Below are 72,089 nucleotides of genomic sequence, written 5' to 3' on the forward strand. Positions count from 1 at the left end.
AAACCCGTGCAGGAATTCTGTCGCCAAATAATCTTAATCTAACGCAAGTAATAATATTAATCTAACGCAAGTAATAATCCTAATCTAATGCAGAGAATAAACGTGACGCGAGTAACGTCCCAACGCAAGAAGGAACGAACGCAACATGTGATATCGCCAAGGACATCCTAACGCGAAGAATAAGGCGCCGGGGCGCTCGACATAACGCGAAATACTAAACTAACGCGAGGAAATATGCGGAATTACCGCGAGCAATACTATAACTAACGCGAAATTACCGATTTATCCTAACGCAGGAAACTGAGCTTAACGCAAGTGATTCTGATCGAACGCAACACACGCGATCGTCAGCGATCGTCCAACGCGAAAAATGATGCGCCGAGACACTCGGCGTAACGCGAAATACTCGAATTAACGCGAGAAAGATTACGGAATTATCGCGAGTAATAACGAGACGCAATATTATGTCAACGTGAATGGCATCTTAAGGCGAACAACATCCTAACGCGAATAATATCTCAACGCAGCCGATATCGCGAGGATAATCTAAATGTCCGAACGCGAATCGTAAGTAACGCAATTAAACCAACGCGAATAACCGTCTGATGCCATTAATATCGCGTGCAGAATCTAAGATTCGACCGGGCGAAGTACTACGCACAACTACGATACGCGGTCGTGAACGCGAAGGGCGCGAGAAATGGCGTATTCGCGATATCGAATGTCGTCATTGACGCGTCTACCGCGATCTCCAGGAGTCCATAGACTTCGATCGCGATCCCAAGGCCACGAGACCATTCCGGTGCCCCTCGCTCTCGCTATCGATCGCTAAATACGCCTTGTCGGCGAATACGCTAATTATCGCGAGTATTCCCGAGCGAGAGCGCGACCCGGGGAGCGGGGTCGTGGCTTTACATTGAATATTACCGAGGCAACCTCACCGTAGGCTGATTCTCTCTCGAGGATCTTCGCCGTCGTCCCAAGGGTCGGAAGAGTAGCTGCGAGAAGTTCGACAAGCTCCAACGTACGAAACGACACAGTGCGGAACACAAAATTATCGCGACTTAGCCTTGGCGTGTTTCGATGGGCGAGGACGATCCAAGAATGCTCCCGAAATTTCGCTCGATGGCGGAATCGATAGCGCACCCCACCCCGGGCGTACGCGGCCCCGCGACGTTGGAGCGCGGACCAATGAGGGGTGAGCTCGCAGGCTCGCGGCGGATTCGTGCGTAGGGCCGTGAATTACGGCTTTCCGCAGGGCGCTAAACGGCCCTTCGCTCGGGCGGCAAATTTTCCGGGATTCTTCCCGGCGGCGGACAGGACGTGTCTGCCTCCGCGTTCCTCCTTTTCGGTTCGGAAATGGTGGCCATCCATCCCGGAATCCGGTCAGCAGTGTGAGGAGGGCAGGTGAGCTGATTTAGCCCCGGCGTCCCGAGGCCCTGCCATTATGGGTCCGCCCGCCGCTGTGTCACGCGCCGCGCGCGTGTCTTCCTGCGCTCCGTCGCTCTCGGCGGTCCGCGAGTCGCTTCGATCCGCTTTCCGTCGTCCGATTTCTCGCCTCTGTCCTTTCCGTCGACTCCGTTTTCCGCGATCCTCTGCATCCTCTCAGGAAACTCCGGTCTTCGGCTCGGTGAGGCGCCACGCAAATGATACAAAATAAAAATAAAAGGGATCAGTAAACCAACGCGATTACAATATGCCCCTGGAGATCTCGCATCGATTCGTTGAACCGTCCTCGGGCGTGAAAAAGGTCGCGAAACCCGCGCTTTGTGACGGCGGCGGGGCGCTGCAACGATGCAGCGAGACTGCAACGTCACAGTGCACACATTGATTAGTAAGTATACATGTCATACTAATTGTATCAATTCAGTAAACGTTTATACTTACTATTTACTAGTCAATGTATGCACATACATATTGATAATATTGTAACGGCCTGACTTCAATATCGAACGCGGACTGGTTTGCCGGATCGGGAGTTCGATGAAAGGCCCAGAGACAATAATCAGTTTGTACTACACACGGGTTATTTATTTTATTTGACTCGGGATTCGGTATTACACACACATTGTATATCGCAACGCGGTATATGACAACGGCCGGGAGTGCATGTGCACTCGGCGTTCGATTCGGGATTCGGTACGACGCACAGTATAACGCAACGCGGTATGTTGCAACGCTCGGCAGTGCATGTGCACTCGGTACGCTCGGGAATAAGACGGGACGCGGCTTTACAGATTATAACGAAACGCGGTATATTACAACGGTCGGGGTGCATATGCAAGGACGGGACGCGGCTTTACAAAGTGTAGCGGAACGCGGTATATTACAACGGTCGGGGTGCATATGCAAGAACGGGACGCGGCTTTACAGAGTGTAGCGGAACGCGGTATATTACAACGGCCGGGTGTGCATGTGCACTCGGCGCTACGCGAAATACGACGGGACGCGGTCTTACAGCGAATGATGGGCCGCGGTATTACGACGCTCGGCAGTGCATGTGCACTCGGTGCTACGCGAAGTAATCCGGAGCGCGATAGGAGTGCGGGGTCCCGGGGTCACGGCAGCGAGAACCCTCGCTACGAGGCTGAGCACGCTCGACCTCGTCGGGCCGTGGCCGTCGGGCGTAAGTGGGCGGGAGTTCGGGGACACTTGAGAACTCTCATTCGAGGCCCACACTCTGGACCTCGTTTGGCGTGTCGCCCTAGGAGCTGGCGGGTAGGATTCGTCAGGAACAGCGGGATGCCGTGGTGTAGACGAAGTGCCGTCTCGCCGCGCGTGCCAGCTTATATACCGCGCGGCGCGGCGCGTTCGGCAGGAGGGAGGCCGATCGTCAGGCGTGTCGCGTGGTGGTGGGAGCGGCGCGATCCCGCGCGTTTGTCTTCGGCGGGGATCGGCTCCCGTCGGCGCTCGTCGGCGCCGTGCGAGAAGGCACCGGTGCGGCGGGTTTCCCGCGCACACGGTGCGTTTCGGAGTTTTAAAAAATGTGGGCGCACCGCGCCCTGTCCTCGCCCGACGGAGGATCGGTCGGGCGGCATCCGGCGGGTGGTGGCCGGGAGCGATGCCTTAGCGTAAGGGGCGCATCGTTACAATATAATATAAATGTATAGCAGAAAGATTATGCATTTACATATTGACTGTAACATATACACTTACTACTCAATGTATACACATACTTATTGATGGTATATATAAGTATAGCAGACAATTTATGCATTCATACCATATATACCGTAACTCAACATATGTACATTTAGGGTATACATGTGCACAAGAAAATAGACCAATCCATTTTTTTACACATATACTTATGCACCTATGCAAGTTTGCCTAGGCCCTAAAGGTCAATCCAGACAAACTGCCCCACCGCTCGCTAACTCGGGGTATAAATAGGGGACTCAAGCCGACACCAGGCACCAGTCCTGTCCAGCTCCTGCTCCCGACACGACCACTCTCCGAGACCGCTTAACCGAGTTGGGTGCCCCCAATCTCGTCCTCCGTGCAGAGAACGGGTGCCCCCGTTCTCACCTGGGTGCCCCCAGAGTACGGGCCTCCCAACCGGGTGCCCCCGGTTGGTTTACCTGCCCTCTCCTGCCGCTGGGTCGGGCGCCCCCGACCCTTTCCACCGTACGGAAGACGGGTGCCCCCGTCTTCAAGCCGGGTGCCCCCGGTGTACGGGCCGCTCGCTCGGGTGCCCCGAGTGAGCTCCTGACCACCTGACCGTCCGCATAAGGCAACCGTGCCTCCGCGAATCCGCCCGCGTAGTCATAAGTCTAGCGATAAGTACTCAAGGCAACCGCGCCTCCGTCTCTTGTCCGCGAATTCAAGGCAACCGCGCCTCCGTCTCTTGTCCGCGAATTCACCCCGCACACGTACACAGCGGCTCAGCGGAGCCACACACACACACCCAAGCACATACACTCACACCCTCCATCAATTTGTATTATCAAATAGAGAATAAGGAATAAAGTTTTTGTGAAACCAACCAGTGTCTCCACGTTTTCTCATCCTGGCCCGGCGAGCTAATTCCGAGCGGGGAAAACGCGATTGTTACAATTTTAAACATTTTTTATACTAGCGTTTTGGGCTCTATAATTTGACGCGAACTGAACCGCGTGGAAGACTCGAGGGCGTATAAGTAAAATCGCGACATTTATATTTACGTTGAAGGAGGACAGGAACCAGGAAAAGAAATATATTTTGTTTATATTTTTTCTTTTTATGTATTTCAGTATGTCTTATAAGAAATCTTATAAAAAAAGGAGTTTTCAGATTCCTAAAATGCACGTGGAAATTGCAAAATAAATTTATGAACGAGACTTATTTGGGAAATAATATTCTTTGCAGTACAGACGGTGGTGCGGCCACATATTCTTGTGGTACAGTCGTTGCCGGCACATTTCCTTGCGGAACAAGCGGTGCAAAATATCCTTGCAGTACAGGCGGAGCGGGCCCATATCTTTGCGGCGCAGTCGTTGCCGGCCCATTTCCTTGCGGTGCAGTCGTTGTCGGCCCATATCCTTGCGGTGCAGTCGTTGCTGATGGCCCATATCCTTGCGGTGCAGTCATTGCCAGCACATAACCTTGCGGTGCAGGCCGATCCATTGCAAGCCGGTTGGCTTGCTGTCTTTGCTTCTTCTTCTCCTTCAGGAGAAATCTATGGAAGGCCTGTTTCATTTGCTGAAAAATTAAAATTATTATTAATATATTTTTTTATAATAACACTTCAATGTTCTAAACATTTAAAACAAGAAACTAATAAACCAAGCTATACACCCTAGATATATATTATAAATTTAATATAAGTAAACAATGATACTAACGTTTCGACCTCGTGGTGCGGACACGTATCCTTGCGATGTAGTTGCCGGCCCATATCTTTGCGGTACAGTCGTTGCCGGCCCATATATTTGCGGTGCAGGCGGTAGCAGCTCATAACCTTGCTGTGCAGTCGTTGCCGGCCCATATATTTGCGGTGCAGGCGGTAGCGGCCCATAACCTTGTGGTGCAGTCGTTGCCGGCCCATATATTTGCGATGTAGTCGTTGTCGGCCCATATATTTGCGGTGCAGTCGTTGCCGGCCCATAATAACCTTGTGGTGCAGTCGCCGGCCCATAACCTTGCGGTGCAGTCGTTGCCGGCCCATATTCTTGAGTTGCAGGCGGTAGCGGCCCATATCCTTGCGGTGCAGTCGTTGCCGGCCTATAATAACCTTGCGGTGCAGTCGCCGGCCCATAATTTTGCGGTGCAGTCGTTGCCGGCCCATAACCTTGCGGTGCAGTCGTTGCCGGCCCATATTCTTGAGGTGCAGGCGGTAGCGGCCCATATCCTTGCGGTGCAGTCGTTGCCGGCCCATAATAACCTTGCGGTGCAGTCGTCGGCCCATAATTTTGCGGTGCAGTCGTTGCCGGCCCATAACCTTGCGGTGCAGTCGTTGCCGGCCCATATTCTTGAGGTGCAGGCGGTAGCGGCCGATATCCTTGCGGTGCAGTCGTTGCCGGCCCATAATAACCTTGCGGTGCAGTCGCCGGCCCATAATTTTGCGGTGCAGTCGTTGCCGGCCCATAACCTTGCGGTGCAGTCGTTGCCGGCCCATAACCTTGCGGTGCAGTCGTTGCCGGCCCATAACCTTGCGGTGCAGTCGTTGCCGGCCCATATTCTTTAGGTGCAGGCGGTAGCGGCGCCGTCGCTACTGCCGTCTTTTCGGGTTCCGTCGTCTTTTCGGATTCCGTCTTCTCTCGCGCCGGTAGCAATTGAGTCACTGTGGCCGTCCTCGGCGTCCTCTCTCTTGCCGTCCCACCTTGCGGTGCAGTCGTTGCCGGCCCATATTCTTGCGATGCAGGCGGTAGCAGCGCCTTCGCTACCGTCGTCTTCTCTCGCGCCGGTACCAATTCCGTCTTCGGCGTCCTCCCTTGCGCCCGTGGCTTGTCCGTCGCTGTGGCCGTCCTCGGCGTCTTCTCTCGCGTCGACAGCGGTTCCGTCGCTGTCGTCTTCTCTCGCGCCGATGAATCCGGCGAATAGCGCGCCGGTTCGCTTCTGGCTGAAAAATAAAAAACATATTTTATAATTTTACTTACATATATAGATGGCTACGATACAAACACTGCAAATTCTGTGGCCCGTATTTTCAGTTCACTTTTATCGATATAAGCGCGCTTTATTTCTGAGTGCTATACTTTACGTTACATATATGTTGTAAATCCAAAAATCTTAAATGGTAGTAGCTTTATTTCTCCCTAACAAAATAATTGACAAAATTGCGTTACCTAACTCAACCCAAGTGATATGTATTTAAAAAAAAGTGAAATCTTTAAATTGTACCAATTGCAAAGAAAATATATATATTGCTTTGAAAAATAATAGTTGTGCAACTACTTTTATAAAATAAAACTCAAGTATTACGTATCTTTGTATTCCCATTCAAGAGTCTTCTCATTCCAACTCAAGCTTTAATTTTTTAACAAAATTCTAATATTACAAAAAATCATTTTAAATCACGAAGAAAGCGATAACAGTACAAAATAAAAATATTTAATTAAAAGAAAATAAATAAATTTTTCTTGTACAAAAACTTGGCGCTGCTAGACCTTGACATTTAATAAAGTATTAAAATTTTAATTGAATTTAATAAAACACAAAATTTTTGATCGAATGAAAAAGTAATAAACATAATTTAGGTAAGTATGCAGCGGGAGTAAAAAAGCAGCGCCAAGTTCTTTGTCAAGAAAAATTTATTTATTTTATTTTAATTTAATATTTTTATTTCAGTTTTTGGAGGTGATCGATTAAAATGGAACACTGTATACGTAATAGATGTGCATATAAATACGACAGATTTTTCAGAAAAATAGTGCCCGTAAACGTGCATAGATACAGATCTCTTTTTCGTTCTCTAGCAACTTTTACAAGACAGCACATACGTATGTGTGCGATTTTGGATACACCTTCCTTCTTAGAGTCTGTTCACACGAGGCGATTTTGACGCGCGGTTACGCTGCCGCGCGTGGCCGCGCGTTATCGCGAGGCGAGGTGCGACAACGCGCGTACGCGAAACGGCGCGACGATGAGCGTCTACGATACGCTTTGCGGCATTTTAAATCTTTGGCACGCCGCGCCGTCGCGCGTACGCCGTTTCGCGTGCGCGCGTGTCGCACCTCGCCTCGCGACAGCGCGCGGTTCGTGCAAACGTTAAAGCCCCTTGCACAATGCCAGGCAACAGGCAATAGGAACAGGAAATAACAAAAAAATCGTTAATTACAACCTAAAAAATTCGAATGCTATGATTGGTTGGCAACAGGCAATAGGCACAGAATTTCCAACGTGACGGAAACTCTGTGTCTGTTGCCTGTGTCACTGTTTATTCTGCATTTATACATGATTTCTGATTTCTATTCCCTGTTCCTATTGCCTGTTGCCTGGCATTGTGCAAGGGGCTTAACGCGCGGCCGCAGTCGCGCTGCAACCGCGCGGCAGAAACGCCTCGTATGAACAAGCTCCCTGCCGTCAATGTTATGTGCTTTGGCTCTAACACCGCGCTGAACGTACTGACTGCACTGAGCGCAGTACGCACACGTACATATATAGATATGTCGACTGGAATGAATTTACTCGCTGGTTGATAATATACTCGCAACCGCGTAAAGATACACGGTCTCGCTTCGCGTGTACTTGACGTGAGACACTACCGTATCTCTTGACTATAGCATTTCAGATGTAAAAGCGCGCTTTCAATGAAAGTGAATACGGACCATAGTATTGGGGACGGGCACGATGACCAATATGGCGGGAACAAGCCGGCTCATTTCTATGACCCGTATTCACTTTTATCAAAAACGCGCTTTTATTTCTGAAGTGCTATAGTATATGTAACGCGAACTATCATCTCAGAAATAAAAGAGCGCTTTTATCAATGAAAGTGAATTGGGGGCCTGTTACGTATGTACCTTGAAACGAGGTAATAAAAATGCGAAAAGTAAACAGTTACTACATTTCGGCCAATAAAATCGTACATATTGAATTTTCTCACTTTTCGCATTTTCACCTTGTTTCAAGATACGTAATAGGCCTCCTGAGCCTTTGAAACGTGCTTCTACTCGTTTCTAGAAAGGAAAAGAATGCTTGGAAGCATTTGTATTATAAAGCGGATTGCTTTGTATATATAACAAATATACGGTCCGCTTTATGATACAAAAGCTTCAAAGCGTTCTTCTCCTCTCTAGAAACGAGTAGAAGCACATATTTACAATTAATATATAAATACACACACACACACACACACGTGCCGGCCCGACCCGCTGCCTGCACACACACACACACACACACACACACACACACACACGCGCGCGCGCGCGTGCGTGCGTGCGTGCGTGCGTGCGCTGCGCGCGTGCGTGCGTGCGTGCGTGCGTGCGCGCGCGCGTGCGCGTGCGTGCGTGCGTGCGTGCGTGCGTGCGTGCGTGCGTGCGTGCGTGCGTGCGTGCGTGCGTGCGTGCGTGCGTGCGTGCGTGCGTGCGTGCGTGCGTGCGTGCGTGCGTGCGTGCGTGCGTGCGTGCGTGCGTGCGTGCGTGCGTGCGTGCGTGCGTGCGTGCGTGCGTGCGTGCGTGCGTGCGTGCGTGCGTGCGTGCGTGCGTGCGTGCGTGCGTGCGTGCGTGCGTGCGTGCGTGCGTGCGTGCGTGCGTGCGTGCGTGCGTGCGTGCGTGCGTGCGTGCGTGCGTGCGTGCGTGCGTGCGTGCGTGCGTGCGTGCGTGCGTGCGTGCGTGCGTGCGTGCGTGCGTGCGTGCGTGCGTGCGTGCGTGCGTGCGTGCGTGCGTGCGTGCGTGCGTGCGTGCGTGCGTGCGTGCGTGCGTGCGTGCGTGCGTGCGTGCGTGCGTGCGTGCGTGCGTGCGTGCGTGCGTGCGTGCGTGCGTGCGTGCGTGCGTGCGTGCGTGCGTGCGTGCGTGCGTGCGTGCGTGCGTGCGTGCGTGCGTGCGTGCGTGCGTGCGTGCGTGCGTGCGTGCGTGCGTGCGTGCGTGCGTGCGTGCGTGCGTGCGTGCGTGCGTGTGTGTGTGTGTATACATATCTATATATATATAAATGTATATATTTAAACAATAATGTATACAATTTATGTATATATTTATATGTACTTACGTCTTCGTAATCCTTTCCTTGTGCTCATGGTATCCCAGGGAACGAGGCACGAGACACACGAGACACGATCCGCACCCCCGCACTTCTTCTTACTTAGTGACAAAGGCCTAGTTTACACCGATCACTTGATACGCGTATTAAATAGTAAATAACTAGTAAATTAGTTTGATTATTGGCTGATTAGCTCAAATATACTATTCGATACGCGTATCAAGAGATCGGTGTAAACTAGGCCAATTACTCGCGAATCACTCACAGAGCGTCTTCCCTACGATCCGCACCCGTAGAGCTCGCACCCGCAGTCCGCACTAATCCGCGGCACGATGAGCCACGATTGCCACAAAAAATAACAAATGAGACGCGGTGTCGCGATCACGGCCGGGCCCGGTCCGCTGCTTGCACGTGTGAAGGAATGGCGCACACAAGCGAGCAGCCATGTACGTGTGCGTCCAGCGCTCGCCTGGAGCCCGATTCTCAAATCGTTTTCATGAAACTCGCATGCGAAATTCAATGCTTTTCAAATAGAAAGTCGCATACGAAAATCATTAGGGCAGGCTCGAGAATTTAGATAATGAAAAAAAAGTGTTAATTAAATAAATGTTTTAATTACATTAAAATATTTATTCAGTAAAAGATAAAGTAATGAAATAAATTTTAAAAATAGAAAAAACGTATATAAAAATCCGCTCTTGACCAATAAGTACCCTTTTTTTTGGACAAAAACAAATATATCTATTATATTATTTTAGAAAAATGACTTATTGGTAACACAAGATGAGTGAAATTATATGTCAATTGCTTTGGATAAATTATTTTAATTGCGTATATACTTTTTACTTTTATAATAGTAAACACACGTAGTAAAATGAAAGAAGAAAATGTTTATTTTGCAATAATATAATTTATTCTGTTGTGAATCTCTTTTGTAAATTGACAACGAACATATATTGTTGCTCAACAGAAACCGCGAGAAACCGTGATCTCTGCCGTCAAGAGGACATTTAGGAAAATGTTTTCTTAAATATTATATAATATATAATAATGTTAATGTAATATAAAAAAAAGAATTTTTTATACATTTCCAAAGAATGTAGGTAGAACAGAGGATAAACATAAAATAGAGATATAAGTACATATGAAATATAAAAAATTACAAAAAAAACAGTACATAGAAAGAACTTTACACAATTTACACTTTACAGTATTTGAAACAAAATTGTTTATATAAAACAATGTATATAAAAAAATTATAAGTCTATATACAATATATGCATGCATACACTTGATGATTTATAAAAGTCTGCATGCATACACACACACACACACACACACACACACACACACAGTTCTATCTACATTCTTTGGAAATGTATAAAATTATTTTTTTAATATTACATTAACATTATTATATATCATATAACTCGAACAAAATCCTTTACTTTAACCATATATAATTGTTGAGAATTGAATAAATGCGAGCTGAAAATTCTCGAACTTCGACGAGACAGCAAGCATTATTCGAGAACGCTTGAAAGGCTCCAAATCGCGACGGTTCCTCCCCCCCTTTTTTTGTGTGTTTTCGAGCAAACGGCACAGGTGTTTCTCGCGTGATCGCAAGCACCGCGACCAATAGACGATTTGGAGCCAACGAGCGTTTCTCACGTCACCGAATTCCTCGACGCGAAGCTCCGGCCGCGATCCCTCGCCTGCTCCGTCCGGGACGGCAGTGAGCCATCATAACTCGCACGCGATACATGATCGACGTCGAGAAAACGGAGGAATGTAGCGAGTGCGAAATCGCGAGTGCGAAGTCCAGTGTAACCCACTTTAATAAAAAGGACTGACTGTTATTTCGTGTACTCATTTTTGTACTTTCCACGGCGCGCACCGCGAAAACGTCGAGCGGTCCACTGACAATAATATAATATTGAATAAAACATTTCCCTAAATTTATCTCTTGATGGCAGAGATCACCGGTTTTTGGAGGTTTCTATTGAGCAACAATATGTTCATTGTCAATTCACAAAAGAGATTTACAATAGAATAATTTATACAATTGCAAAATATTTTTTTTCTTCTCTTATTTTACTACGTGTGTTAACTATTATAAAAGCAAAAAGTACACAATCAGAATAATTTAACCAAAGCAACTAACATATATCACTTATTTTTGTGTTACCAATATAAGTCATCTTCCTAATGTAATAATAGATATATTTGTTTTTCACAAAGAAAAAGCGTACATATTGGTCAAGGGTACATTTTTATTTAAGCTCTTTCTATTTTCTTTAATTTTAATTAGTTCATATATTTTATGTCGCCATAAAAATTCAATATGTATTTTTACTAATTCATTTTATTTCTTAATTTTTTTGTTTTAAATAAGATAAAATCAATCACATTTATAAAATGCATTCAAGATAATTATACATTGTAAAAAAAATTGGGGAAAAAATATATCCAACAGTGGCTCTGAGGTAAAGACGCTGTCGCTGTCGCCGTTCACGCGCCGGAGTAGCGGTTCCGTCGCTATCGTCTTCCTCTCTCGCGCCGGTGGCATTTCTGTCACTGTGGCCGTCCTCGGCGTTCTCTCACGCGCCGGTAGCGGGTTCGCCGATTTTGGCGCATCTTTTTCAGGGGGGTAAATAGGGGGGGTTACATATCCTTGCGGTGCTGTGACTCGAACCTGAGTCCCTCCGGTGACAGACGGAGCATCTTCCCACTGAGCCACTGTGGATGACAACACTTTTTCTTCATCGAAACAGATACTTCTGTTACACTTACATGTACTATATGTGCATATGTATATGTGCATACATTCGGTAAAAGCGAGTGGGCGGTATTACAAAACAGCTGATTGGTTGTCGACCTTCAGATCAGCTGAGCCGTTGACAATTGTCAAATACGGATTTCTCTGGATGTCGACTAAAGTTTTCCGACGAAAGTGTATCGAAACGAATCTTTCGATTCTAATAAAGTATTCACTCGTCTATCCGTTGCTCGCGGGTATCGTGTGCTCGCTTTCACGCGCGAGAATATCCGTCGTTCGCGGAATCTCTGTCCGTAGTTTGCGGCATAAAGACTGTAAATATTGTACATAATTATTATTTTTATTATAAACAATTACATACTTAAAGAGACTTTGCAATTAAATTCGAAATTTCCTTTCACTCGTAACTCCTTCGACCATTCGTGCACAATAATAATATATAATCATATGTTACATACCATTATTACAGGGCGCAGTGTGGTCTGGTGAGAAAGCGCCAGACTCATAACCCCGAGGTACCGGGTTCGAGTCCACCTGATCACAGGAATTTTTTTTCCACCAGCATATTCCAGACTGCGTTCCGCCGCACGAGTGGGACTCGTGCGGAGAAACGGTGCCATCGTAGGCAATTAATTAAGACCCCCAAAAGCTTGGGACTAAAGTACCTAAAGACACCAAAATTTTGGAAAAATGCTAGGGTGACAGACCTGATAAACCTGGTACTAGGCTAAGGGCTGGCCCCAAAAACATCTAGCAAAGGAAGAGCGGGAGGTACAAAGGATCTTAGGATCTAGGTACCATTAGGGGGCTCAAGTAGAACCCTCCGCTTACTACTACTACTACTACTACTACTACCATTATTACATTTACACATGTATGATCATGGCTGCGGTCCACTTGACGCTACAAATGCTCTGAAGCGTTCTTCTTCTCCTTCTTTCTTCATTGAAAGAAAGGAGAAGAGGAATGCTACGCGAAGCATTGTAGCGTCAAATGAACCACAGCCTATATATGAGCATTGTTTTTCATTTTCTCTCTCTGTAAAATTGTACTTTTTATTATAAAACCATACTAAAATGACCATTTTATTAATTATATTATTCTTATTATTTTTCCTCTACACATACGTACTATAAACAAATTACATATGAGGAAGAATATACATATATAAACGTATATCTTTTGTATAAATTATATACATTTATATTTCTTTTTACGTGAAAAATTTGTTATCGAGTATTATAACTATTACTTGACTCTTTATTTTGCGCGCCTATATATATAGTATGTGTCAAAATACCATTAGGCGTGCATCTCAAAAATTGTCGAAATTTTCAACATTACGAAGACCCTTATTTCTTTCATGAAATTAGATGGAGACGTTGAAGTTTAAATGGCATGCACGCATACATGCATTCACACATGCACACACACGCATACACGCAGCCAGTGTAGGAGACGACAATCGCTGCCCGTTCGTGAAATCAAGCCCGAGTCTCGGCTTGCAATGTTTTTTCTATCTCCACTTACGCACACAGAGACGCTCTGTCTATCCGTGTGACGACGCGCCGCGCCGTGCGAGATTGTCATCTTCCCTCTTTCTCACTCTTACTCATGCGATCGAGGCTACTCTGTTATGCTTTCTCACCATGAATGATAATGTACTAATGTAAAAATATTGTACAATCATAAAAGTAATATAAAACATATATCGTACAATAACGATTGTCGCTGAGCAAATACTAAATAATGAGATTTTGTAATATGTATAATGACGATGTAAGTAAAATACATAACACGGACACGGTGCGTGCTAAAGAAACGCAGTAGGTCAATTTTAAAGTAGAATAATATTTAACACATATGGTAAATATGCATACATAATCTTTGCAAGACAAGTATAAATTGTTCAATGTTCAAATAATTCTAAGAAAATATATAAAAATACTGTCACACAAATACAAGTCGTGCTCGCTGTCATCGCATCTGTGTTAGCGTCGTGTATGTGAGTGTGTATGGGTGTGTTCTCGCATTTACTAACAAAGCGCGTGATTTCTCTCTCTCTCTCTCTCTCTCTCTCTCTCTCTCTCTCTCTCTCTCTCTCTCTCTCTCTCTCTCTCTCTCTCTCTCTCTCTCTCTCTCTCTCTCTCTCTCCTCTCTCTCTCTCTCTCTCTCTCTCTCTCTCTCTCTCTCTCTCTCTCTCTCTCTCTCTCTCTCTCTCTCTCTCTCTCTCTCTCTCTCTCTCTCTCTCTCTCTCTCTCTCTCTCTCTCTCTCTCTCTCTCTCTCTCTCTCTCTCTCTCTCTCTCTCTCTACTCTTCTTCTCTTTTCTGTCACTTCTACGCTCGCTTTATTTCTTTCTGATTGTTCATTCGTTCGTGTCCCGGTGAAAATAGTATCTTGTAAAAATTGTGGTATATTAAATATGTATAAATATGTTCATGACTGACGTCTTTGTCTTGTATAATCTGTCCATAAATATATGTATATAGGTGAAATAAAAATAACAATAAATGAAAAATAACTTTTGCCATGTTTTTCAATAAAAAATGAAATTGCTATTGGATTGGATACAATATATTCTATGTATAACAATGTATAATCATACGTTACATATCATTATTACATTTACACATGTATGATCATGGCTGCGGTCCACTTGACGCTACAAATGCTGTTCGAAAGCGAGCTTTCGCAAACGACCGCGTGAATAATCGCGAAGAAAATTATAAGTTAAACTTAGAATTATTTCGGGAATAACCGACGTTATTCTCGGAAACTTCGAGAGGCCGAGAAACGGTCTCCCTTTATTCTGCGTGTGCTAGCTCTATCCCTTTGTCTCGGATACGCGACGTAAACATTCGGGTCGGAGCGAAAGACCACGGCGTAAACAGCTGATTGGTTGCCGACTCCGAAATCCGCTGAGTTCAACTCGAACGAAAATTCGGTGGGTCGGCGGCCGATTGGCTCAACTAATTTTTCGGCTCGTTACCGGGGATGTGTGACGCGCTGGTATAAAAGGCCCGGCCCTCCGCGCGCGGCTCGCACTCGATTCTAATACGTCCGTAGTAGTAAATCAAGCAAATTATTTCGTGCGATACGAGAAGGCCTTGCGTTGCTCGCGTAAAGTCTCCGACGACGCCGACGGTGCGATCCGTGGCTCGCGGAATTAAACATCGTTTTCCGCGAAGTATAATTCGGGACGGTGCGAACCGTGGTTCGCGGAATAAGAGTCGTTTCTTCGAGGAATAAACTCGTGACTCGCGGACGCTGTAAATAATTGTAAATAACTAGAGATTAAAAGACTGTGTAAATACAAGGACAAGAATTCTGCAATAAGCCCTTCTCACGCGCCTCTTCTCCGACTCCTTCCTCCGCTCGCGCACAAATGCTTTGAAGCGTTCTTCTTCTCCTTCTTTCTTCATTGAAAGAAAGGAGAAGAAAAATGCTACGAAGCATTTGTAGCGTCAAGTGAACCACAGCCTATATATGAGCATTTTTTTAAATTTTCTCTCTCTTTATCTCTCTCTAAAATTGTACTTTTTATTATAAAACCGTACTAAAAAATGACCTTTTTAGTAATTTTATTATTCTTATTATTTTTCCTTTACACATACGTATACTATGTTTGTTATCGAGTATTACAACTATTACTTGACTCTATATTTTGCGCGCCAATATATGGTATGTATCGAAATACCATTAGGCGTGCACCTAAAAAATTGTCAAAATTTTCGACATTACTAAGAATCCTATTTCTTTCATGAAATTAGACGAGACGTTTGAGGTTTAAATGGCATGCACGCATACATGCATTCACACATGCACACACACGCATACATGCAGACAGTGTAGGAGACGACAATCGCTGCCCGTTCGTGAGATCGAGCCCGAGCCTCGAGCTTGCAATGTTTTTTCTATCTCCAGTTACGCACACAGAGACGCTCTGGCTATCCGTGTGACGACGCGCCGAGCCGCCGAGCGAGATTGTCATCTTCCCTCTTTCTCACTCTTACTCATGCGATCGAGGCTGCTCCGTCATGCTTTCACAGCGTGAATCTGAGGAGACAACCAATGTCGTACTTCCTGTATTGTGCTGTATTTTTAAAAAAAGGTAAAAAAAGGGCACCAAGTACACGCGTGGTTGTTACCTCGAAAAAAAACCAAGTGGTAGTATCATTAATTTTAAATTCAAAAATAAATAAAATCTATTCTAACCTAGGTGATAGTAGCTTTCATTTTTCTTAACAAAATTATTAAATTACAAAATTGTTACTTTATTCAATCCAAGTGATATCTACCTCGAAAAAACCTAAATAACAAGTGGTATCTATTTAAAAAAAAAATATGTGAAATCTTTTAATACTGCGCCAATTACAAAGAGAGAATATATATATATATATATATATATACCTTAACAAAATTATTATTATATCACAAAATTGCGTTACCAAACTCAATCCAAGTGATACGTACCAACCTAAGTGGTAGTAGCCTTATTTCTCCTTAACAAAATTATATCACAAAATTGCGTTACCTAACTCAACCTAAGTAATGTTATTTCAAAAAAATATATAAAATCTTTAAATTACGCCAACTACAAAAAGAATATATATATTGCTTTGAAAAATAATTGTAGCGCAACTACTCTTAAAAATAAAACAAAATTGTGTTACCTAACTCAACCCACGTGGTATGTATCTTTGTATTCCTGAGGGTCTTTCTATCAATCTAAGTGGTAGTAGTTTTAATTCTCCTTGATAAAATTATAATATTACAAAGAATCATTTTAATCACAAAGAATTAAAAAGGTAACATTATAAAATAAAAATATTTAATTAAAATAAAATAAATAAATTTTTCTTGTAAAAAACTTGGCGCTGCTTTTTTAAGGTCTATCCAGACAAATTTACATCGCGCATAAACATAAGCGTAAGAAATTGATTGGTTCATATATATGTGCAAAAGGAAATAAAGACCAATTCATCTCTTTATGCATATGCTTATGCACCTATGCAAGTTTGTCTGGATTGACCTTAAAAAAGCAGCGCCAAGTTTTTTACAAGAAAAATTTATTTATTTTATTTTAATTAAATATTTTTATTTTATAATGTTACCTTTTTAATTCTTTGTGATTAAAATGATTCTTTGTAATATTATAATTTTATCAAGGAGAATTAAAACTACTACCACTTAGATTGATAGAAAGACCCTCAGGAATACAAAGATACATACCACGTGGGTTGAGTTAGGTAACACAATTTTGTTTTATTTTTTAAGAGTAGTTGCGCTACAATTATTTTTCAAAGCAATATATATTCTTTTTGTAGTTGGCGTAATTTAAAGATTTCATATATTTTTTTGAAATAACATTACTTAGGTTGAGTTAGGTAACGCAATTTTGTGATATAATTTTGTTAAGGAGAAATAAGGCTACTACCACTTAGGTTGGTACGTATCACTTGGATTGAGTTTGGTAACGCAATTTTGTGATATAATAATAATTTTGTTAAGGTATATATATATATATATATTCTCTCTTTGTAATTGGCGCAGTATTAAAAGATTTCACATATTTTTTTTTAAATAGATACCACTTGTTATTTAGGTTTTTTCGAGGTAGATATCACTTGGATTGAATAAAGTAACAATTTTGTAATTTAATAATTTTGTTAAGAAAAATTAAAGCTACTACCACCTAGGTTAGAATAGATTTTATTTATTTTTGAATTTAAAATTAATGATACTACCACTTGGTTTTTTTTCGAGGTAACAACCACGCGTGTACTTGGCGCCCTTTTTTTACCTTTTTTGAAAAAGGTAATTTTGTACTGATATCATGCATTTTGTAGTGTTACGCATCCTCTTCTAATTAAATAGCGCGCGCGTCTATAATGTCTAGTCTTATAAAGAGTATATCTTACAAACAGTATGTACAGATTGTAAAGCTAAAGATGTTACAGGCTATTATTTCTAAAGAAACAAAAATTTCATAATTTGCTTAGTTTTAGAAATAATAGTTTGTAACACCTTTAGTTTTATACCCTGTATACAGGGTGTTCCTCAATGTTTGGTACTTTTTTTATATTTAGATAGAGCGAGCCAAACTGAGTCGAAAAGTCATGTACCATTTTGCAATTTTCGCAATAGTTGATGAGTTATTAATGATTAAAAATCGCCGTATTGGCCCGGCCCACCGCCAAATCCAAGCGCGCGGCGAGATGCGGCCGCCCCGCGGTCGGCGCGCGGGCAGTTGTTTTCTACAAGCGTCGATGATTACGCACGAGCGGCGCGTAACGCCGGGCCCCCGTTCTGAGCGATGATAGTTTCTCGCCTTTTTTAAATAGAAATAAAGTTTTCTAACAACATAGAAAAATTTTTTGTGCGTACGTATGTACATACGAGTGTACATGCATACACAGGGAAATATCAATTGTACTGCTTAAAAAAGCGATTACTCAATTTACTTTTTTTCTTTTAGTAAGTAACGGTTGTCTTTAAGAAAGAATATTTTCTTGATAATAGTCTTAAAATGTACAAATTTTAGAAAGAGTCTTTATCATGTACTCGAAAGAAGAATTTATACTCCTTCAAAGAACATAATAAAATTTTATCAAAGAAAAGTCAAAATAATAAATAAAGTAATATGAGGACCCTCGAGATTAAAATAGGAGAAGTCAAGGCTATGAGGGTCAGAGGAAGATCACAGTGCGTAATATCAGAAATAACTGATTTATTCGTCGTTTTGATACATTACATCGATCCGTACGTTTCGGCTCAGTTTTGAGCCATCTTCAGCGGCAGTTACAGAAATTAAGTTACACGTTCTCCGTACCGTATGGTGAGTTTACCGATTCAAAGTATCAGAAACATAGATTAATTGATCCATATCTGTAAATTTGTTTAATTAATGTTGAGATATTAAAAAGATTCCTTAGGAAACTCACCATTCGGTCTGAATAACGTGGAATACAGAGCCATGTACATAATGAATACTCTCTGCGAGAAGACTTGACGATCTTATTGCGAAAATTGCAAAATGGTACATGACTTTTCGACTCAGTTTGGCTCGCTCTATCTAAATATGAAAAAAGTACCAAACATTGAGGAACACCCTGTATATTTAGCGATATAGGACATAATCGCATTCTAACGTGATTAATACTAATAAAGTAAAAAAATTTCACCACCACTCTCATCGTCTTTTATAATTAAAATATAATCATTGATATTCGATATACAATAAATAGTTTTAATACCTTTGATACAATAAATAATTTCTTTCTGTTGAAAAGATATAGAAAAGATAGAGATATCAATAAAATTCTCTTGTACCCTACTCCTTCATTAAATTTTTTTACATTATCTCGCGTGTTATCACACATCTTTCCTTAAGAGGAAAATTGTACAATTTCCTACTGTACGTTTTCTTCCCATCGCATACCTACAGCAAATGATTATTGTATATTATACGCATGAAACTATTTATGTGAAATAAATTATAAGGACGAGGATCTCGACGTAATGAAGGAAATAAAGTATGTACGAAGATTATAACACATTCTATGACCTGTTCGCTGTTTTATTATTACACCCGCGACATCATTGTAATAAATATATACTCCCGAGGAGCAAACTTTTTATTGTATTTACATTTCATGATACGTTCCATGTACGATTTGCCACGGCCACGGAATTAAATCGTACATTTTATATGGATATAACAGTCTCAAGAAATAATTGTTAAAAGTATTTAGTCTCGAAGAAAAGGCACGCCACACTTACTTATTAAATATCCTCTAACTAATTGGATTATAGGTAGAAATATATATATTATCGTTCTCTTTTAAGAGCCCAGTCTAGTCAAAACAATCGCCTTTGTAAAAAAAAAAAAACATAGCTAAATAAGGATATGAAAATGGATTTTAACTATTTACGAGATATATCAGGAGATAACTCGATATACGAATGTTTATACTAATCAACGATAGAAATTTGTTAACCGAAGTTTGAAACGATAATTGTCTAGATTGCGGCCTTATTGATAAAAAAAACTAATGTATAGATTAAGCTATAATAAAGCGTTTTTCCATGCTCAATCTCGTCTTTTTATGCCATGTAAAGCGAATAGCGCATAACTTTCAATCATAAATAATCGATTGTTACACATAAAATGCTCGTTTTCCGTAAATTTCGTAAATCGATTAGTGTCGCTTTGAAATCACGAATATTATTATGAACTAACATAATATCGATGCATAAAACATGACAAAATGTACATTATATGCCACACATGGGTGATACATATCCCAACTCTTAATTCGTCACATACGAGAAATATTGTCTTTTATTAACGCGTTTCACTTCAAACATACTTGCTACGTTTATATTTGCGTTTCAATTCAATATTAAATTGCACAATATCTGTTGCAAAACTGGACTGTATCTAGGCAAATATGAACGAAAACTATTGCTATTTAATCTCACAATCAGCTATAATTTTTGTTCAATCTTGATATAGACACTATCAATTTGATATTACGCACGTTAGCGTAATTCAATCGTAGTCTTGCATCGATTTTAACACTATTATAATGTTTAGTATAACATTATCGCTGCGGCTGTTTTCTCTTCAAGTGCAGGTATTGGTTCCAGACGATCATCCTTTTCTCTGCCTGAGCCCCAGCCGACTAATGCTATACTAATGAGATGTACAACACCGGCGCTAACCACAAGCCTAAATGGAAAAATATTCAGACGATAAGAATAAACTACTTATTCTAAATTTCAGAATATTGAATATAATTCAGTAATTAACTCAAGAATAATACAAATGAGAAACATGCTACGTAAAAGATAAATTTTAATTTTTAAAAGAAATTTATTTCTAATTGCACAAAAATACAAATATTTGCGACAGTTATAATTAAACATTGATTCAGTTAGCTAATTCAAATAGCACATTTACTTATCTATACAAGTTGTTTTCTTTAATCAACGACTTATAATTACGATACAAAAATAAGAACATCGAAAAGTCTTACGAGTCTCAATAAATGCTTAATTTCAAATGGCAATTTTATCATATAAATATAAAGAGTATATCGTACCAAAATAATAATAAAATAATTGTGATGATTGATATTTCTTTTTGTGACTAACAGTTATATCGTTTATATTTCGTATCTTGAATTTCACTGGAATAAATCGTAATATTGTTGCAGTTTTTCTACAGTCTGATACTTAGTAGACACTTCAACTTTCGCGGGATTGCGTAAGGATGCACGTTGCAACTTCAGCACCTTCTTTGTCATCGTTACTGAAAATAGTAACGTCCTTCTTTCTCGTGGCATTACTCTGAGAATTTTATCAACCTCTACCTCGAAATCCATGTTCAAGATGCGGTCTGGCTCGTCCATCACCTTGCGAATAAAACGAGAGAGAGATTAGAATCAATGTAATGATTGTCAAAATAAATCCATATGCTTATATAATTACCAGAAACTTTAACTGTCGTAAATTGAAGCCTTTTGTATTCTCCAAGTGGTCGAATAATCTACCAGGTGTAGCGATGATAATATGAGGTTTCTTTTCGAGTATTATTCCTTATGCATGCATGTCCATCCCACCTACTAGCACTACAGATTTCACACCCATACTGGAACCTAAAATAATTGTAATATGATATTATTATAAAATTTGAAGATTATATTTATCACATGGAATGATACATTGTTCTTTGTAGAAACGATTAACTCGTCTCAAATTTGGTTTCAACATTCATCCATGTTATAGGTCTGTTTCTTATTGTTACACTAATATACACTCACATTAAAAATAATATATATTTAAAATTTGGGAAAAGTGAGAAAGAAAGTGTCAGCCCGATAAAAAAAACAGGCCTTATAATTCGGTTTACAAGCTGATTAAAAAGTCAAAATGGTTTTGAGTAAAAGAACATGAGGGTAAGCTTTAGAAGAATATGAGATCGTAACTCGTTTCGGGAACAATAAACATACATATTGTGTAATTTATTTTTATATTACATCAATAATCTTTCACGCAAATTATTACAGACAGCGTTACTAGCAACGTGCACAACTTCATTTGAGGTTATAATTGGGTACAACATTCATCGCACGATACTTTTATAATTGCAAATCGGAAACGTACCTCGAGTCCTCCTCCAGCTCTTCTGCGATCATCAACGAAGTCGGGATCGAACGTGTCAGTCGTCACTTTCTGCCAAAAGCGTAGAGAACCTTCTTTTCCGGCAGCGGTGGTAATACGATGTAGGGCAATGTAGGGATACGAAATCTCCAGATAAGCACGAAACAATTCAATTTTCAGTATATCGCCGGCACGATTACGGTGTTACTGCCGTTTCGCGTACGCGCGTTGTCGCACCTTACCTCGCGACAGCGTGCGGCTCGTGCAAACGTTAACGCGCGGCCGCAATCGCGCGGCAGAAACGCCTCGTGTGAACAGGCTCCTTGACTCCTTGATCTCAGTATCAGCTCTCTGCTGTCAATATATAAATGAATATAATAGGTTATTAACCTATGTAAACACTCACGTAAACGTAGTATAAACAGTAAAATAAGTAACAGTAATATATAGAATAAGATAATTATATAGGATAATTACATAAAACAATTACCTTGAATTAATCGTCGCGTCGCGTAAAGAGTCACGGTCGGTCTCGCTCCGCGCGTACTACCGTGTCTCTCGAGAATAGGTTAACTGATGAACTGACTGATGACAGCGCGCTAAACGCACTGTCTGCACTGCACTGCACTGCGATACTAACGCCGTTAGCCGCCAGTGTCGAAAAAGTGAAAGTGACATTTCTCTGTTATATATATGTTATATTAAGATGAGAGCGGTCGACGTAGAAGAAAGTATCTTAAAATAAAATTTTCACATTTGGACTTTGCGTCGCAATATCTCCGCTCGTAGGGCACGTAGCGGAATATTTATAACAGAAACCCCCCCCTAATTCGACCCCAAGCTATCGATCAAGCCTACTTAGAACTTGATCCGTTCACTCGTTATCGAGATCTCAACATCTCGTATACTCGCAACCCGTCGCGTCGCGTAAAAGAGTCACGGTCGGTCTCGCTCCGCGTATACTTGGCGCGAGACACTGCCGTGTCTCTTGATATGTTGTACACCTCTCTAGTAATAAAAGATAAAGTAACTTGTGTCAATCCGCAATAGTTTATTTATAACATAATTGTTTAATGTTTTTTATGTACATAATGTGTCGAGTCTCCGTAGAAGTCACTTCTAAATAATATGCGTGGTCGAGCGCGTAAGGCGACTGGCTGGAATGCCGGACGTCTAAAATTCGATCCCCCTGCTTTTTTTAAACTTTTTTTTTTCAACATAAGTGTATTAAAATAACTTATTCTGCAATACATAAAAGTAAAAAATAATAACTTTATATTCATTATAGTTATTCACATTTTTTTTAGCAAAGCATATTTATATAGCAATGACATATTCGACTTTAATTATTTGTCGCTTTACTGAAAAAAATGTGAATAACTATAATGAATATAAAGTTATTATTTTTTACTTTTATGTATTGCAGAATAAGTTATTTTAATACACTTATGTTAAAAAAAAAAGTTTAAAAAAAGCAGGGGGATCGAACTTCAGACGTCCGGCATTCCAGCCAGTCGCCTTACGCGCTCGACCACGCATATTATTTAGAAGTGACTTTTAAGGACTCGATACATTATGTACATAAAAAACATTTAACAATTATATGTTATAAGTAAACTATTGCGCTTTGACACAAGTTACTTTATCTTTTATTACTAGAGAGGTGTATAACATATTAAAAATACAGCACAATACAGGAAGTACGACATTGGTTGTCTCCTCAGATTCACGCTGTGAAATATGACGGAGCAGCCTCGATCGCATGAATAAGAGTGAGAAAGAGGGAAGATGACAATCTCGCTCGGCGGCTCGGCGCGTCGTCACACGGATAGCCAGAGCGTCTCTGTGTGCGTAACTGGAGATAGAAAAAACATTGCATTCGAGGCTCGGGCTCGATCTCACGAACGGGCAGCGATTGTCATCTCCTACACTGTCTGCATGTATGCGTGTGTGTGCATATGTGAATGCATGTATGCGTGCGTGCCATTTAAACCTCAAACGTCTCATCAAATTTCATGAAAGAAATAGGGGTCTTAGTAATGTCGAAAATTTTGACAATTTTTTAGGTGCACGCCTAATGGTATTTCGATACATACCATATATTGGCGCGTAAAAGAGTCAAGTAATAGTTGTAATACTCGATAACAAACATAGCACGTATGTGTAAAGGAAAAATAATAAAATTAATAAAAATGTCATTTTAGTACGGCTTTATAATAAAAAGTACAATGTTAGAGAGAGATAAAGAGAAAGAAAAAAAAATGCTCATATATAGTGGTTTACCTGACGCTACAAATGCTTCGCATCATTTTTCTTCTTTCTTTCAATGAAGAAAGAAGGAGAAGAAGAACGCATTTGTAGCGTCAAGTTGACCGCAGCTATGATCATACATATGTAAATGTAATAATGATATGTAACGTATGATTATATATTGTTATACATAGAATATATTGTACAATGCAATAACAATTTTATTTTTTATTGAAAAACATGGCAAAAGTTATTTTTCATTTATTGTTATTTTTATATTTATATGTATATATTGTATGTGTATACATATATTATATGTATATATTTATATGTATATAATTATATGTATATATATAGTATATATATATAGAGAAACTAACATAAAGCCGTCAAAGAACTAGGCTTGGATCGCAAGGCTTTTAATTCTAATTGATGGTATATTGTCGATCCTATTTCTCTTATTATTATTTATTCACGTCGCCTGAGAAAGACGTTCCAAACTATTATCACCGGTTATTGCGATAAACATTACCACATGCCTCGGTGGTCGAATTGGTACGACGCCCTACACGGAATGAGGGAGGTTCCAGGTTCGAACCCTGGCTGAGGTAATTTTTTTCGCAATAAAATTCTTTACAGTTTTTAGATAATTAAAATCGAGTCGATTTAATTCCGGGGAGGGAAGGGTTTTTAATTCTAACAATAACTGTGTTTTAAAGTCCGACATTAATCGGCGCGCAGTTTGTTGGAAAAATTATATGTATATATATAGTATATATATATACAGAAACTAACATAAAGCCGTCAAAGAACTAGGCTTGGATCGCAAGGCTTTTAATTCTAATTGATGGTATATTGTCGATCCTATTTCTCTTATTATTTGTTATCTTTATTTCACCTATATACATATATTTATGGAAAGATTATACAAGGCAAAGACGTCAGTCATGGACATATTTATACATATTTAATATACCACAAATTTTACAAGATACTATTTTCACCGGGACCATGAACGAATGAACAATCAGAAAGAAATAAAGCGAGCGTAGAAGTGACAGAAAAGAGAAGAAGAGTAGAGAGAAAGAGAGAGAAAGAGAGAAATCGCGCGCTTTGTTAGTAAATGCGAGAACAACACACCCACACACACGACGCCAACACAGATGCGATGACAGCGAGCACGACTTGTATTTGTGTGACAGTATTTTTATATATTTTCTTAGAATTATTTGAACATTGAATTATTAAAAACATTTTGGAAATAGGATCGATTTATTTATTTTCTTTTCCCTTAAAAAATTACTGTGAAATACATGTCATAAAAGTTATTGTTGTTTCATACATGGTTCGTTATTGTATATTACGTAAAAGTAATATGTAATAATGTTATAATGTTTATCATTGAAATTCTAAGTAATTATTAATATTTAAAATAGACATAGAGAAGAGAACATAATAAATGTAATCAGCATTACTGTTTCGTAGCATATGGTTTATTTCACTGATACCGAATTTGACCAGTAATATATATTATTACATATTAAATATGCGGAACATATCATAACGTTACATGTTTTGGAAAAAAAAACCTCTTATGAATTATATCAGGCATTATTTTTTTCACGAAAAAACGATAATAAATCAATCAATCATATTTACAAAATGCTTTTTAATAACTCAATATGTTGCAACAATTGTAAGAAATATATATACACATAAGTGTAACAGAAGTATCTGTTTCGATGAAGAAAAGGTGTTGTCATCCACAGTGGCTCAGTGGGAAGATGCTCCGCCTGTCACCGAAGGGACTCAGGTTCGAGTCCGGGCGCCGCCTGTACCGCAAGGATATATTATGTGTCCGCACCGCTTGTATCGCAAGGATTCTGACTGCACCGCAAAGATATGTGCCGGCAACGACTGTACCGCAACCCCCCCCCCCCCCCAACGACTGCACCGCAACCCCCCCCCCCCAATTACCCCTGAAAAATACACGCCAAAAATTGCGATGTATATTCCCAAGAAAGGGAACGGCGGCAGCGACAGGGACAGCGACAGCGACTTTACCATAGAGCCACTGAGGGATTTTTTTTTCAATTTTTACAATGTATATTTGTTGAACACATTTTACAAAATAATTTTTTTATTTTAAATAAAAAAAAGAAATTGAAGCTATTATTTTATGTATTTGGTGCAATTGTAATGTTTGTAATATATCTTTTATAACATGTAATTTATTTTAAAAATATAATTAAAGGTCAGGCTCGTATATATCAACAATTATTTATTTTATCGTTCTTGGTACAATTTATACTTGTCTTGCTAAGAATATGTATGCATATTTACTATATGTGTTAAATATTATTCTATTTTAAAATTGATCTACTGCGTTTCTTTAGCACGCACCGTGTCCGTGTTATGTATTTTACTTACATCGTCATTATATTACAAAATCCCATTATTTAGTATTTCCTCAGCGACAATCGTTATTGTACGATATATGTTTTATATTACTTTTATTGAAAGAAAGGAGAAGAAAAATGCTGCGAAGCATTTGTAGCGTCAAGAAAACCACAGCCTATATATGAGCATTTTTTTTTATTTTCTCTTTCTTTATCTCTCTCTAAAATTGTACTTTTTATTATAAAACCGTACTAAAATGACCTTTTTATTAATTTTATTATTCTTATTATTTTTCCTTTACACATACCTACTATGGCCGGTATTCATAATCAGATCTTATTTCAAGACCGTCTTAAGTAATATCTTAAGATGCTAATACGGCCCTGTGATTGGTTAATGACATCTTAAGATTGTACTTAAGATCGTCTTAAATACAAGAACCGACTATGAATACCGGTCTATGTTTGTTATTGAGTATTACAACTATTACTTGACTCTATATTTTGCGCGCCTATATATGGTATGTGTCGAAATACCATTAAGCGTGCACCTAAAAAGTTGTCAAAATTTTAGACATTACCAATATCCCTATTTCTTTCATGAAATTAAATGAGACTTTTGAGGTTTAAATGGCATGCACGCATACATGCATTCACACATGCACACACACGAATACACGCAGACAGTGTAGGAGACGACAATCGCTGCCCGATCGTGAGATCGAGCCCGAGTCTCGAGCCTCGAGCTTGCAATGTTTTTTTCTATTTCCAGTTACGCACACAGGGACGCTCTGTCTATCCGTGTGACGACGCGCCGTGCGAGATTGTCACATTTTTTTTAGCAAAACGACAAATAATTAAAGACGAATATGTTATTGCTAAATATGTTTTGCTAAAAAAAATGTGAATAACTATAAAGAATATAAAGTAATTATTTTTTACTTTTATATATTGCAGAATAAGTTATTTTAATACACTTTTATGTAAAAAAAACGTTTAAAAAAAAACAGGAGATCGAACTTGAGACGTCCGGCATTCCAGCCAGTCGCCTTACGCGCTCGACCACGTATATTATTTAGAAGTGACTTCTACGGACTCGATACATTATGTACATAAAAAACATTAAACAATTATATGTTAAGCCCCTTGCACAATAGACGATAGCGATAGCGATAGCGACAGCGACAAGGTTGCCGACAAAGCTATACCTTTGTTGGCAACTTTGTCGCTGTCGCTATCGCTATCGCTATCGCCTATTGTGCAAGGGGCTTTATAAGTAAACTATTGCGCATTGACACAAGTTACTTTATCTTTTATTACTAGAGAGGTGTACAACATATTAAAAATACAGCACAATACAGGAAGTACGACATTGGTTGTCTCCTCAGATTAAGGTAGTTCGATGATGAACGACTTTTGCCAAAAGTGATAGGTTTTATTTTTTATATCGAAAGAAGAAACTCTCCTGAATCGATTAAGCCCAGAAAAAATATAATTCACCGTCCCGTTCTCAAGATATTTAATTTCAAAATTAGGTGATTTTAACATTGGTTTAATAGGAAAAGAGGTATTTTCCTATAAATAACACGAGTTCGCGAAAAATCTTTTGCCAAAAATGTCCGAACAATATATATCAATGGAAAGAGGACACTGTGAGGAAGCCTATGGTTGAAGTTGAACACGATCCACCGTATAGTTTTTTTTAATGAATAATTAAAGTTTGTCTTCCGGTGCTCAAGCGCTGACTTTCACAACTCGACGTGGCAACGCCGCACGCTGGGATCGTCGGCGTAAGGTTAGGTGTGAGTGAGCGCAAAGACAAACAAGTGAACCAACCGCACAGACTGTGCGGCGTTGCCAAGTCGCTGCCCTCATCTCGTGCATGAGGAAAATTGTTTATGTAAAAAATTACATGCACCTTGTGGCGAAATTACTATACTTCAGTAAATCGCCATAATAACGCTATAATTCAATCGAAATAATCTCCGAAGTAGAGCACTCAAGAGTTGGCACAAGTTGAAAACTAGTCAAGCGACGCTTTAACACACACTTCATTTTAATCTATTTCAGGCAAAATATTATTCTACAACGTAAAAATGACTTACTAATGGTCTTTTTACGTCGTTACGAAGCTTTGCGATGCATTATCCTATTTTTTTATTATCATATAAATGATTTGATAAAAAAATCATAAACATTGTTTTGACTTCGGCCCTTCATCATCGAACTACCTTAACGCTGTGAAATATGACGGAGCAGCCTCGATCGCATGAATAAGAGTGAGAAAGAGGGAAGATGACAATCTCGCTCGGCGGCTCGGCGCGTCGTCACACGGATAGCCAGAGCGTCTCTGTGTGCGTAACTGAAGATAGAAAAAACATTCCAAGCTCGAGGCTCGGGCTCGATCTCATGAACGGGCAGCGATTGTCGTCTCCTACACTGTCTGCATGTATGCGTGTGTGCATATGTGAATGCATGTATGCGTGCGTGCCATTTAAACCTCAAACGTCTCATCAAATGTCATGAAAGAAATAGGGGTTTTCGTAATGTCGAAAATTTTGACAATTTTTTAGATGCACGCCTAATGGTATTGTGACACATACAATATATATAGGCGTGCAAAATAAAGAGTCAAGTAATAGTTATATTAAAAAAAAAAGGTAAAAAAAGGCGCCAAGTACACGCATAGTAGTGTATATGTATTATGTTGTTAACTCGAAAAAAACAAAGTGGTAGTATTATACCTCCAAATAGCTTTACCCTGTACATACTGTTTATAAAATGCGTAATACTACAAAAAGGCGTGATATTCGTACAAAATTACCTTTCTTAAAAAAAAGGTAAAGAAAGGCGCCAAGTACACGTATAGTAGTGTATATGTCGTTATCTCGAAAAAAAAAGAAAGTAGTAGTATTATACTTCGAAAAAACCTAAGTAACAAGTGGTAGACGTACTCTTTGTATCTCGAAAAATCTCGAAAAAATCTAAGCAGTAGTATCTTTATTTCCAAAAAATTATAACCCAAGTGATACACATCACAAAATTATGTTACCTTATCAAAGAAGAGTCGCGCTTCAAGTGATCTATTACAATTACAAAAAAGAAATGATATCTCTTTAAATTACAGCGCCAATTACAGAGAGAACATATATATTGCCTCAAAAAATAATTGTTGCACTACTTTGAAAAATCTTTACATGGTGTCAATTAGAAAAAGAATGTATGATAACAATTTTATAAGATTAAAAAATTTTATTTAAATTTAACAAGGGAATACAAGATATTTAAATACAAAGTTTACATGTGTATTTTCTAGTGGTCACAAAGAATTACAGAGAAACAGTACAAAATAAAAATATTTTATTAAAATATTTAATCCAACGAGGGAATACAAGGTATTTAAATACAAAGTTCATATATATGTATTTTTCAATAGAATAAAAGATTTAATCACAAAGAATTACAGAGGTAACAGTACAAAATAAAAATATTTTATTAAAATACATAAATTTTTCTTGTAAAAAAACTTGGCGCTGCTAGACCTCGAAATTTTAAATAAATAAAGAAGCTTATCCTATACTTAATTATAAGCCGCATTATTCGCCGTCGTCACGCACACCCATATCACTCGCACATACACACCACGCTGATAATCATTTTGTTATTCCCGTCGCATTCTTTTCTGAATTATTTTTATTTATTGTTATCCTTATTTATTTAAAATTTCGAGGTCTAGCAGCGCCAAGTTTTTTTACAAGAAAAATTTATGTATTTTAATAAAATATTTTTATTTTGTACTGTTACCTCTGTAATTCTTTGTGATTAAATCTTTTATTCTATTGAAAAATACATATATATGAACTTTGTATTTAAATACCTTGTATTCCCTCGTTGGATTAAATATTTTAATAAAATATTTTTATTTTGTACTGTTCCTCTGTAATTCTTTGTGACCACTAGAAAATACACATGTAAACTTTGTATTTAAATATCTTGTATTCCCTTGTTAAATTTAAATAAAATTTTTTAATCTTATAAAATTGTTATCATACATTCTTTTTCTAATTGACACCATGTAAAGATTTTTCAAAGTAGTGCAACAATTATTTTTTGAGGCAATATATATGTTCTCTCTGTAATTGGCGCTGTAATTTAAAGAGATATCATTTCTTTTTTGTAATTGTAATAGATCACTTGAAGCGCGACTCTTCTTTGATAAGGTAACATAATTTTGTGATGTGTATCACTTGGGTTATAATTTTTTGGAAATAAAGATACTACTGCTTAGATTTTTTCGAGATTTTTCGAGATACAAAGAGTACGTCTACCACTTGTTACTTAGGTTTTTTCGAAGTATAATACTACCACTTTCTTTTTTTTCGAGGTAACGACATATACACTACTATACGTGTACTTGGCGCCTTTCTTTACCTTTTTTTTTAAGAAAGGTAATTTTGTACGGATATCACGCCTTTTTGTAGTATTACGCATTTTATAAACAGTATGTACAGGGTAAAGCTATTTGGAGGTATAATACTACCACTTTGTTTTTTTCGAGGTAACAACATAATACATATACACTACTATGCGTGTACTTGGCGCCTTTTTTTACCTTTTTTTTAAAATAGGTAATTTTGTACGGATATCGCGCCTTTTTGTAGTGTTACGCATCTTAATCTTATAAACAGTATGTACAAGGTGTGAAGCTAAAGGTGTTACGGACTATTATTTCTAAAGAAAACAACAATTTAATATTTTGCTTAGTTTTTTAAAAATAATAATCTGTAACCGTTTTAGTTGTACACCTTGTATATATTTTTCAATTTCAACATAAAACATAATCGCAATATAGCATGATTAATATTAATGCTATACATATGTATATTAAAAATAAAAATGTAATGTGTCTGAAGTTGTTAATAATAGGTAAAACGTTTGACACACACACACACACACACACACACACACACACACACACACACACACACACACACACACACACACACACACACACACACACACACACACACACACACACACACACACACACACACACACACACACACACACACACACACACATGCGCCTTAGGGTAGCCGAAAAGAGAACAAGAGAAAAGTATCTTTGCGAACAATGGAGCTAGTCTCATGACGATGAGTCAAGTACAAAAGCGAGATCGCAATGACCGATATGCAAGTGGATTAACCTAGTCGCGAAACGTTCACCCGTTATACTGTTGAAGAACCGACCGCATTCCGTCTTTTTCTAATCCCGCTGTGAATCGATTTTCCAGCTAACGTATATCTTATGTCTTCGCAAAGCGTAACTTTTAAATCCTTTAGGGAGATTAATCACTTCAAGACGACACATTTTTTTTTAGAGCGATTGAAGAGAAAGACAGAGAGCTTGTAAATGTCGCGAATAACGTCTTGGACGAGTATAGTAGCATATACGTACGTCAAGTCGGGAGGCGAATAGAAGTTAAACAATGGAGAAAAAAAAGACAGACCAAGATATGCGAGTTAATTCAGTTATGATATATTTTTATATATTTTACAGAAGGCGTATAAAAGATGTAAGAGGACTTGCGGTAAAAATTGATGCAAGTCTTAATAACTTCAAGGATTAAACTGACGAATATACAAAACCTACTAAATGTACTCAAAGCTACTTAATGATTAATACAATGCTAAATGAAGTGTTGTACAAAATTTGAATAGAGTCAAAGATTGCGGTCAGCTACATATTATATACACGAAAATGAATTACGAATGATTATTACGTAACGATGTTCATTGCGCCATATTATCGCTATATTTTCGCTTTGTTAAAAAATTATAACAAATTATAATAAATTGAGTTAATCGCAGCGCGCGACACAGTTATGTACTTGAGCACTGTGAGCGATTTAATGATTGTAACCTTACTTGTATACATTTCCGAGAAAAATATTTTTATATTATGTTTAACAACAATATTAAATATTAACATTTCATAACTGCCAAACGTTTCCAATTGAGTGCAATTGCACGAGTTACGAATCATTTATAGACTCTTTTTCTCAGTTAACTAGTTTCTGCTGCATTGAAATCTTGCATATAAAAAAATGTATTAACATATCGCGCAAGAATCATCAATATCTAAGTAAACAATTAATTAAATATATACAGTATATATGCGTACATCTGGATTAATCCGAAAGCTTAGTCTCCATCTTTTGAAACATAAAATAATTTTATGCCACAACAGTGAAGTGCGGAATATTAAATAAAATGCGCAATTTAACAATAACTTCTAAGGTAACAAGTTTAATCTACGGTGACCTAAATTTAAACGTGAAAAGAAATTAAATTTTTTCAATGAGTTCTCGAATCGTCCCCAATCAGAAATAGATATAAGTCACGTAAAAACGAATTTCCTAATTCGTCTGAGTTATTCGATACAATGTTCTAGTTTAAATGTGACACTACTTTGTAAAATGTTAAGTTTTATTGTTTTCTCTACTCTACGATCAATATAGCAATCTTTATAAATTTCTTTCTTTCTAAATAAAAATGTTCTACACAATCGGAAAACTATTTTACAACATGAGTAAAGAACGAAGTCAAAAAGCGAAATAATCAATTTTGACGCGATTAAAGGGGATCATCAATGGCGATTGTATTAAACTCTAGTCCATACTAAGAATCGCGGATTATGCGTGAAAATTGTAGAGTTTCTTGACAACTCTTATGTACAGATGGATTCAAGTGTTTCTGGCTTCATTCATCTGGTCCCATGCTACTTGTTCAGCATGTCCGTTCATTACCAGTTCTTCAGTAAGAGAAATTAGCTTTAAAAATATCAATTAATTTCAATTAATTTGCGCATCTGCAAAGAGATTCTCGAAGATTAAATAATAATAACTACTTACCTCATAATTTTGTATCATAAAATAAATATTTTCATAAATATTAGTTTGAATGCGACCTTCAATCTGAGTTTGGGCAGCAACTCCCTTTGAGGAACAATTTTGTACCACATTGTAAGCTTCTGTCGACCATTTACCTGCAAAGGAGTAACATCAAAGTATAATTACATACATATCCAAAGACTAATAATTTTGAGTAGAGATGTATATATCTAAAATCTACTTACACGTAGGAGTTGATAATAATCTCGTTGATTGGAATGTGGCTTGGATCAGTCAACTCGCGAAACTGTAATATAATAATAAATCGATTAGAATTTTCGGGTACATCACTTCATACGATTCTTTCACACGATGACGGTTAATGTTAATTTCCGATTACCTTATTATTATGTTTCGCGTGTTCTATACTTGTCGTCATGACGAAACATCTGACCGAGACATTGCGCTTCTTGGCTACCTCAATGTATCTCTTTCTCGAAGCTGGATCGGGATTGGTATTGTCTATACCTATACTTTTTCTTTGATTCAAGTATTGTTGGACTGCGGCAATGCACTTCTGCCAGCTGCCTAAAGTGTCTCTGTTGACGTATCCGTATTCCTTCAGATAATTCTTTGCAAAATGCGATTTTCCGGAGTCTGGACTGCCGACCATAAGTACCACCTGTTAATGGATATCTATAAGCACGAGGAAAGAGCGGGCCTCTGTTCACATTTGACGTTCACGATGATATTCGTGTTATGCACGATGCTTCTGTCGAAATCGAGGAATCACATGCCGGAAAAGTTTTACTTAGGTATTTATCATTAAAAGAATACTTTGTATAATTCTCTTTTATGTTATTTTTTTATTTTTTCTCATTAGATCATGGTACAAGAGGAACGAGCACATTTTTCCAGCGACTAGATGGGAACCTTTTGATCCAACGAAAAGTTACGACAAGTATACAGTGTCGGATAAAAATAGGAAGAAAGATAAAATCTGATAAACTTAGATTTAACGAATTGTCCAAATTCGTTTAAAGGATTCAGATTCAAAGGACTGTAAATATTATAACCAGATAAATAACTTTGTTTCATCGTACAATTGATTCATTATACAACAGATTGTAATATATTACAATATATATACATATATATATATGTATATATATTATAATATATATACATATATATATATATGGGGCATTCTTTCTCAACGAGAGACCCCCCGCCCCCAAAGTTGGTTTTGACGTAAAGAGTTCTAATATGGCTTAAAATTTAGGTAATTATATCTACTTTTAAATGCAAAGTGGCAAAATAAAAAATTCAAGATGGCCGATCCAATATGGCGGACAATGTACATAAAATTGCTTAAATTCGCTTGAAACTCGTTACTCGGGGGTTTTTGGTGTCGCTGAACACGAATCTGACATTAGATTTTCAAAATTCAAAATGGCGGATCCAATATGGTGGACGACTTTTTAAAATTATATCGAATTCACATGAAAATTTTTACACGGGGGTTTTAAGGTGATTGAATAGAAATGTGACATAAGATATTCAAAATTGAAACAAAGGCGGATCCAACACAATGTTCCCAAAGTATAATAAATAGCAAGACAAGTTTTCAGTCCAATAAGCAAAGGCAAAGCAATATGAAAGTTCAGGCAGTAAAGGCAAGACTAGTTAAGGTTCCAACTAGTAAAAGTAAGACACGTTGCTGGAACAAAAAGCAAAGGCAAGACAATAACATAGTTTAGCATATTTATTTTACGCATTATTTTTATAATAATTTCGTACATTATGTCATTACCGTTTTACATAAGAAACAAATATTGGCAGAAAATATGAAAATCTTCAAAGATATAAACAAAAGCAATGTAAAAATATTGCGTTAATGTATGTGTGTACTGTATTATCTAGATATACACTTATTATGTTAAATATTATTACTAATAATGTATTTATTATTTTCTATATTTTAAGTAACATTTTTGTTGAATATGACTATGTTAAATGAAACTATGACAACATATGAGGTATTTACTACATTGAAATATTTAATATATCATTAACGAGATTTGTTTAATAATCAGCTTTGGCTGATTATTGGCTGAAATAACCAGCAATTGTCTTGCCTTTACTGGTTGAGCCCTTAACTAGTCATTACTTTGCTGGTTGGACCAGCAACGTGTCTTACTTTTACTAGTTGGAACCTTAACTAGTCTTGCCTTCACTGCCTGAACTTTCATATTGCTTTGCCTTTGCTTATTGGACTGAAAACTTGTCTTGCTATTTATTATACTTTGGGAACATTGTGTTGGATCCGCCTTTGTTTCAATTTTGAATATCTTATGTCACATTTCTATTCAATCACCTTAAAACCCCCGTGTAAAAATTTTCATGTGAATTCGATATAATTTTAAAAAGTCGTCCATTATATTGGATCCACCATTTTGAATTTTGAAAATCTAATGTCAGATTCGTGTTCAGCGACACCAAAAACCCCCGAGTAACGAGTTTCAAGCGAATTTAAGCAATTTTATGTACATTGTCCGCCATATTGGATCGGCCATCTTGAATTTTTTATTTTGCTACTTTGCATTTAAAAGTAGATATAATTACCTAAATTTTAAGCCATATTAGAACTCTTTACGTCAAAACCAACTTTGGGGGCGGGGGGTCTCTCGTTGAGAAAGAATGCTCCATATATATACATATATATATCGAATTGATATAGCTACAATGTAAATACGTATATTTTTTTTATTTAGGATGTTTCGTGGAACATTTGATTTTATATTAACTCTAATCAGTCCGAAATTAATAAGAGAGAAACCTGGTTACCCTATAACATCACCTGAAAAGCAGCTCTTGATTGCCATTTGGAAGATGGCAACTCCAGATTCATATAGGTAAGTATATTTATTTTAGATTACAGAAAGAGGTAATTTGAAAATAAATTTTACAGATAATATGTTTTAATTATATTTTCAGATCAATTTGTGAAAAGTTTAATGTAGGAAAAGCAACGGCATTAAAATCTGTCAGAAGAGTTGTCAAAGCTTTAGTTGAATTGGCATCAAATTTTATTACTTGGCCGAATGAAGAGAGATCAATAGAAATACACAATGGTTTTTTTGCCAATAGTGGTTTCCCCAAAGTTATTGGAGCAATTGATGGTACTCACATCAATATCCCTGCACCACATGAAAATCCAGAATGTTACGTGAATAGAAAGGGACATCATTCAATCCAGTTGCAGGTATTTTACTTTCGATTATTTTAATAAATAGATGTGTTAATGTAAATTAATTTTGTTTTTCTTATAAATGCAGATTTTATTATATTTATATTAGATATTTTGTTGGTATCTTTCTATAATTTTAATCAAATTTAATTTTTGTTTTACGTTGCAGGCTATATGTGACCATCAATGTCGGTTCATTCATTGTTACGTTGGAAACGTTGGTTCTGTACATGATCAAAGAGTTTTCCGTCTTTCAGAGGTTTATAATTATCTCAATGATCCTATCAAATTTCCAGATAATTGTCATTTAATAGGTGATGCAGCGTATACAATCCATGAGCATCTTCTTGTACCTTATCGTGATAATGGGCATTTATCTGCTAGACAGAGAAATTTTAATTTTTGTCATTCGTCAGCCCGAATGGCAATCGAGAGAACTTTCGGATTATTAAAAGGAAGGTTTCGAAGTCTTCTAACAGTACTTGACATGGAACGTGTTGACATTATTTCTAGTATGATATTGGCTTGTTGTATATTACATAATATATGTTTGTTAAGAGGTGACGAATTTGAAAACATCGATCCTGACAATGTGCCTGAACCTGAAGTAGCATATGTCAATAATGTTACACGCGGAGAGCTTGCAACTGCAAATCGACGTGGATTAATAAAAAGAGATTACATTTGCGAACAATTACAAATGCGAGATGCATGAATTGCGGTTGTACTATTGTAGGTAAAAAGTAATTAATAGAAATAAACAATACATTATTTACAGTTTTATTTCTAGTTTTATTACACATGTATGCTTACATCCAACATTGAAAAAAAAAAAAATTTAAACATCTTAAAAAATCAGTGTTTATAACGAAATAAATATTGCTTGTTTTTAACTAACTCTAGTTTTATCGCACATGTATGCTTACATCAAAATTGGAAAAAAAATATTAATATTACTTTGTTTAACATAAAAAAAACAGTGTTTTTAACTAAATAAATCTTGTGCTTTGTTTTTAACTAACTTTAGTTGTATTGCACTGTGACAGGAGAATATAATCCTTCCCCTCGACGCTCGACGTAATAACCGATCCGATAGGGCTGCCGATTGTCGTATTGCCCGCGCTGTGCGAGCGCCGAGACCCGAAAACCGCCGAGACAAAGGGCCAATAGCGTAGCCGCACGCGACGAAATATATCGACCGATAACGACTAGGATCGAAGGTGTGGTCGCGTGGTAGCAGGACGACCGAGAGATCGACGAAAGAAGACTCTCTCGTCGGTCTTCGGCGTGAACAGTCCGATACACTGTCGTATTAGAGCGTTAGAAAACTCTCTCGTCGGTCTTCGGCGTGCAGAGTCCGAGTAATTTTGTCTGCCAGTCGAGAATACTGTAGAGCGTTGTGTTGTACGAGTGTTCCGAGCAATTGTCAACGTGATATAGAGATTGTGAGCGGGCCGTACGCTGTATACGGTAGCAGTAACGTAACCTGTATGTAAGTTTAATTAAATTAATACGCTTGTATAGCTTGTCTATCTCCCTTCTTTTGACTTTCGCAACATTCCTTGGGTCCCCGACGGAACTCCCCTTGAGTGTCTCATAATTAGTCGCGGATTAATAAACGTGAGTTTGTTAGTTCTCACAAAACTAATTGGCGCCCTATTGTCGTAGTATATTAGTCAATTCCTAGAGCCCTGGCAGCCCTTGACCCAGGCCGCGCCGGGTGTCGGCGTTACACGCAAATTTACTATTAATCTTCGTCAAAGATTTTAACGCCGGTCTCATTTGGCGCCCAAGGAGGGGCCACGTCGGCAATAAATTCAAAATATTTGTAAATTGTAAAATTTAAGTTGTAATAAATTGTATAAAATCGTAATTTGTAAATTGTAAGATTTTGTGAGCAACTCAGGAGATACTGAAATCCGGAGGAATTTATCTGTAAAGCCGAGCATGACGAGAAACTGTTCGGATTATAATAGCTAAGAGAACAATAGTATGTGGAATTCGCATGAGTGACTGAGTGAGAAAACATAAACACTGAGAGACCTTCAGTGGTAATTCCGACAACACCGGCCGTGCTATCTCGTCATGTTCGACCCTCTTTCACTCAATGCTTGAATATTATTCTATAACGCTTTCAAAATTTATTTCGCTTGTTGCTTGTGTGTTATTTAATTATTTATAAATTGATTGATTATTTATCTGATTGTCATCTGAATATGTGTTTAATTATTTATTATTATTTATTATTTGTAATCTTGCGCTCATTATCTATTTGCTACTTAGTTTATTTATTTAATTGAATTGTGAATCTTGGCCCGATTATAAACAAACATAAGTTATCGCGGTCAAGTAAATTACTGGAAATTTTAATTGAATTCCGATAACGTCTTGGCAAGACAAATCGTCGAAGATTATTAACTCGGAAATTTTCGGTAAACATGTTCAATACGCCGCCTAAGAGAACGACAAGGTCGAGTGCGAGAGCTTTGAATATGGAAAATAGAAACCAGTCAAACGATCAGGTTCCGTTCGCGACAATCGACGAAACGTCTCCAGTACCGGTTGGAGGGGAAGACGTAGCTGGTATCGATAAACTGAGCGAACCCGTTCAGGCGTCGGCCGTCCGGAGCGCGGGGGCGGGGGACAGATTAGCCGCTCTTGGCTTGGACGCGGGAATTATGTCAAGACTGAGTATTGGTCATTCCCCTATGATAGGTAGAGGGGGTACCCCAGGGGGTAGGGGAAGGGGCTCGCGTGGAACAACCCCAATCCCTAGTGAAGATTTTCGATCGATGCGAATAGAAACTACATTAGGATTTTTAACAAATAGGCTGGACGGTTTTGATGTAAGAATAGGCCGAGTCGAGGCACTCGAGAGTAAAATGACGGAAATAATGGGAAATATGAAATTGTTGATTGATCAATTAAATAATAAAACCTCGGCAAGCCCTAACGATACGTTTGTAATTGACACCGGGTTGTCAAGTAGTCTGAGAAATACCAATGGACTTAGGTCGTCTGGAACCGAGCTACTCGGTAATAATAATAATACGTTAATTAATAATCCGCAAGCTGCGTCATACCGTAAAATAGATACAGTCGGCGCGGGATCGTCGAATAATTTAAATGATACTGCGTGGCCTAGGTCGTCTGGAACCAGACGGGCACGTAGTCTGTTACAGAACGGGGATACCTTAGACTCGAGAGGTTCGGTCGAACGGGATACTCGCCATGTGAATTTTCGGGAAGAAAATTTAATAGATTCGCGATTTATGGATACGGAGCAGAGCAATCGCCGAGTTAATAAATTGTCAAATAACCCGGTTAGGCTCGTAGTCGCGGAGATGACCCCCGAAGGTAAATTAGTAACTCAAGAAAATTTAACTAACGAGGAATATCGTCAATTAATGCAAAATAGATTTGAAGCAGAACGCGGTGAGACTCGTACTCATAACTTTAGATCCTGGCGCGAGCAACGTTCGCCATCAGTTAGAAGAGGAGTTCTATCGTGGCGTAGTAGCGAATCGGACGATAGCGACGATAATACTCGAGGAGCTGACGGTTATCAGCACGCACGAGTTCGAAGGAATGCCTTGTCAACAAATCGGTATGGGGGTAGGGAAAATAACTCACCCGCGTACAATCGCGAACTTGAATCGGCCATGAAAATCGGCCGTATTGTCAGGGATTGGAATCTCGCGTTTCCCAAAACAGAGAAAGACCCGGAACAATTCTTACTGATTTTAAAAGATCAGTTGAGCGTGAGCGGGATAAGAAAGGATCTGTTCGTTCCTTGTTTGTCAAGCGTTTTCGAGGGGCCATATAGAGCTTGGTATCTGTTAAATAAACAACGTTGGCAAACATGGAAAGACTTCACACGCGCCTTCAGCTTTCAATGGGCAGTGAAGAAGGACGATGGAGCACTCTTTCTAGAAGTCTGTAACTTGAAGTTTGAAAAGGGGGAAACCTTAGCAGAATTTACTTGTCGAGCACGTTTTATCTTTGAAAGGATGCAGAGTCCACCGTCATTTCGCGAACAATTAAAACAAATTCTTGTCAAGTTTAACCCAAGATTAACCTTCGAAGTCCTGAATCTGCCTATTCGCGATTATGACGAATTTCTGCACTACCTAAATGAGCGAAATTATCTATATAATCGTTCAGTCGAGCCTCAAAAGGGAGCGCGCGGGAGATTCTCTAAGTCGGATTTGGGGTGTTTACAGGACGACACCGACGAGTCCGATACTCAGTCTATCGGGGGCGAGAGTAGCGACGGGAGTGCAACCGAGCTGAGGGCTATACAGACAAAACCGCCGCGTAACGCTAAAAAGGAAAATAGTACGGCAAACAATACAAAGACACTAGTCAAGCAGAGGCTCGAAAAGAATATAGCGACCTTTAAGAAATCCGCGAAATCGTCAACCGACACCCCAAACGAACAACCACCGGCTCTTCAAGCAAAGCCTGCCCGAGACTTTACTAAAATATTCTGTTATAACTGTGGCGAGACGGGACATACAGCGCGTTTTTGTACCGCGGAGCGGCAAGTCTTGTGTCATATTTGTCTAAATAAAGGCCACGTGAATAGGGATTGTCCAACGCGGTCGGGAAACGAGCAGGGCCGGCAGTAATCCCCCCTCAGGCTACCGCCACGGAAGGCCCAATCGAGGGAGAGAAAACAAAATTTAATATAGAACAGATAAAATCACTGGATCGATTAGAAACGCGCGCCGATGTACCTACATCAAATCAGTCTCCAGTTACCGTGACTAACGTTAATCGCGAGACAGTATCATTAGATTTATTAGAAACGCTCTCAAGCGATTCGGAATGGTCCGAGGACGAAATCGACCTGGAATCAGTCAATTCAAACGAACAACCCGCGGAAATTATTCAATTGTCCACGTTGACGACTGACGAGACATCAGACGTGAAGAACGCGAAACAAAGTAGCTCGCCGGATTTAGACAATTTAAAAGAATGGCGACCGATCGGGTTACCACCGCACCTTGTCCATCGCTTAACGCAGCGTCGAATTTTTTGTACAGTGAGGAGCATAAATGAGTTCCGTTACCCGGTGAGCTACGGTGCAGAGCGGTGCAGATGAGCGCGCTACCCAGATAACAAGATACTTCCACAGTACTAGTACGGTGAACGTACGTCGTACTTTGCGTATCGGTACTGTAGCTACCACGTACGTGCGTACCGTAGGCGTACGTTACCAGTACACCGTATTTGGTACGCAGTACGGCTACCGTAGCGCTACTGTGCGCTTGATGTAGGGTTATGATCGTACGCTGTACTCTCACGGTACCAATAGTGTACTAGAACGAGAATGCATTATCGTACCGGCTTTTTTCGGTTTTTCCCCATCCCATTATATATTTATAAAGGTTATATACGTATAAAAAAACATTATTTCAATTTAATTGTAATTAAATTATACATTTATTCATTTAAATACATTATATAATAATTCATATATTACATGATAAAAACGAAACAAAATTTTCATATTATATATATATAATAATGTTATAATACCAAATATGTATATAATTAAAAGGTAATAATTAACTATATATATAATATATTATTGTATAATCAAATAATTAGGACTCTCGATAATGAACAAAATAAAATTAGATCACGCTATGAGAATCAACGCGGTTATTTGTGCGCTTTATACTTTACTATAATTTAAGTAATTAAACAATATAAACAATATACATTTTTAATTCATTATCAGTATGCGTTGAAGATGATCCAAAAAAGGATCGAAACGTTGTTAATATAACGTTTATATTATAGATTTGATATAATTAATAACTGTAATAAAATTGTATTAAAAAGTCATGTGAAATGGAAAGGGCCCCATCCCCGCCCTTTCCTGTGAGGCACAACCAAATATTTGCCCCTCCATACCATTTATCCTGAAAAAAAAGAAGAAATGAATTAGGGATGAGAACGGCCCCACCCCGCCGTTCTCTGTGAAGCACATCCAAATTTATTACTGCTTCTCCAAGCAAAAAAACAAAATACAAAAAATACATACCGCCATACTAACAAAAGTCTGGTGGACTGCTAAAAAGGGTTATACCATCATTACTCTCATCGTCGTATAGATCTGGAATTATATTATTTATTAATAGAAATTAATAATGTTTTATTTATTTGTTATTTAAGGCTCCTGGTCCCTGCCATGATATAACAAGACAGGTGTAGCATTTCCAAGGATGCGCAGTCGTCAATTTTCTTTCACCAATAAAAAATTTATCCGACATGCAAGAAGGAACATGGCTCCTCCCCTAATATATGCCAACGTGTCAATTTTTCGGACAAAAATTTGATTGGTTGTTTCCTATTCTTCGGCCATTATTATGCGCAATGCTACACCTTCTTCTTATTGTAGTGGTCCCTGCTACAACTGTTTTTATGTAATGACGTCAGAAGCAAGAATGACACGTTGAAAATCTTTGCATGGTATTTCCAAATAAAAAGATATTTTGCACAAAATAACACTTCAGATTACTTCAGCACACTTCAAAAATACTTCGAGTTTTATCCATTTCCCTTGACAATTAATAAACAGTCATAAAATAAATGTAATACGAAGCCTAACTATGCACGTTTATGTACCTGCGCATAAGCCTACATTGTTAGGCTTTGCATTACATTCATTTTACGACTGTTTATTAACTGTCAAGGGAAATGTGTAGAACTCGGAATATTTTTGAAGTGTGCTGAAATGATATAAAGTGCAAAATATCTCTTTATTTGGAAATACCGTGCAAGAATTTTCAACGTGTCATTTCTCGCTTCTGATGTCATTAAATAAGGATAGTTATAGTAGGGACCAGGAGCCTTAAGATTACTAATTTAAATTTAACAAATTTTATAATTTATAATTAATATAATTTTATAATTTTTTATAATTTATATTATAAATTACTATATATTATTATACCTATTATTTATTTACCATTTTCTGCCAAATATTCATGCTCGTCGTTGTCCTCCGTTCCATCCGTGTCCTGGGTGTCCTGGGTGTCCATATCATCGGCGTTTTCTCCCTCCGTGTGCTGGGTCTCCTCTGGTTCGTTGGCGTCCTCAGCTACCTCCTGGATGTTTTCAAATTCCGTGTCCTCTTCCGGGTTATTCATTCGCTGGCGTCGATTGAGTGGGACTTCCTCATTTTCTTCCTCACTTTCTTGATGAAGTCGTCGTTTTCTGTTGTAACGCCATTTTCTAGTTTTAAGGCTTTTTAAAGCCTTCTCCAAAGCGTCATAAAATTCGACCTTATTGGGGTTGGAAAAATGTTTGTTGGCGTTTATGGCATCTGGAAAAATTTATGAGAAACACCTTAGTTATCGTCGTGTATATTCAATATAGAATATAAACACGAACGGTATTTTTTTACGAACCTTGACATGCTTGAGCAAAGCGACTGTCTCGCAATTTGCATCCCCCTGGTCCTGTTCTTTCATTCAAGGTGAGGTATGTAGAAACCTCCTCATCTTCGGGAAATACGCTGCGAAAATACTCTGCAGCGCAATCGACTGGATTGGTCCGTCCAAGATAAACAAAGTATCCCACCTGTAACAAAATTTTTGTAGTCAACTGAATTAAATATATATTTAGAAAAAATTCTTACCAAATCATTATAAATATCATCATCAACTTCTTCGAAGGCTGAGAAATCGTCCACAGTTTTAAATAAAACTCCTTGTGGCTTCACTGGTCTTCTTACTGCAGACTCTCGCGTCAGTTGTTTGATGGCTTTGACATTTTCACTGCAGGAAAAAATAAAATTATGGAATTAAAAATTCATTTATAATACGTTGCTTGCTATTCTTCAGTAAATTCGTTAATACTTACTCGATTTTCTTTTCAATCAAAATTTGTCGCTCTTCCATCCGATTTAGTTGCGTCACAATCATTCTGAAATAAAATTAATGTCTTTATCCGTGCACTAGATGACTATTGCTGTAATCCTTCTTGAAACTTACTCTACAGATCGTATTATATCACAAGATGTTTCCCCGTCTTTTGTCCACTCTTCTTTATGTCCTTGTCTGGCTGGAGATAGGCGATTCCGTTGTACAGATGATGGTGGTGGTTGTGATAACGTTTGTTTATGTTGTGGTGATGGTTTTGATGGTGGATGACTGTTTCGTGTGAATGATTTTGTGGCTGGTGAAGGAGAGCGTGATAATGTTTGTTTATGTTGTAATGATGGTTTTGATAGTGAATGACTGTTTCGTGTGAATGATTTTGTGGGTGGTGAAGGAGAGCGTGATGACATTTGTTTATGTTGTGATGATGGTTTTGATAGTGGATGACTGTTTTGTGTGAGTGATTTTGTGGCTGGTGAAGGAGAGCGTGATAATATTTGTTTATGTTGTGGTGATGTTTTTGATAGTGAATGACTGTTTCGTGTGAATGATTTTGTAGCTGGTGAAGGTGAGTGTGATGAGATGAGTTTATGCTGTAATGGAGCTGATGGAGGGGGCATGTGTTTATGTGATTGTGCAGGTGAGAGTGATGATGATGATGATGATGAAGCATGCAGGGATGATGCTGCTGGGGATTGTGAATGTTGCTGTAATGGTGCATTCTGTCTTTGTGTAGTTGTGATGTTTTGTGCCATGTGCCTTTGTGTGTTCTTTCCGGGACGGGATGTGCAATATTTTGCAATATCCGCATCCAGCGATTGCAACTCTTGGAGTTTGTACGTCTTGTCCGCTCCTCTTCCTCTCCCTCGTTGACTCATCTAAATAATGATTTGAGATAACTCACCTAATGAAGGCATCTTAATCTATAGTATGTAGAATGACTGCAACTATCCAGACGTCAACAATAGGATCTGTATGGCCTTCAGTGTGCCAATAAGGCATGCGAAAACATTTACTCTCCACTTCATTAAGATCTATTACATTGACTTCATCAGATAATAAAGAACATCGGAAGACACCTACTGATGACGATGGCAAACCAACATCGAAAAAATCTTCAACTCTGCAAAACTCTTTAACCGCCAACTGATAATGCTCACGCGAGAGAATGATGCTCTGAACAAGACAAACCTTTGAATTGTGTAATATTACCGTATTATCCTGATTCTTCACCGATATACGAAATTTTCCTGTGTCTAAGATCTGAAATTGACGACTATCTAGGGGAGTATCAAAAACTACAGGACTAACCCAGGGTCTACTGGAACGTATCACTTCTTCAGTTACATTATGTACGATGTTTTGTGTAACTTGTAACTTTTCAAGTCGCCTATTTACGATTTGCTGCAAATGTTGATGAGGCTTCCGGCAAGCTTTGCGGAAATACGTCATATTATTTTCATATGGAAACATGGACAATTCATTCAATGAGCCAAAGCGTCTCGCGTCATCTACGAGATGTAAAAGACAATGAGTAATGTAAGAAAGAATTTCTGGACCATATATATCTTCTGCTCTATTTACAAAAATGTTTATTGCTGTGTGTGCAAAATCAAGACGGTCTTCTGATAAGGAAGAACTGACTAGAATTCGAATGGCGGAATGTAATAGAAGAAAATGTTTATATGCAGCAGGATTTATAAGTCCATAATAAACAACTGGGGCAGTATACAAAAGAAGTTGGCGATTTTCCGTAGCTTTAAACCCTCCATATTTTTTCATGAATTTCGGTTTTCGTGAAAATTCCTTAGGGCAGTAATTCTTAACTTGCTGTAGACGTTTAGTAATAATGTCAAGTGATCTGGCTGAAAGTTTTAAATTTGGATTATATTTTCCATCAACAAAAACGCTATTTATTTTTGGGACGACACCAAGAAAAACAGTGTGCATCAAGTCGAAGACCGTTTGAGTTACCAACCCTATCCCTAAAGTAAGCAGAGCAGAGTCAGAATCTGTATGATGTTCTCCATCAATGCGCTGTCTGTATTCTTCGTCTGTACGGGGCCTGTGCTGAATACCACGATAAGCTACTACTCCACGACGAAGCCAATTTCCCCGAATCCAACATTTTGAACACGGAAATATACTGCCATGGCCTTTATGACCCAATACAAAAGCTCGCGCAGGAGAATCTGCTATGAAACATCTCAATTCAATTACTTTCAATTGATTATGAAAAACAACTCCACGATTTAATACATCCTGAACTTCATCCACAAAATATTGGAATAATTCCTGCGCATTATTTGGTTTTGATGACCCTCGCCAGACGCCTACAATTTCTGGTTTACTTCGATGAATATTTGCAATCCTAATTTGTATTGGCCACATTTGAATTTTTCCCTGTCCATCTAGTGTTGCACCATCTGTACTAAAGTCTACCATCAAAGTGTCAAGTGGAATCAGTTCCGGAGAGGTTTGTTGAAGAATGGAAAGAATTCCTGTCTCAAATCCTAAATGGAGATATTCACCCCCTGCAATGTTAAGTGTGGGATGCGCGGTACGTGGAGTCTTTAAAAGAGTTCTACTATCCTTTGGCAAAGTAGATAAACAAGGATGTGTTCGAACAACCTGTAAAACAGCATTTATTTGCGAATGAGACATATCACTGCGTACGAAGACTTCAGCAAGGCGTTCTTGAAAATTATTAATAGTGTCTCGAGGCTCAATATCCACCGCATCATCATAATCTGAAATGGATTCAGCATCGTCTGAAGAACTTAATACTTCATCGACCTCATTAAAAGCACATTGCACATCATTAGCTGATGCATCAGAAGATACAGAAATTTCATCTTCCTCAGTCTGACTGCATTCTGCAAGAATTTGACCTTCGTCAACAAAGTCTGAATCGGCTCTAGCATCAGCAACATCTAAATTCTGCTGTTGTAAATATTCGTATTCATTACGTGCAGCTCTTTCTAATTTTTCCAAACGACGACGATGTACTGCAGATAGTAAATGATAAGGCTTGCGACTGCGCCTGTTTGCCAAACGCAACATATTGATAAAATGGAATATGAACAAAAGAAATAGACAAGACGAAAAAATTACAACTCAAGAAAGAGTAAATAAAGTCTGAGGTGAAAAAGCCTAAACCAAAAAAGACAAGTTTTTTCTGGTTAACATAATACTCAATGATACGTAATAAAACCCTGAAAAAAATATAAATGAAATTATGTATACCAATGTATTTGCAAGTGATTGACGAAAATAATTTATTATTAGGAGTCTTTCTGAAAATAGTCTTAATAAATAAGAATAAGATAAATAAAATACCTGCAGCAAATTATACAAACCTCGTCCGTTGTAATTACTTCAGCAATCTGACCTGTAGATTAAGAATAAAACGATGTAAAGCATAAAATGATTAAAAATACGTACAATTAAACAAACACATTTGTTAAATTAAGTTTCTATTTAACCATTAAATCATTATTACAAATTAAAAATTTATAATGGTGTATTGACAATATAGACTGAAAATTAAACTATCCTGTACTATGAAATCTTAAAAGGGAAGGCTTAGAACTGAACTCTGCCAAATTTGATGAAACTTGGCAGGATTACAAAGAAAATTCCCTCGAATGTAATAATACCCCTATTTAGATGCCAACGGTCAATCGTTTCCGATATTTTAATAATCAATTTTAATATTTAGTAGCGTCTTTAGAGTAGAGTTTATTAGGACATTCACAGACAAGTATTTGTAGCGTAGTGGATATGGTAACTACCCTCATAATTATTTTATACGTTATTTTATATTATAATTATTTCTATTACAATTTATATAATATACATTTTTTATATCATAAAATAATTTATTTTTTATATCAACAATATAATTATTTTTATTGTAAAACATTGATGTTATAAAGAAATTAACTGTGGGATTTAAACGAGTTTACAAATTATGAAGCAATTACTTATCCACTACGCCAAATACTTGTATGTGAGTATCCTAATAAATTCTACTCTAAAAATGCTATATTTATTATTAAAATATCTCAGAAACGATTGACCGTTGGCACCCAAATTAGGATATCATTACATATTTGAGAAAATTTTCTCTGTAATCCTGTCAAGTTTCATTAAAATCGGCAGAGTTCAGTTCTGAGCCCTCCCTTATTGTAAGACTAAAATTAACACGCTTCTAAGTTCATCTTACTGTTCATCTAACAGTCGTTTGACTTCTAAACGGTGAATTAGATTTAAGAAGTTTTTTCTTTAAAAAGTTCGAGAAGTTCTATATGAATAAATATGTCAAAAATTATTAATACACCTAAAAAAGAAAAAATATTGAGAAAAAATAGATATTTTAATTTAAATTATTTCCCCCAAATTAAATAATTTTACGATTGACTAAGGGTGTTTAGAAATTAGAAATGAAGAACTTCAGAGTCACAATCTGATACATATCTAGTACATATATGTTACAATATATATATATATATATAATATATATATAATGTTTAATTTTTTAACAAGTCACACTCAATAGACCCCTGGTAACACAATCTGATAGCTCAGATACGTCCCGAAGAAGTGCGCAAGAAAACAGTACAAAATTTCGATAGAAGTGCATATAGCTGTGATTATAATATCTGTGATTATAACCTGTGATAAATGTTTATATATAAATTTCACAGTAGCTTCTTACAGCAGACACTGCTGCAATAGTACAGTAAGTACTCGTTCTATCACAGATATTATGCACATCTGTCGCAATTTTGGACTGTTTTCTTGAGCACTTCTTCGGGACGTATCTGAGCTATCAGATTGCGTTACCAGGGACGTTTAACAGGGACGTTTAACCGCTCAGTAGCAATTAATGATTTAGCTCTTACTTTTAGAATTTATAACAAAGAAATCAATGTCGAGTGTCGACAAGACAATGCAGCAGTTATATAAATAACAGTTATATGTATACAGAGTGAGTTGTTACATGAAAAATTACTTACCTCAGATACTGAATGAATAACAATGATTCTCAAATCCTTAAGATATTCCTGAACCTCCTGAATATTCCGTAATAACTTGAAAAATTACGGAAGTAAGGAAAACACGTCCGTACGGGTTCACGTTATCGCAGAAAAGAACAATGCGCAGAGAAAAACAAAATAGCCGCGCTGGCCGTTGGGAGGAGACTTCCCATTATGGCGGATTTACACTGCACGAACTTCTCCATTAAGGCGGCATAAGGTGTACCCAGCACAGTCGACCAATCAGAATTAGATCGCGTTTTCAGCTTGCCAATTGGCAATGTAGGCTATCACATCCCGTCTGGCCGCGCTTGCGTCGATTGCGCGCGCCAAAATATAGTAAGGATATATCTTATTCGTTTTAAAATTAAAAAATATAATAATTTTAGATTTCAATACATGCTCAGTACGCTGTACTGATATGGTACAGTTCCTATTGCGCATATAAACCGAACAGTACGCAGTACAGGTACGATGATAGTACCAGAATGGTACGCTGTACCAGTATCATGTATCATTTTTGTACTGGTACTGTACAGCTACGCCGTACGCTGACATCTCGTGGCAGTACAGTAACAATACGGTAGCAGTATCTTGTGCGGGAATCGCACGCTTGGTTATCTGGGTACCTCTAGGTCGGTTACCGACCTACTTACAGCCACGGTCGATAAAAGGTTCAAATACAGAACCGCGAACGCGTAAAAATAGTCAGTCACGCTGTATTGCTCGCGCGTGCATTTGATTAAAAAAACATGTTTAATACAATTTGATACACACAATTAATATTTATTACATACAGTATAACAATCATAGGTGATTATGTAGGTAATTATAATTGTATTATGCATCTGCAACTATTATTCCACCGACTAAGTATGTGTTTACTGGAATAATATAATTACAGATAATATGATAATTATAATTACAACATAATTACTTATAATTATTCTATTGTATATGAAAAATTGTTTCGCGATATTTTATAATTTTTACGATGTCGTATTATTTTCAGTATCTTATTTATAAGTAAATAAAATATTAAAATTAAAAGCTAAGTAATGTTACGGCCGATATTCCGAGCAATATTAGGGTATTAATAAAAAGCTATATATACATGTTGAATTATAATTATCGAGTCAACGTTTCGACCTACTTGGTTTTTCTCAGGGCATTACATTCAAACTTACAAGTAATATAAATAAAAATAATTATAACTGTTAGAGTTCACATTATCAACACTGAAAATTATAGTCATCGCCGATGGAACGATTACGACACGCAAAAGAAATAAAGTCAAAGCCAACTTCGAATTAAACGCCGTCACAGGCCACATAATTACAATAATTGTTACCGATTACAATAAGTAATGCACTCCTCTGTATGATCCTGGTATCAGCCATGCTCAACGTCGGAAATTGTCATGTCCAATATTAAATGAATTAAAGTAGAGATCGGTTTTGCGTCAAGAACCTTTTAAAATATACAGAAAATGCACGAAATTAGCATCTCCGTCAACTGCAACTCAGATCAGGATTTATTGCAATAGGTAACAATTATTGTAATTATGTGGCCTGTGACGGCGTTTAATTCGAAGTTGGCTTTGACCTTATTTCTTTTGCATGTCGTAATCGTTCATCGGCGATGACTATAATTTTCAGTGTTGATAATGTGAACTCTAACAGTTATTATTATTTTTATTTATATTACTTGTAAGTTTGAATGTAATGCCCTGAGGAAGACCAAGTAGGTCGAAACGTTGGCTCGATAATTGTAATTCAAAATGTATATATAGCTTTTTATTAATACCCTAATTAATTAATATTGCTCGGAATATCGGCCGTAACATTACTTAGCTTTTGCTTTCGACGAGCGATAACACGTCCTATTTTTTTATATTAAAATTAAAGTAGGTAAATTAAGGATTAATCGAATACGAAATCTATTTTGTAATATTTTATGAATTCCTAGATTCTTCTAATTTGAACATTAAGTTTATAATGCGATTTTTATCCATTTTTGCTTTTTACAAAATGTCTTTCCTAACATTGAAATATCTTCTTATATAAGAAGAAAATATTTTTATATGTAAGTGATGGTATCTCGTGTTTATGGTAATTGGAATTATTTTCTGCGAAAGAGAAGCCATTTTTTATGTGCTATAAATTGTGAAGAAGTATATAAAGTCTGCGATATTATCACGTAGCTGTTAACCATTATTTTCACAAATATTATATTATTTTTATTATCTTTTTTATACAAATAATTAAGGATTAAACGGATAGAAAGATATTCGTAACATGATATATGTTGTCGAGATGTTTCGAGTTTCGAGATGTTCCTTGTCTTAATATTTGGTGGTTTGAAAAGAACCGATTGTTTTGCTTGGCCCTGGAGCGAATTTTAATAATCCGTCCAGTAATCATTTCTTTCGATAATATGATATATCGTGCACTAACATATAGCGTTTTCGATTTTCGATTTGTTGACTCGACCCGACTCGGGTCAGATTAAAAGATCGGAGAAATGATAATGAAGACGGATTATTAAAATTCGCTCCAGGGCCAAGCAAAACAATCGGTTCTTTTCAAACCACCAAATATTAAGACAAGGAACATCTCGAAACTCGAAACATCTCGACAACATATATCATGTTACGAATATCTTTCTATCCGTTTAATCCTTAATTATTTGTATAAAAAAGATAATAAAAATAATATAATATTTGTGAAAATAATGGTTAACAGCTACGTGATAATATCGCAGACTTTATATACTTCTTCACAATTTATAGCACATAAAAAATGGCTTCTCTTTCGCAGAAAATAATTCCAATTACCATAAACACGAGATACCATCACTTACATATAAAAATATTTTCTTCTTATATAAGAAGATATTTCAATGTTAGGAAAGACATTTTGTAAAAAGCAAAAATGGATAAAAATCGCATTATAAACTTAATGTTCAAATTAGAAGAATCTAGGAATTCATAAAATATTACAAAATAGATTTCGTATTCGATTAATCCTTAATTTACCTACTTTAATTTTAATATAAAAAAATAGGACGTGTTATCGCTCGTCGAAAGCAAAAGCTAAGTAATGTTACGGCCGATATTCCGAGCAATATTAATTAATTAGGGTATTAATAAAAAGCTATATATACATTTTGAATTACAATTATCGAGCCAACGTTTCGACCTACTTGGTCTTCCTCAGGGCATTACATTCAAACTTACAAGTAATATAAATAAAAATAATAATAACTGTTAGAGTTCACATTATCAACACTGAAAATTATAGTCATCGCCGATGAACGATTACGACATGCAAAAGAAATAAGGTCAAAGCCAACTTCGAATTAAACGCCGTCACAGGCCACATAATTACAATAATTGTTACCTATTGCAATAAATCCTGATCTGAGTTGCAGTTGACGGAGATGCTAATTTCGTGCATTTTCTGTATATTTTAAAAGGTTCTTGACGCAAAACCGATCTCTACTTTAATTCATTTAATATTGGACATGACAATTTCCGACGTTGAGCATGGCTGATACCAGGATCATACAGAGGAGTGCATTACTTATTGTAATCGGTAACAATTATTGTAATTATGTGGCCTGTGACGGCGTTTAATTCGAAGTTGGCTTTGACTTTATTTCTTTTGCGTGTCGTAATCGTTCCATCGGCGATGACTATAATTTTCAGTGTTGATAATGTGAACTCTAACAGTTATAATTATTTTTATTTATATTACTTGTAAGTTTGAATGTAATGCCCTGAGAAAAACCAAGTAGGTCGAAACGTTGACTCGATAATTATAATTCAACATGTATATATAGCTTTTTATTAATACCCTAATATTGCTCGGAATATCGGCCGTAACATTACTTAGCTTTTAATTTTAATATTTTATTTACTTATAAATAAGATACTGAAAATAATACGACATCGTAAAAATTATAAAATATCGCGAAACAATTTTTCATATACAATAGAATAATTATAAGTAATTATGTTGTAATTATAATTATCATATTATCTGTAATTATATTATTCCAGTAAACACATACTTAGTCGGTGGAATAATAGTTGCAGATGCATAATACAATTATAATTACCTACATAATCACCTATGATTGTTATACTGTATGTAATAAATATTAATTGTGTGTATCAAATTGTATTAAACATGTTTTTTTAATCAAATGCACGCGCGAGCAATACAGCGTGACTGACTATTTTTACGCGTTCGCGGTTCTGTATTTGAACCTTTTATCGACCGTGGCTGTAAGTAGGTCGGTAACCGACCTAGAGGTATAGCGCGCTCATCTGCACCGCTCTGCACCGTAGCTCACCGGGTAACGGAACTCATTTATGCTCCTCACTGTACGGGCAACGGTCTTACGGAACCGACTAAAGTCGTAAGAATACCAGTGGAGATCTCGATTTTTGGTGAGAAAATTCGCGGAATAATAGATAGTGGTAGCGAGAGATCGTACCTAAATCAAACAACTTACGAGCGAGTAAAAAATTTTTAAGTCAAGGAACTTTCTACGGACTCGACATCGGAAAAGGGAGTGCGACTCGGTGATAGAACAATCGTCAAAACTAAAGGGGGCACGTCTTTTATAATTGACGTAGGCGACGTTTACGGCCCTCAATGGTTTAATGTCCTCCCAAATTTGTCGAGTGATTTGATTCTCGGTATGGACTTTTGGATGTCCTTTAAGGTCAAAACTGATCCAACGACGAAAAAATGGACTTTGGAGGGGAGTAAATACTCCTACCCCATATTACACCGATTCGTCACACCGACAAACTTAACGGCTTTGACAGACGAACATGCCAATAGACTGAAAACTTTCCTCGACGCCGAATTCGCGAAATTTGATTGGGAATCCACCGGTGTTACAGATCTAACAAAGCACGTAATCGAACTAACGGACCCGACCCCACACAGGCAAAAACCGTATCGACGTAGGGAAGCAATTCGCGAATTCATTAACAAAGAAGTCGACAGGTTGTTAGAAAAGGGATTCATAACTTGGAGCAATAGTGACTGGGCGTGCTCACCGGTCGTGGCCCCCAAAGCAAACGGAGGTCTGAGGTTTTGTATAGACTACCGCCCCGTGAATCGTCAAACGGCAAAACCTGCTTACCCACTCCAACACATGAAGTCAATTTTGTCTCAGCTACATCAAGCAAAAATAATCTCGACCCTAGACATGAGTGAGGCTTTTCATCAAATTCCAATGGACGAGGAAAGTAGGAAATATACTGCGTTTGTTGTCGAGAGTAAAGGATTGTTGGAATGGTTGAGAATGCCATACGGGTTAACAGGCGCGCCGTCTACTTTCCAGAGTCTGATGGACCAATTAAAACGTAAAATTAAAGAAAAAATCGCCGAAAGACATCTCCCGAATAAGTGGGCGGATCAGGTATTCGCGTATTTAGATGACTGGATTGTAGTTAGTCAAAATCTCGAAGATCATCTCGCAATATTGTCAATTTTGTTCGAGGTACTACGCGAAGCAAAACTCGTGATCAATCGTGAGAAAAGTAGTTTTGCCTGTAAAGAAGTAAAATTCCTGGGTTATATAGTCGACGAGTTTGGTATGAGGCCAAACCCAGAAAAAATCCAACCAATTCTTGACTTCCCGGTTCCCAAAGATCGAACGCAGTTGCGACAATTTAACGGTCTTGTAAATTGGTATCATCGTCACCTGAAAAGTATCGCCCGAGTTTAGGGACCGTTGAATAAACTAACCAGTCCGAAAGTTCCGTGGAAATGGACGGAAGTCGAACAAAGATCGTTTGACGAAATTAAATCGGCACTAGCCAACGCGCCGCGACTGTACACGCCGATACCGGGACAACCTTTTATTTTGTACACAGATGCCAGTGATTTCGGGTTAGGCGCGATACTAGTACAGAAAGACCCTGACGGTGATAAAGAGAATTTAATCGAGGTATTGAGTCGACCGTTGAGAGGCGCGGAATTGCACTATACTACTACCGAGAAGGAGTGTCTGGCGGTGGTTTGGGCGGTCGATAAATTGCGTTGTTACTTGGAGGCCATGCCGTTTAAGGTCGTCACGGATCATCAGGCTTTACAGTGGCTCTACGGATTAAAAAATCTTGTAGGCCGCCTCGCGAGGTGGGCCATCTATCTCCTACAGCATAAAATGACAGTCGAGTATAGGCGCGGAACAACAAACGAGGCGCCGGATGCCCTTTCGCGCATGCACGACGTTGACGTTGATCCCCTCGGGTGGGAGAAAACGGTCGAGGAAACAATTAAAAGTCAAACTAGGTTAACAACGATTTGTGACAAAGATTGGTACGATGTAAAACGCGAACTCGTAAGCAAACAACCCGATAGATTCGCGGAATGGAAGATCGAAAATGACGAGTTATATTATCATAGACCAGACTACGCGAAAATGCTGATCGATGACGAACATCCGTGGAAAAGAGTAGTTAGACCAGCGGAAGTTCTAGAGATTTTACGCGAAAATCACGAAACCCCACAGGCAGGACACCTAGGTAGAGATAGCACATACGATCGAATTCGACAGAACCACTACTGGCCAGGCATGTCACAGGACGTAAAATCCTTCGTCGAGGACTGTGACGTGTGTATGAAGGTCAAGTTTAATCAAAGGCCACTGAAAGGACCTTTGATGACAAGACCCCTACTCACACCGTGGGCGCAATTGTCAATCGATACGGTAGGGCCGTTTACTCGTTCGAAGAAAGGCAATGTATACATAATTGTCGTGCAGGATCTCTATACGAAATTTGTCGAACTGTTCCCAGTACGTAGGCAAACCGGTAAAAATGTCGTTAGAATTTTGGAGACGGTATTCGATAAATGGGTAATTATCCCCGAGTCAATTATTACAGATAACGGTACCGAATACGTAAACAAAGACGTCAAAGCATTTCTTACAGCTAAGAAAATAAATCACATCACCACCCCATTAGCGCACCCTCAAGCAAATCCGGTAGAACGCGTAAATAGGACAATAAAACCAATGATTGCCGCGTTCATAAAAGATAGTCAAAACGAATGGGATAAAGATTTGTCAAAACTTCAACTCGCTTACAATACGGTACCACATGCTGGTAGTAGTCACGCCGTTTTACTTGAATTACGCGCGAGAGGCAAACATAAACCAGCGGAGATGTTTCGTCGACGGTAATGAGGAGATAACGGATGACCTGGTCAAATACTGGGTTAAAAAACTGAGTAAATTCGACGAATTACGACATCAGGTCGAAAATCAGTTGAAATCATACTCCGACAAACGTCTTGCCAAGGCTAATCGTGACCGAATGAGACGGTTTGACTTAAATATCGGCGCGGAAGTTTTTTATCCGAACAAAAAACTGAGTAACAAAGCTGGAGGGTACTCAGCTAAACTGGGTCACCGCTACCTAGGCCCAGCAATTGTAAAGCGAATAATCGGGCCAATGATCGTCGAACTGGCAGACAAGACTGATAAAGTCATTGGCAAATATTATGTAACGGATTTGAAAGTTCCTCGGCGGAGTTTACGCAACTCTTAAACTTTGCATGCCATTCGACAGGACTCATCTGTAATCGACAGAACATCATGGACGGCGGAGACGACGAAATCACGCCGAGCTTGGAGGAGCTGCTCCAACGAAAATTAGAGATCGAGGAGCAGGTCAAGGCCCTCCTAACCAAACGCGAGCCCCAGCGGGATAAAACACCGTGGCAGGAAATCTCGGCCACACGGGACGATGAGCACGAAAATTTGTCAGAGGCCGCATCCGTCGCCACTTCGGGAGTTGCGCGACGATCCCCGCACTCGCGTAAAGTGTCGGAGACTTCCACGACAGGTAGCTATGACCAGCCACTCCCAGAGGAGGAAGTTGGGAAAGCCACACCCGCAACAAGCCCCGAAGTCCTTCGATTACTTAAGGAAATCCGGGCCCTTCCCCCTCCTCGCCTCAAGTTGACGAAACCAACGAGGGTTTCCGCTGCCGGAGTCCGTGCGGAAAACATAAAACGAAATCGCATCCCCAGCAAGGATCATCCCTTGCAAACATCGTCGAAATGGAAAAGGGAGTTGAAGACAACCGACGATCCTAGGGCATTGGTCGCCCCTTCGGTAGCCGTAATGCCACTTCCACTGGCAAAAATGCCGTCCTTCGACGAAGTGCTGAAGGAACTCGGCGTCCCGGAACTTCCCGATGCCACGGGCGGGAAAACGCCGTTGTATTTCGCCGATTGTAGAATAATCAGCGAAGGCATGCTCAAAGACCTCATTATTAAACGGGCTAAACTCCTAGTCGAACGTATGCAATCAACTAAGGTGGATTGTGGCACTCAAACCTTCGTCACCTCCGTAGGCAAAAAGCACGTCGCTGGATGCGTCAACTGCCGCTCAAAGGAGCATCATTTCAAAGATTGCAGACTGCCCTATTGTCCCGGATTCTGCCAAGTTTGCGGGGCCGATGGATTCGACACCGACGACTGCGTCTACCCACATGGGATAGAACAAGAACTCGCCCTCAACCGGTGCCCCGGATGCGCTACGGACTTGTCCCTCTATTGCCCGGAATGCCCGGACTGCAATATCCGGTACGGAGACATCGTCGACTGGTTGAGACTCAATTACGCAACCTGGCCTACAGCATTGATACCCAAAGACCACCAATACCTGGTCAACGAGGGCACAGAGACCCTGAAAAGGAGAGTCAAGGCTAAATCCGACGACCCCACGGACTATCCAAACCGTGTACGCGCCTTCCTAATTCGGGAGAACGCCCTTTTCTCCGCACCGGTCGTCGCCAACTCCGCTGCACCATCAGCAAGAGAGTTGTCGGTAGAAAAGAACCTCCTTGCGATTCAAGCAGTATGCGCACCGCGCAACAGGAAAGCGCTGGGTGAGATCATGCGGGAGAGGCCGGAAATGCGAGACGGGGAGGAAATCCACGTCTTAGTACTCACCAAGTACAAGAAGAGGACGTAAGCTACCCTCCTCATGAAGACCTCGACGACCAATGTTAAACATTTTGTTCTAAATATTCTGTTTTCATATGTTTGTTTTGCCGAGTTTATTATTCACCGTGACTATTGACAAGTTTGATTTACGTTGTTTCGGTGAATTTGTCAAATTTAATTTAAGGAAGGGTCGTCGAAATAAGTATAGATAAGTCTTCCGTTGTGTTCTTTCGTCTTACTTAGCAAATAAGCATTACAAGATTATAAAGCATAATTAGGCTACCGTGACTTTAAATACATTTGTCACCAAAATAATAAGTGTACCCCACTTACTAACATCCCTTCCTCAAATTGCCAAAGTCAATGTGAAATGTCATACCCATAAATTATGGGTGAAAGGGAGATTTTCAGGTGACTATAAGTGGAGCAGCAAGGCGAAGGTACGGCCCGTACGAGACCTTCCGAACATCTCATTCACGATGTCAAGGTTCGAGGGAGGGGAATGTGACAGGAGAATATAATCCTTCCCCTCGACATCGACACTCGACGTAATAACCGATCCGATAGGGCTGCCGATTGTCGTATTGCCCGCGCTGTGCGAGCGCCGAGACCCGAAAACCGCAGAGACAAAGGGCCAATAGCGTAGCCGCACGCGACAAAATATATCGACCGATAACGACTAGCATCGAAGGTGTGGTCGCGTGGTAGCAGGACGACCGAGAGATCGACGAAAGAAGACTCTCTCGTCGGTCTTCGGCGTGAACAGTCCGATACACTGTCGTATTAGAGCGTTAGAAAACTCTCTCGTCGGTCTTCGGCGTGCAGAGTCCGAGTAATTTTGTTTGCCAGTCAAGAATACTGTAGAGCGTTGTGTTGTACGAGTGTTCCGAGCAATTGTCAACGTGATATAGAGATTGTGAGCGGGCCGTACGCTGTATACGGTAGCAGTAACGTAACCTGTATGTAAGTTTAATTAAATTAATACGCTTGTATAGCTTGTCTATCTCCCTTCTTTTGACTTTCGCAACATTCCTTGGGTCCCCGACGGAACTCCCCTTGAGTGTCTCATAATTAGTCGCGGATTAATAAACGTGAGTTTGTTAGTTCTCACAAAACTAACTGGCGCCCAATTGTTGTAGTATATTAGTCAATTCCTAGAGCCCTGGCAGCCCTTGACCCAGGCCGCGCCGGGTGTCGGCGTTACACGCAAATTTACTATTAATCTTCGTCAAAGATTTTAACGCCGGTCTCAGCACATGTATGCTTACATCAAAATAAAAAAGTATTAATATTATTTTGTTTAACATCTTAAGAAAACAGTGTTTATAACTAAATAAATCTTGCTTTGTTTTTAACTAAAATAATATTCTTTGGTAGAAGTACATGTATAGGTACTTGCGTATATCAATAAAAATAGTGTAATTATTTTGTTAACCAGTTCACTAGTAATGACTCATCGTCAGATATGAGCGAATTATTCGTTCTCACCATCATTGCGTTTGGTTAAACTGGATGCAATCTGCCTCATGATATCTATTGCTTCACCACGTTGTTTTATCTTATCCTGGTGACGTTTCTCTCGATTCTCTTCCGACATTTGTCTAGACTTTTGTATCTCTAATAAAATATTTGTATTTGCTGCTTGTTTATTTGACCGTTTACTTTTAAGTGTAATGTTGATAGATTCTTGATTACTTGAATCCGAAGATTCTGATGGTGATCGAGTTCGCTTAGATGACGCAACAGCTAAACCAGTTGAACTCACAGTTGCTGCAGGCTGCATGAAAGGTTTATGCCCTAATAGGTCGTCCATGAGTTCGTAGTATACCCACGATCTTGTGTTATTCCCAGATTTTGTATTGTGATCTTTTGTCGCTTTATATGTTCTTTTTAGACCCGCAAATTTGGACATGCATTGTGGTCCAGTAACAATGTGACCTTTCTCAATTAGTTTTTTGCTAATTGCATCCCAAACTTTTTTTTGTGATATTTTACCGGAATTAAAATCATCTTTTCTGATGCGGTATTCTTCGATGAGTAACAATATGGCTTCATGAGACCATTTATATATCACATTATCTGAGCAAGACTCATTTGACTGAAGACTCGCCACTGACGAATTCTCTTTATCATTTTCTATAGCTGCAGCATGTTTCGCTTTCTCGAGCTTTTGATTTGCAAAAAAATCATCTGAAAACACAGCAAAGATACTTCATACTATTATGTATATATGTACAAAGAAATATAATCTTTTTCATAATTTAGTATAATTATATACATAATTGCAAAATAGAATTTTTAAACATAAATATGTCAGTATTAGCTTAGCATTCAGACAATCGTATTTTTAACAGTCCTAGTTTTAACTAAATTATGAATAATTAAAAAAAAAACTTCTTAGTACAAAAGTAGAAAAATTATGCATTATGTTAAAAATGCAGGTTTAATATACAAGTAATATAAGAGAAAGAATAATATTCATTACAATTGAAAAACCATTTGTATCCAGTATCAGTTATTGCAAATATTTTAATAGAAACATCAAGTACAATTTTGAGGTTATAGTAGAGATATCAAGAGGTTATTACCTTCTTTCATACGTTCTAATTCGTCTGGCGATAGTTCAATATCATAATCTTTTCCATCCTCTGGATCAGTTAATATAAATATACTCGACATGTTGAAGTTTATAAATTGCTTCACATATATTTGTAGTAATACTGTGTTGGCGAGTAACTTCGCGTTTGTCTTAACTAAAAGCGCTTACGCTTTCGTTGCACTACCTCTTTTGAGAAAGCAATTGTAAGCGAGAAATGATGACGTTTTCGCTTACAAATTATGACGTCATTGCTTTACGAAAGCGCGTGAAAGTGCCAAGTCGAACGCTGATAGCGACGCTTGTGAGCGCTTTCAGCGTGAAAGCGAGCAAGACGAACGCACCCATAGTACTAAACTACACTTAACAATACACCTTCTACATCGAATAGTTCAAAACGAACACTTTATACAATAAAGAGACAATTTACAGGAAAGTACACTCCTAATTACACCAAAGTCCACGAGATGATCCCAGACAAGTTTTACATTATAATTCTAACATTCATTTTAATACTTTTCACAATATTTATAGTTTACATGATCTTTCTAATACATTCAGCTAAGTGCAGTAGAGCCAAATTTAATCATTGAGATACCATTATGCAGTTTAAAGAATTCATTCTGATTTCAATTATAATATTTTTCCCGATAATAACATGCTTTCCAGATACAGACATAATTATTACACTTTTTACACTATTTACACTTTACATCATATTATTAAACATGCGTGACGAGCCATGAGTGGCCCAGCGATTATATTACATTATTTCAGCTAAGTTCATAAGAAGTTTAACCATTTGTGCCTAAGTGCAGATTTTGACAGGTCAAAAACATTTTGAGTTCATTTATTCGATTCAGTAACAATAACAACCAATGGGATTGATTCCGGGCAAGACAATATAATTTCACAAGATTTATTACATTTCATGACATTTTATAAAGATTATTATTTTAACAAGGCCTTCAGCCAATCAGAGCACTAGATGCTCACTTTCAGTCGGAGAGCGCAAAGCCAGCCAATGAGAGGCCAGTATTTGTCGTGTTAGCGAGATTTGGTAAAAGCGCGTTGATTCCGTTTTAGTATCATTATTTATAATATTCCCTGCCGAATTAAGTATTATTTTATAGATGATTATGCGTGCGATAGTTTTAAGAACATTGTACCTACCTTTTACACTTACCTTTCCATGCGCCGGTTCCGGTGATAAGATGAGACGATTCCACGATGATCCTGGGTACCTGAAACATAAAAATAGATTAGAAATGGGTTAAATTACCTAACTGGGTAAATATACTTACCTAGAGTCGTGAGTCGTCATTGTGACTTTTCAAGAGTCACTCGGTGCAGATCGAGTGACTCCTTTCGCGTATTCGCGATGTTCGTCATTGCGACGACGTGATTGGTTCACGCACGGCAGAGCAAGCGATAGCCAGTTCACGTTGTCGCACTTTAGAGTAGCACTTTCTAGAACAGATGCTGAGTCAGGACAACGACTCAGCGCATTTGAGTGCATATAGTGCAAGTGGAGTCGTACCGTCTACACCTCGCGGTACGATTAGCCAATGGGAGGGCTGTGCGTGTTAGCGACTTCGCGCCGAAAATACATAGCACCGCGCGTGCGCCAAGATTAAGTGGAAGAGCCGAGACCGTTTCTCCGGGACAGTTCGTATCGAGCCTTCGGCGCGTTAACACGTATCGTATCGAGCCTGTTTTCGCGAGACAAACCGAGATCGCCGGACTTATCCCGTTGTCCGCTAGCGTCAGTAGCGTGATTCAAGATTCAATATCGACAAGTATTGCGCGATAACGGGAACCTAGAGACAATTACCCACGCGCTCATTAATTAGCACCTGTAGCGGTAGCGACGTTTCGAGAAACCTCGACGCAATCCACGCGATCGAGCGAACGCGTCCGCATCTCAAAAGTGTTACACCTGAAATACATTAATTGTTATTTGTTTTTAATAATTTGAGAGTGATTATTCGCGACCCCAGTGAATATCCTATCCACATTACCGTAGAGTACGCTTCGCTTAACAAGGGCGTGGCCGACGGCCTTGAACACGTCCGCGACGTAGAAGACGGCAGCCATTGCTGAAAGGAAGGACGGGGCAACGCAGTTACTTATGCTTTCTGTGTTTCGGCTTAAAATACAGTGGCGACCGTATTTTCAGCCCGAGTAAGTGGCTTAATAAATATTTTTACATAACTTCAATCGTTAGTCCGGTCACAACCTGACCTTGCAGCCGCCCTCAAAAACTCAGACGACTGCATCAGCGCCTAAGGTGCCAATTATGACCTCTCAGAAGGTTACCACGATCGCCAAGGGTAGAGAGGCGACACCGGTACGAGAGATAGTAAAAACTAAGGCGGAGACTAAACAGCTGACGGAATTGAGAACATCGACACCCTTGCCTGAGAAGGACGAGGGCAACGAGACTTCAAGTGGCGATTTAGACGTCACGATTCCACTGGATGACAGCGCAGGAGATGTGCCAATCGAGGAGATCATCGAGGCGAGTCAGGTGGAGATTGAGAGGACGACCGAGCCTACCGATACGCAATCCATAGCGTAAAAGATAAGTTTCGGCAAAACTGTATGGGTTGGTTGTTCCAGCCTGTTGCTAAACCACCTAATAGTTAAATCATATGTATGTCTTTGTTTATCCTTTAGATTGGACAAAGATAGACATGTGATTTAACTATCAGGTAGCTTACCAATAGGTTGGAACAACCGGCCCTTGGGACCGTATGACAAGTCACCCGTTTCCCAAACTAGCCGGGAATCACACCCGAGGACGACGGAGATGTCAGGGGAACAACAGAGGGTGCAGAAGGAGCAGAAGACAGAAACACCGGGGATCGAGCAGCCCGTAGAGACGGTGCAAGAGGTTGACAGCGGTCTGTGCGAGGCCGACAGCCTGATATATTCACAAAGATACACGCGGGAGGCGGACGAGGAGGTTCAGAGGTTGCTGGAGGTGGGCGAACAGCCCGCTGGACAGACCGGGCGGCAGAAGGTGCAGCCCATAACGGCCAAAGTGCAGGAGGAAGGGCAGCCGGGAGCGACCGACTCGCAACAGTACACCAGCCTGTGAAGCGTGGGACACCGAGTCTATATTTTATATATATATATATATTTATCTTTTGCTGTAAAACATATACTCCTTATTATTTATTTTATTTTATTAATACTATTTTATTTGCACGAGGCAAAAATACACCGATGAAGTGCAGACGTTTTTAACAAGTACACCTAGTACACCACATGCTGCAGAAGCAAGCACATACAATAAACAACATTTTACCCGATAACAAATCGTTACCCTAATTACAAGATCCTATCCAATTACAATTACCTCGATAGAGATCAAATGCCTTCGGAGAAGTGCAAGCTCATAACATTAACATTCATATTTGTTCTATTTGCCATCGCGATAATTTCCATATTACTTTTAGTATATTCACTCAAGAATTAAAGATGCACTCAGATAAATTTTATATAACAATCATAACGTTTATTCTCATACTATTTACAATTTTTATAATATATATGATCCTATTAGTTTACGCAGCTAGGGATAATTCAGAGCCACAATTCATAACATGAGACTTTTAGAGTTCGTAATAATTTCAACAATAATATTCTTTCCATTAATTATCCATTTCCCAGACACTGACATGGTCATTACACTTTACATTCTATTTACACTCTACATACTAATACTAGGCGTAGGAGTAGATCCACGGTTGATCGAAGAATGACAGCCGAATGATACGATTCGTTTAAGATATATTCACTTTATTTAATTTCATTTACAATGAGGGTTCACATAATTTAACATTTAAGTTACACTTTTGGCACGGAAAGCGAGCAGGACGCATTCCTGAGTTCGCACATATTTCATTATAATTTTACAAGCGTTATTTACATTTACACCTGTATACACTTTACAGCACTAATTACACTTTATAGGCCCTAAGCCGATAGAAAAACGCAGAGACAATCTGTACGTGGAAGAAATTCCCAATTAACATATTCGACAATTTTATAAAGTCCTAATAACATTTCTACTATTAAACAATAATAAGGCCTTTAGCCGATGAGATGCACGAGGTGCACAAGTACAATTCGAGTTACACTTTGTTCAAAGATGTCATTACAGAAATGACCTTGCCGGTCAATATTCAGTCAATTACCGTAATTTGCAACATTTTAAGGCATTTAATAAGATTTACACTTTTTTACACCTTTTACACTTTCTACACTCGACGACTTAGAATAAGCGTGCGAGACGAGCCAGCGAAGGCTCTACACTTTAGATTACACTCTTTACACTTTCTACACTTGCATGTTAGATTTCAGCGTGCGAGAACAAGTCACCGAAAGGTGCAACACCTTTTACACTTTCTACACTCGACGACTTAGGATAAGCGTGCGAAATGAGCCACGGACGGCAATTACACTTTTGATACACTTTTAGCACTTCGAGTGCAGATTCCTTAAATTCATTGAATTTCCAGTATATTATTTACAGTAACGTCTCACGGAAGAGAGAACAGTCAAATGGAGTTATTCCAGGCAAAGATTTATTCAGCTTTACATTCAGCATTGATTTTCATTATATTCAGTTACACTTTATTACACTTTTGTGAACTCCCTACACTTTTAGACGGCATTTAGCCAATTTAAGATTATATTCATGATTTTGATAGTTAAACAATATTCCCTGTCGATTTAAGAAGTCATTATTAGATGATTATGCGTGCGGTAATTTTAAGCCGCGTTATACTTACCTTTTATACTTACCTTTATTACACCGACTCCGGTGACTAGATGAGACGATTCCATAGCGATCCTGGGTACCTGAAAGAAAAAGAAAATACTTACCTGGTTTCATAGGATTCGTCTGATTGTGACGTTGAGAGTCACTCGATGTTAATCGAGTGACTTTTGGTTCGCTTGCGCGAAGTATGCGTGCAGCGACGCGTTTGGTTCACGCGAGTGGGAAAGCCAAGTCGCGCCGTTGCACTTTGGTGTAGCATCTCACGATAAGGTGCCGAGTCCCAAGAGCGACTCGGTGTACGAAGTGCAGATGGAATCGTACCATCTACACCTTGAGGTATGTGCCGCCAATGCGAAAGTTGCGCGCCTAAAGTGAGGACTCGGCGCATGCGTGAGTCTAAGGTGGGAGAACTCGACCCGTTCCTCCCGGACAGTCCGTCGTGAGTTTTCGAGGCGTCAACACGTGTTGCGCCATACAAATCGGAAAAGACGTTCTTATCCCGTTATCCGCTAGCGTTAGTAGCGTGATTGATACATTCATAAGGGACAGTCCGTCGCGAACTTTCGAGACGTTAACACGTGCATACATGTTGCGTCATACAAATCGAAAAAGGCGTTCTTATCCCGTTATCCGCTAGCGTCAGTAGCGTGATTAATCCATTTGTAGAGACAGTGAGTGCGTGATACGGGAAAATTCCTATTGCGCTTAGGTAGATCATAACGATCCGTACGAAGATAGCGGCGTTTCGACAACCCTCGACGCAGTTACACGCGATCGAGCAAATTCGTCCGCGAGTTGAGGTTGCTGTACAAGCTAGTATAATAAACTATTATTTGTTTATAATAAACAAAAAGCATTGATTCGCGACCCCAGTGAATATCCTATCCTAAAATTCCGTAAACACGCTTCGCTTAACAAGGGCGTGGCCGACGGCCTTGAACGCGCCTGCGACGTAAAACGACAACCATCTTGCTGAGAAGGAAGGACGGGGCAACGCAGTAACACAAGGTTTCTGTATTAGATCCAGAAAATACAGTGGCGACCGTTAATTCAGCCCAAGTAGTAAGTGGCTATATTCATAAATTTAATAATTCCATTCGTTGTTCCGGTCACACCCTAAATAAAGAAAAAGCGTGATGATAGATTATAAATATAACATTCCCTTCCAAACGGGTAAATAATATTTCTTACGATTTTCATACATTTTAGTATAGGATTGTCATCCTTATATTTGATATGATTATTATATAACGAGTAGAAAGCCAGAAAGCGGTAAAAGCCGCTTATACCATTTAATTTTCAGTTCAAATATTTAGATTTATTTTATTCAAATTGAAACATAGAAATCAATTCTGAAGTGCCAAAGGGATAGATTAACAATTAATTGAAATAAGGATAATTTTGAGATTACAAACTTATATTTACGTTCAGGGACACGAAACAAACCTAAATATACTCACAGTTTAACGAAATAACGATCGGATCGATTTCGCATAACGAACAGCTGATTTTTAGAATAATGAGAAACTTAAAGGTTTAACGATGGATAATTGTTCCTGGTGACCTAAATAATAGAATACTATTTTGTATTTTCGATTTCGATCGATAGTATAGATTTTTAGATTGCAAAATCAACTTTGTCAATTTGAGCAATAGCAGCGTAATGTGAGTGTAGGTAGATTTGTAGGGACCTAAGTAAGAGGCCCATATACTTTTTATTTGATATTTGCCCAAAATACTAGGTGCGCAACTAAGTTTCCGGGTTTTTTTGATCAATAAAAAATGGAAAATTTCAAGAGAAATACAAAAAATGGTTTATTCAAAGTATCGTCCCTCGCTAGCTATACATTTTCGCCATCTCTCTGGCAATACATGAATACCGCGACAATAAAACGACGCGTCTTTGGTCCGAAACCATTCATCCAACCAATTTTGCACTTCTTCGAAATTGGTCAAGTGTAGCCCAGCCAAGCCATGCGCCATCGACCGGAACAAGTGATAATCGGAAGGCGCCAGGTCTGGCGAATACGGCGGGTGCGGTAGCAGATCCCATTTCAGCGTTTTGATGGTGTCCTGGACGATGGAACTGCGATGGCACGGAGCGTTGTCGTGCTGCAATATTACTCGTTCGTGTCTCGTGTCCCATTCTGGCCGTTTTTCGAGCAATGTATGGTTTAAATTGATCAGTTGTTGTCGGTAGCGATGCCCATTGACAGTTTCGCCCGGTTTCAGCAGCTCATAGTACACGATTCCTTTCTGGTCCCACCAAACGCATAGCATTGTCTTCTTTCCAAAACGATTTGGCCGTGCCGTCGATGTTGATTCTTCACCAGGTGAAAGCCACGATTTTTTGCGTTTGGGATTCTCTAAATATATCCACTTCTCATCGCCAGTAACAATTCGATGAAGAAAACTCTTTCTTTCATGCCGCAAAAGCAAAATTTCGGAAGTGGCTCTTCGATTTTCCATCTGTCTCTCAGTCAACTCATGCGGCACCCATTTTCCTTCCTTTTGAATTTTTCCCATGGCATGTAAACGTTTGGAAATACCTTGGTGAGTCATGTTTAATGCCTCCGCAAGTTGATCTTGTGTTTGCGTATCATCTTCATCCAATAACGCTTGCAGATCGGCGTCCTCAATTATTTTTGGTCTTCCGGAGCGCTCCTTGTCCTCAGTGTCGAAATCGCCACTTTTGAAGCGTTTAAACCAATCTTCACAGGTAGTTTTCGATGGTGCATGTTCGCCGTAGGCCTCCTCAAGCAAACGACGTGCTTCAGCTGCATTTTTTTCAAGTTAAAGCAGAAAAGCAAAGCTTCCCGCAAATGCTGTTTATTTGGCACAAAACTCGACATCTCCGTTGTTAGAAAAAATATTTTTGCGTTGCGATATGTGTTTATATAACGACTGGTTATTGTTAACAGATGTCCAAGCTATAACTTCAGACAACTTCAGACATGTAAGTCGAGTACATGTGTTATTGGTGCCATCTATGTGTGAAACCCGGAAACTTAGTTGCGCACCTAGTACAGATTTTCACCTATTTAGGTCTACTTTGTTAATTATCGACCCAGAATGATAAGAATAGCATAAATGCGATTGATAGGCTCTGAATAGGTCAGCCATATGATTTTCATTTTGAATTTTGCGATAATTAAGGTTTTTATGCGTTTAGGCCAACTTTGCGAATTCTTGTGCGATTGAAACAAGAATGGTCTTAAACACTTCGTTTAGTTGTGAGAAAGCGTACTATGTAGTTTTTTCACGATTTTCTAAGAAAATACAGAATTTTACTATTTTGATATCGTAATGTCAAAATCGATAATAATGAATAATTGCATGATTATTGCATAGTGTGGGTTTGTTAGGACCTAGAGAGTGATACTGAAAAGTCATTTTATCGGATTTATTGATATTTCATGAAATGACCATTTTGGGTCAAAAGTTGAATAAATCAACTTTTTTGAGTTTTTACGATATATTTGTGTTCAGTTAGGTCAACTAAAGGTATTCGTGAAAAAAAAACACGAATTATCTCAAAATTGTGGATTTTGACTATTTTTGGTAAATTTGTTAAATATCGAATAATCATGAATTATTACGATGGATGGATGGATCATAACGTTTGTGTACGAATTATTTGTTTATTTTAGAAATTAACAATTTTGAATGATTTTTGCAGTTTTTAGTTTTATTGACTTTTATTGAGTTTTGATGATAGATTCATCTTATTCAACGTGAAAGGAGTCCAATAAACTTTGATTTATAAAGAAATAATGATTATTAAAGCTTTTGACGAAATTTATGAAAAACATGAAAAATCGATAAATATGCGAGTTTGATTGCATGAGAGATCTTTATTGGGAATAACTAAAGTACATTTAATGTTAAAGATGCATAAATATCGCGTAGGAAGATTTTCAGTGACGTAGGTCAGTTACGTTAACTTTGGAAATATGTATGTAAAGGTCATTTGAACGACAGATTCACTTATTGTGGAAACGGTAGAGTCTATTGGAATCGTTTTGCGAACGTTAAACACATTGTACCGAGATTTCATCTCGAATCCTGAAAAAGGAAATATCGATTAATTTATGTTACGGACGTGATATTAACGACGAAAGTAATTAATTATACTTACCTGACGAATCCTGGAGAATTCTGATGCGTGGAAAGCGTACCTGAAAAGGAAAAATAAAGATTGATAAAAAGGGTATGTAAGCGTAAAGATGCAATATTAGAATCAAATGTAATAAGCAGGGAACACCGCGAAATAATGTAAAGTGTGAGAATATTTGAATAGATATTGCATAAAGTAAGAGTACATGCGTTTCGGGTTATCTATGTAACGGGATTTAAGAATGTTGATTTTATTATGTTTTATTGTTAAGAAAGGTAACATATCTTAATAACGTGTAGTTGCAAGTTTCCTAAATAATAAATTCATTTAATTAAAGTTTGCATAACATTGAGATTCAGGAATATTCCTGTTTGATCAGATAAGCTTGTTTACGACAGTAGGAATTTTCCGTTGACCGAGAGAGAAAAGGACAACTACACGTTAGAAAGAGAGAATGAGTGTGGCGCGGCCGAACTCTGATTGGTCGTGCGTACCCGAGCGGGGATGAACATCGAGTCGGGGTATAAATACCAGCCCGACAGACCGTGCGAGGTCTTTCCTGGATTGATTTTCGTAGAGGAAACATCGTCGCGAACGTAATAAGATAGAGTAATAGTCGCCAGAGCGTGCATGGGAAAAATTAGTTTCGCGTTCACGCGTACTTGTAATCATCTTTACCGCAACGTGCGATTATTCAAAGTGAATTGTAATCTTAATTAACATTACGATTCGCGGTTCGGGATCGCATCCGGCAAACGCCCGATAGCCGTTGGAGATATATTATCTCTCTTTATTGCATTTTGTACCTAAGTGCAGATATTAAATATATTATTGTTATTGTTAATACAATACAATTCTAATATCAATTCCAATATCCTATCGCGAGTTCGGATTACTTATACGCGAATCGAATGCGAGTACGGGACATTGCTGTTCGAAAAACGTAACGAGCCAAGCAGCGGTAAGGCAGATAATCCATACGACAGGAAGGAAGGAAGAGAGCCGTTAGTCAAGGTGACCGATTGGCCTATAACGTTCTGTGTGATCGTTCAAAACACAGTGGCGACCGTAATAATAATCAGACAAGTAAGTGTCTACATACTCAAGATCGTAAGTTCGGTCACAACCTAACCTTGGAACCGTCGTCTAGGCCTTCGCCAGCCGAGACAACGGCCCGGGAAGCGGACACGAGCATGCCGACGGTGGTGAGCCAGACAATGACGGAGATGCAACCAAGAGACAGGCCACAGACACCCCTGCCGCGTGGATCATCCACGCCAGTCGATTCGAGGATGGAGATTGCCGAGGAAGCCGAAACAACGGCTATTTTTCTTTGTTCTCAGGTCATCAACGAGGAGCAGTTGCAAGCAGAGCTGCAGAGTCTCCGCGACCAGGCGACAATCCTGAATACGAGTTTGGCAGAGGGAAGTGTCAACGACCAGGCCGAGGTGAACCTGGCGCAGATTGCGGCCAGCGTTTTGGAAGTTATAGTGCCCCAGGAGGCAGAGCAACAGCTTCGGCACAACCGCAGAACGACGAGTCAAAGGAGGACGAGGAGAGAGTCCTGACTCAGTTGTAGAAAGGAAAAGAAGCATGTATATAATAATAGAGTATAATTAGTTAATATTAAAAATAATTAGATTTAGTTGTGTAGGCACGAATGCCACTTTATTAGTTTAAGATAATTACCATTAATATGTAGGTCACCAAGGTGACATGAATTTTGCTTAAAGAGTTTTATATTGCTGAAACATGAGTGATAATTACGTTTTGATAATGATTTGATAATTCTATTAAAGATTCCTTATGAT

At 38.8% G+C, this 72,089-nt stretch overlaps 3 protein-coding genes and 1 long non-coding RNA gene across 6 annotated transcripts; 1 reads left to right on the forward strand and 3 right to left on the reverse strand.

Annotated features, from left to right (window-relative positions):
• Window positions 1-19,445: 19,445 nt before the first annotated feature.
• LOC139779238 (uncharacterized) lies at window positions 19,446-23,052 on the reverse strand. 3 transcript variants are annotated; one of them, XR_011719830.1, is made up of 6 exons: window positions 22,555-23,052; window positions 22,307-22,418; window positions 22,068-22,211; window positions 21,393-21,559; window positions 21,005-21,316; window positions 19,446-20,631 (listed from the first exon to the last, which is right to left on the reverse strand). It is a non-coding gene; the product is annotated as an uncharacterized lncRNA (long non-coding RNA). The 3 variants fall into 3 exon arrangements; XR_011719829.1 differs by having other exon boundaries at window positions 21,057-21,316; window positions 22,068-22,418; XR_011719828.1 differs by having other exon boundaries at window positions 22,068-22,418.
• A 9,793-nt stretch (window positions 23,053-32,845) lies between these two features.
• LOC139779237 (bifunctional polynucleotide phosphatase/kinase-like) lies at window positions 32,846-34,489 on the reverse strand. The gene is made up of 4 exons (XM_071717533.1): window positions 34,006-34,489; window positions 33,851-33,912; window positions 33,627-33,760; window positions 32,846-33,545 (listed from the first exon to the last, which is right to left on the reverse strand). Exons 1-3 carry the CDS (start codon window positions 34,276-34,278, stop codon window positions 33,757-33,759), a joined length of 339 nt encoding a protein of 112 aa, XP_071573634.1. The 5' UTR covers window positions 34,279-34,489; the 3' UTR covers window positions 32,846-33,545; window positions 33,627-33,756.
• A 1,993-nt stretch (window positions 34,490-36,482) lies between these two features.
• On the forward strand, window positions 36,483-38,378 carry LOC139779240 (putative nuclease HARBI1). The gene is made up of 3 exons (XM_071717535.1): window positions 36,483-36,520; window positions 36,603-36,870; window positions 37,025-38,378. The coding sequence occupies exons 1-3, from the start codon at window positions 36,498-36,500 to the stop codon at window positions 37,568-37,570; spliced, it is 837 nt and encodes a 278-aa protein (XP_071573636.1). The 5' UTR covers window positions 36,483-36,497; the 3' UTR covers window positions 37,571-38,378.
• A 4,054-nt stretch (window positions 38,379-42,432) lies between these two features.
• On the reverse strand, window positions 42,433-49,949 carry LOC139779239 (uncharacterized). The gene is made up of 8 exons (XM_071717534.1): window positions 49,772-49,949; window positions 48,110-48,141; window positions 44,865-45,628; window positions 44,734-44,796; window positions 44,510-44,648; window positions 44,280-44,451; window positions 43,838-44,194; window positions 42,433-42,982 (listed from the first exon to the last, which is right to left on the reverse strand). Exons 3-8 carry the CDS (start codon window positions 45,626-45,628, stop codon window positions 42,918-42,920), a joined length of 1,560 nt encoding a protein of 519 aa, XP_071573635.1. The 5' UTR covers window positions 48,110-48,141; window positions 49,772-49,949; the 3' UTR covers window positions 42,433-42,917.
• Between the last annotated feature and the right edge of the window lie 22,140 nt (window positions 49,950-72,089).

This window comes from Temnothorax nylanderi, unplaced genomic scaffold (assembly GCF_030848795.1).
Source record: "Temnothorax nylanderi isolate EJ_2023f unplaced genomic scaffold, tnyl_v1.0 TNYL_tig0215_pilon, whole genome shotgun sequence".
In the NCBI taxonomy this organism is placed as follows: domain Eukaryota; kingdom Metazoa; phylum Arthropoda; class Insecta; order Hymenoptera; family Formicidae; genus Temnothorax; species Temnothorax nylanderi.

Coding starts and splice junctions, on each gene's coding strand:
- LOC139779237 (XM_071717533.1), bottom strand. CDS start 34,278: ATGGTCGGCAGTCCAGACTCCGGAAAATCGCATTTTGCAAAGAATTAT. Junction 33,913..34,005: donor ACGCGAAACATAATAATAAG/GTAATCGGAAAT, acceptor ATTATATTACAG/TTTCGCGAGTTGACTGATCC.
- LOC139779239 (XM_071717534.1), bottom strand. CDS start 45,628: ATGAGTCAACGAGGGAGAGGAAGAGGAGCGGACAAGACGTACAAACTC. Junction 44,797..44,864: donor GATATAATACGATCTGTAGA/GTAAGTTTCAAG, acceptor ATTTTATTTCAG/AATGATTGTGACGCAACTAA. Junction 44,195..44,279: donor CTTTGCTCAAGCATGTCAAG/GTTCGTAAAAAA, acceptor AAATTTTTCCAG/ATGCCATAAACGCCAACAAA.
- LOC139779240 (XM_071717535.1), top strand. CDS start 36,498: ATGGCAACTCCAGATTCATATAG. Junction 36,521..36,602: donor GCAACTCCAGATTCATATAG/GTAAGTATATTT, acceptor TTATATTTTCAG/ATCAATTTGTGAAAAGTTTA. Junction 36,871..37,024: donor ATCATTCAATCCAGTTGCAG/GTATTTTACTTT, acceptor TTTACGTTGCAG/GCTATATGTGACCATCAATG.